This window comes from Salvia hispanica, chromosome 2 (genome assembly GCF_023119035.1).
Source record: "Salvia hispanica cultivar TCC Black 2014 chromosome 2, UniMelb_Shisp_WGS_1.0, whole genome shotgun sequence".
Lineage (NCBI taxonomy): Eukaryota > Viridiplantae > Streptophyta > Magnoliopsida > Lamiales > Lamiaceae > Salvia > Salvia hispanica.
In genome coordinates this window covers 32,379,264-32,446,747 of record NC_062966.1, presented here as the reverse complement: position 1 = coordinate 32,446,747, position 67,484 = coordinate 32,379,264, and the positions used below count along the sequence as shown (strand labels likewise).

The following is a 67,484-nucleotide window of genomic DNA, read 5'->3' as shown; positions in this document are numbered from 1 at the left end:
TTGAACTTGTACGAATACAGGCACGCGGCATGAATTACCTTCATCATTGCAATCCTCCCATTATTCATCGTGATTTGAAGTCTTCAAACCTTCTTGTCGATAAGAACTGGACAGTCAAGGTCAGCTTGCAGTCACTTTTACGCATCAATTCCAGTCACTTGCTTTGTATTCATTCATATAATTTCATGCATCATACACAGGTCGGTGATTTCGGTCTCTCGCGTCTTAAACATGAAACGTATTTGACAACAAGGACGGGAGGGAAAGGCACGGTACATAACTGACACCTGAGAGTTGTTTTTTTTTTTTTGTTTCAAAATGCTATAACTGTGTGAATAATCATTCTAGCATTTATGCAAATGCAGCCTCAATGGATGGCTCCCGAAGTTCTTCGTAACGAACCTTCAGATGAGAAGTACGGCCAACTGAATATCAAATAAATCTTGTTTCAAGTAAATATTTCAATTCTAAATCCATTTTTTTCTTGTTTTGGATAATCAAGGTCCGATGTGTATAGCTTCGGTGTGATACTATGGGAACTTGTCACACACAAGATTCCCTGGGACAACCTCAATTCTATGCAGGTAACATTAGTCTGGACAAAATTGTACACTTGAAAAACAGTGAGCCAGAGAGAGTTGTGTGTGATTTGTTTAGCAACTTGGCAGGTAATTGGAGCTGTGGGCTTCATGAACCAACGCCTCGAGATTCCAAGCGACGTTGAGCCACAGTGGACTTCCCTTATCGAGAGCTGCTGGCATAGGTTCGTATTCGCTCAGTCTTCGCATGCTTTATGGGAGATGAAACCATGTTTAGTCACCGAGTTCATCACAGCATTAATTTATCTGTTTATTGTAGCGAACCCCAAAGCCGTCCTTCGTTCCAAGAATTAATGGAGAAGCTAAAAGATATGCAAAGGCAATGTGCAATTCAGATGCAAGCTGGTCGAGCTGCTGCTGCCAAAGAAAGGTAGATAGATGCAGATGGCTGTGCATTCTTGTGCTGTGTTTGTAGCATTACTCCCACTTGCACATACTGTAGCATCACCGGAGATTCGGCCGTCAGATTCTGCCAGCAACATTGTTTGACGAGACAGATAGTGCAACACATCCTGAATGTGCCTCCGGAGGAGGACATGATTCACATTTGTGCTTGATTGAATGATTCGTGATTCTCATTTTTGGGTCCATCTCTGACTAAAACAATTCAAGATACACCATATATAAAGTTCCAAACTTGTTTGTTACAAATTTTACAAGCACATAGCTACACTAAATCTTTCCGGCGCAACAAACACTAGTAAAAAATGCTGACAAATTCATCCTTGTATTATGATATAAAAACGTGCTGAACAATCATAGGCGTGTGTCTTAAACATGGAAAATATTGTCAAAGATTTCTCATCACAGCAAATGCAAATCGAGCATAATTTTCTTAATTAGTAGAGCAGGGATCTGATGGCAGCAACAGCATCACCTTTATGCTCACGCAAGGTTCTTTCTGCAACCTTTTTGTCGAGCTGTTATTTCAGAATCAGAGGAAATGGAGTTAGAAATTTACACTACACAGTGAATTTTCACTAAAGATTTTACAAGAGTTTGAGGAAACTACCTCCAGTTCATTGGCAATGATGTCGACATCACCAGCATTAATTTTAACGGCTGCCAATTCTTTCTCCCTGCAACAGAACCAAACATGGATTTCATAGTAAGTCATAGCTAGCTTCAAGCAAATTTTCTGAATTCTCAAAAGGTACAAACCAAAATAGAATGAACAAAGGACTCCATACATAACTTTGATGCCAATATCATGACATTATACTTCTTTTTAGCAATTTTACACCTACACCTTCAACATTTCGATTGATAAGCGCCATAAGACCAATATCTACAGCTAGAGCTTATACAGTAGTTACGATCCAAGCCATGAGCTAATAGCATAAAAACAAGTACTCCATTATAATTGAGCTCATCATATATGAAACTAAGATTCTAATATTCATTAGAATCTCAAGCCAATCAACTATCAACAGGCCATAACTTGCCCGAGAAGAAAAAATTCTCCACCACCACATGATATCTATAGTTTTGCTAAAGTCTTCCAGCCATATTAGTCATGATAACAAATATGCCAGACCATTCAAATGGAGATGATTTATCTTACCAGCGTGATAAAAAAACACTAATTTGATGGGGAAAAATTGTGAAATCTCAAGGATAAAAAACTTGCAAGAATCCATGATTGTATTTAATGCCAGCAAGAATCTTCATCATTCCTCTAAATATGTTTCCACTACATCAAAGCACTGGCTACTACGAAATCGATTCAAAACCCTAAAGCAGTTAGCTTGGTGACCAAGGAGCAAGCGAAGATCAACGAAGCAACAAGAAGGGAGAAGATGAGTGCCATGCACATGCACAAGAAGCTAAGAAAGAGAGGAATAAAATCAGTCGTGAAGCCATGGCATCTCAACCTATTCCTCCTACATGGAAAGACATTCTGACTGGTGGTGCATGATCATTGGCCAAGAGCTCCAGCTCATCCAGCACGTGAGAAGAATGGATCAATATTCTCGGTTATGCTATGCTGTCACTTAGCTTAGATAGGTTTAATCATCAATTTTAAGATTTTTAATACGATGTGGAGTATCAAATTGTAATACACAGAAAACAGATTGAAGTTATCAATACACTTGTCTTTTTGCTAAAATTAGCAATGCTTTCTCCAGTGGTTTTATCTTTACATATGCAGTAGTTTGTTCCTTTAAGCTGAGCCTCACTACACATTAGTATAAGCATATCTAGACCTATGAAATCTTCCAAAAGACCAAAACTCATGTGTTCTAGCTCAAATATTTATTACAGCAATCAAGCATTGAGTGAAGCTCACTGAATTCTAAAAAATGTTAGTACACATTGCAAAATTAACATTTCTTTTATAAAATTCAACATATAATAAAACTTCGTGTTTAAAATAGGGCTAAACTAAATTGAGCAAAAGGGGGAAAAAGAGAAAAATAACACACCTCAACCTAGCAGCTTGTATATCAGCTTCTTTTGATGCGTAGATTGAAGCCATGGCCTAAACATTATTTAAAAATAGCAAACAAGAAAGAAATCAGAAGATCATCACCAACCATTTGATTCTAAGAATAGCACTAAGAGTTCAAACTTCGAATTACAGACTTCTTGAACTCTGGTTGAGTCGAGCTGTCGATCCTCGACTCGGTCGGTGAGTTTATCGAACGCTTTGCTCTGCTGCTGCATGTCTTTGGAATCCACAAAATTCTCGACTCCATCGTCTCCTGCTTCCATCGCTGCCGATTAGGATTTCTCTCCTTTTCCGAGCTTGAATTTTAAAGAATTGATTTTGCAAGCCCTAGGATTTACCTTTTGGGCTATAAAATAGGGCTTCGTTTTGGGCTCTAAATTCAGTAATATTCTAGTTTATGCTTTTGCTATAGCAAGTAGTATTATGCGATATTATATTCGAATTTTGTTTAGGTTTTAAATATTAAAAAAATAAATAAAGCACGTTGTGATTGGACACCGAATGACGGACGTTAAAAAAGCGACAGCATGTTCGTCAGTGCGCAAGCGTGTGAATTACCGACGCGCTTTTATATGCAGCGTTGTGCTCTAAGCACAACACTATCATTGCATAACTTGAATTTAACTTAGTTACGCGAGTCAAACTTCAAATAATTTAGCTATGATTCTTTAAAATGTATTGCACGAGTGAGACTTGTCAAGATTGAGTTGAACTTGGTGGAAATTGAACTTGACACTACTCATCCATTCTAGAGTGATCACATATAGACTAGGTGATTGAGTTAAATAATGGTATATTTTGAAATTAAGATAATGAGTTGGAACTTGAATTTGACACTACTCAGTCTCCTCAATACACTCATGAATTGAATTTCTCAAGTGGAAGTCCATTCTAAGTAATCACATAAAGTTAGAGTTAAGAGTGGAAAATCTACTAATTATGATGATGAGTCCAACTTGAATTTGACATTACTCGGACCCGCCAATATTATATATATACCTATTTTGTTTCCCATGAGTCATGTGTATGTGAATATGTGATGACATAAAGATTACAAGAATCAGTTACAAGTTCAAAATCTTGTAATTAAGGTTTTTGAGTTGGGCTTTGTACACGTACAAGGCTTAGTTTAGTGAGGTGGAAGCCCACGCTCTTCAAAACAAGTTACTAGTATATCATACTTATCGTGCTGATTTTCTTTTGAAAGTATCAAATTTTTGCTGTATTGTGATTTTCAATACAATATGATACTTTATGAAAGATTTCGGTGTGATAATAATGTGAATTTTTATAAATTGCAGCATACAAAGATATACTGAACTTTCAGTATATACCATTATTTGCATTATACCGTATATATTGACATCAGTATATACCTAAAAACTGAATATATTTATATATTTAATAATATACTAATGAATAAAGGAGTATAATTCATCATAATTTTTAATTAATACTAGTATGCTTACTCTGTATTTCTGAAATGAGATAAGATTTGTTGTCGATATGTAGCTCAAATATAACAACATAAACTGTGCCTAAAAGTTCACGATAGATTCTCTCTCTTGCTATAATGAGACTTTAAGCACAACTATTTTAGCATGGACAAATAAATTTGTCATTGCAGTCCAAATGCATGCACCTTTTGTTGTTTGGCTTTGGCTGCAAAAGTAGGATTACTACCTATTAAAGCGATTTTGACCCCTAATCTATAATAAATAGACAAATGTCTCTCTCTTCATACATAGTTATAATAATTATATTTATCCCAAAACTACATCAAAAAACTATGCAACGACAATGTAAAATTATTGTATTCTCAATCACATTAACTGCACTACAAATGGATATATATTTTTTTTCTCTAATCAGATTTAAATTTAGATGTTGCATTCATTTTCTAAGGTGATACATGCATCACAAATCTTTGCGATCAAGAATTTAAAAGGATACTGTATTTTCACAATTATTAAAAGTTCTTATTTGATTCCTTGCCTATTTTATATATATAATTGGCATACTCACGAGATGGTTGATTGGTCGCTCACATTGACGCATGAATTTTTCTAATAAAATAATGGAGTGATACAAAATTGATCAACTGTAAATTACCATATTATTCTCAATCTAAGTAGGTTATATGTCTAATAAATGAAACTATTTAATTGGAATAATGAGGTGATTTCGATTCAGACTCAAAGCCCACTAAAAAGAGTCACTTCAATTTGTCCCATGGTAGGGCGGCAACAACGTTTATAATCATGACATAATGTTGCTACTACAATTTTTTGCACTTGTAAATATTATTTTATTCATACCATTACCAACACATGACAGCCATTATTTTCTGTCAGAGCTTGGATTAGGTTTATGATTAGAGCACTATCTATGATTATGATCTTTAACACATTTTTTTATTACTTAATCCTTTGTTAGAATTGACTTAAAGATGGTTATCATATCAATTTGCCGAATAATGCAGCCCAACAATATTTTGTTACATATATATACTAATTGGAATTTGATATAAGTTTTTTCTTACATAGAATTTTAAATATATTTTCTACATATTGATTTAATTATGCCTATATACATTCTCTTTGATTAAAATAAATTTAGAAATTTTTACACTAGAGACACGACCACATTTATATTTATCAATACTATTCCATATAAGAATGTTTTTCTACTGAAATTGTTGCAATTGTTACCTAAATTCAGGCAAGTGAACTGTGTGTTTACCCAATTTTCTGGTGAACGTGAGTTGCATTTATTTTCCAATTTATAAATAAAGCAGACAAAGGTGGAAACCACCACAAGGTTCTCTTAACCTATTCTATTTCGATTGATATGTCTTTATAATTTTTTTTGCATAAAAAATATCAAAAGTTGGATTAATCATTGCACGGAACATTGTGAATATGGTGGGGAGGGAACCAATCGATTTTTTTTTGGAAACCAGACATCTCATGTGTCCAAATTATTGCAAATCATTTCATCGTATATTTTGTTCTTGTTCGTACTAAAAGAAAGTATTCCCTTTTAGTAGTATTATTTAATGTATATTAAGATTTTTTTTAGAAAGAATTGCATTTCATTTCCCTTAGTCAGGAGTATAAATTTGAAAAAGAATATGATTTTTAGAAACTTGGTAATATCAAGTAAAGAATATGCTAATAGCCAAACACAAACTATAACAATTTTTAGTCAATTCAATTTTTTCCTCACAAACTCAGAAATTAGTTGAAATATTATGCGAACTTTAAGTTTTTTAGTCGGAGTATTTTTGTTTTGGTTTGAAGTTGATGTATATTTTGATTAGCCCCAAAAAAACTCATGTTTTAGTGTAACAGCCAATATCTACGGTTCAACCAAATATGATTACATTAATTAAGAAATTACTTACTTACTAGGAGTATATTTTAAAGACACAATTCCCAAGAGCTAACTTCCAACCATATAACACGGCTTTGTCTCTCTCATTTTGAAAGTTCTGAGTTAATGTCGTCTTGGAAAGGCAAGATCAAATTATTTGAAATTAAAAATGATTTTGAATATAAATAAATAAAATGACCGAACCGGTGGTGGGTTTGGCTACGAATCAGTAAGCTTTTTAATCCACCACAACCCTCTCTCGTGAGCCACTGCACTCAAAATATTTAAATTAATTTTTTTTTTGGTGGGGAATGGTTTTATATTTCGCAGAATTTCTTATTCAAGTTTGGTGATTCTTTTCGCTAATCTATTTAGTTTAAAACCTTTTAATTGCGTTCTTATTTTGAGAGGTTTCAAATTTAAATTTTCTATTATTTGATATTTAAAATTATTTATAAACTTACAAATTTGTTGGCATTTAAATATAGTAAGATTCAAAAATTTGTTCGCACAGTCTGTTTATTTCATTATTAATTTAATTTAAATATGTTTTAGAATGTATATTGAATTATGCATATATGTATATAATTGTTCCCCTGATTCAACTATTGAACTGATACTAGTTGAACAATGAATTGATAGTTTTGTCGGTTCGCTTATCAATTCGATTTTTAAAACGTTACGCGATACGCATATATCTATAGTCAGTGTCAGTGATGATAATAATAAGTCTTATTGTATAAAACATGGAGTACTATTTAGCTTATCTCAGGTGATTTAGTTTGTTCTTGAAAAAGTTTATCTTGTATGGTTACAAAATTGAGTACTTGTCACAATTATGTAGCTCAATTACCAAAAATTGTACTCTTTCATTAGTGGTAAAGCATTTCTTTGGATACGAAAATTAAGAATACGAATTTAATAAGTTAAGTTAAAGTGAGAATAAAACTATTTTATTCCACAATTACTCAAGATTGTTTGCATATACACTTCATAAATAATTTTCGATAACTATTTATTAGAGTTTATCTTTGATAATATGTGGAGTTAGTCAACAAACGCATCCATTAAGTAGGAGTATTAGATGGCACTAAAGAATAATTAACATGAAAACTTAATGGAGAATTGATGGTTACATTTTCAACTTCCTTTATCACATGACGCATTTCTTTTCTTCTTTTTTTTAAAAAAAAATTTAATTTAAAGGGAAAAAAATAAAAATAAAAAAGCATGGGCATGAAGTGAGCCTCCATTTGGTTACCTATAAATCCTCCACCTCTCACAGTCCTCCATTTCTTCTCCACTGATAAAGTAATCTCCAATCCCTAAATCTCTGTTCAACAGGATTGAATTTGCATTGGATTTCCCCTCGATTTGATCAGACCCTAGCAGGAGCAAAGGTATATCCAGATTTCTTCTTCCGGTTCCATCGATTTTGCTATTGCTTTGAAAATTTAGCAGTTTAATTCATTCATAGAACTCTCGCGAGCATCAATTATGATTACGATTATGAATACAACTGTGATTAAAATTATTATCCGTTTCTATGTTGCTTCTGATTTTCTCTCTCTCATCAATTTGATTGTGAGATTATAATTTTTTAATCAATTTGAGAGCTCTGATATCCTTTCACTTTTTCCGATACCTATTTGAATCTGTCTCTGGTATTGAATCTGTCTCATCTTTAACCGTTCAATTGATTCTGCAGCTGCAAAATTCAATCAAATTCGTTGGATACATTAAAAAGCAGCAGCTAATAAGATGTCATCATCGCTCCTATCAGCGAATCCAGCGCTAAATTCCGGTAGATCGTCGACGAGGAGACGGAACAAGAAGAAAATCCAAAGCCACGCTATAGCGGAAAATCTCAGCAGCAACGATCAGCACCAAAACTCACCAATCGAATGGAAATCGGAGACGCAGCAGCAAATCTACTCGTCGAAGCTTCTCCAAGCGCTGCGCCAAGTCCGGAACGGCGACGGCTCGCCGGCGCCGAAGCGCGTGCACGAAGCCGCCGACAGAGCCCTAGCCACGACGGCGAAGGGGCGAACGCGATGGAGCAGAGCGATCCTGACCAACCGGCTGAAGCTGAAGTTCATGAAAAAGAATAACATCGTGAAGCGGCAGAGAAAGGTGATGACGTCGATCTCCACCGGCAACAGCCGGTCGCAGAGGAAATCGAAGGTGAAGATTTTGCGGCTCAAATCCAAGTCTCTACCGGCTTTCCAGCGCAAGGTCCGCGTTCTCAGCCGGTTGGTCCCCGGTTGCCGGAAACAGCCGATGCCCGTCGTTTTGGAAGAAGCCACTGATTATATCGCCGCCCTTGAAATGCAGGTATACTTAATTTGCGTTTAATTCGACATTATATTGTTTTAACTCTGTATATTTGATAATATGAACGCATCATAAAATAGACTTGAACCCAAAATCTTTGATTCGGCATTAGCCATTCTATAAATAGCACTATTCTAATTAGACTATGGGTCCGATACACGAAATTGTAATCAGAATTCTATGGAATTGATTCAAGTGTGTGTAGTGTGTGAAGTTACCAATTTTATAACTATTTGGAATTCCAATTATCTACTTTACATATTGAATTCAAATCGTGGAATTAGAAGGAATTGGAATTGGAATTGGAATTCAATACCAAATCCAATTTTTTGTGGTATCAAATATTGGATTAGAAATTGAAAGCTTCATTCCCAATTGCATGACACCGGAGCCTATGTATTGTTGAAAATGGAGTAATTTAGTTGTCATGTGATTGCAGGTGAGAGCGATGAGTGCCTTAGCCGAGCTGCTCTCTGTTTCAGGCTCATCAAGTTCCCACTAAGCTTGGGGTATGTGACAAATTTATATTTATATCAAAGTAACAATATTGTTTGAATGTATATATATTGATGTGTATTGCATTTTGTTGAAACGATTTAAGGCTGGTTGAGTGTGATTAAGAAGTGAATTTTGTGTGTATTTGGTTACACATTGCAAGGAATGGACATGTGAGGAAAAAAGGGACACATACATAAAATTAGGAGGTAGCAATCAAGTTGGGTTGGTCCCTATTGAAGAATGGAATATCTGAGTATGTCGTTTCTGGCTTGGGGGTTGGATGGTGAAATTCATTTGTCAGTGTAACATGCACAGCAATGAAAATGACTTATCTTTTTGAATGTTATGGGTGTGAAATGTGAATGGAATGGACCTTTTTAGATGCCCTAATATTATTATACTTTTCATCTTTTTGTCTTTGTTAAAGTTCCATCAATTCTATTGGCTATTAGTCTATTACATGTAAAAAATGTAGTACTAGTACTTATATGAATGTTGTCTTTTGTCTTAATTAGTGGGATAGTTTAAAAGAATATTGAAAATGTGTAAAGCCACTAACCGCATTAGGCTTGAGGTAATGGTATTCGTGTCACAACATACAATGCCACGTCGTGCGGTCGGAGAAAGTGATGTTTTACAATATCATTTCTAGAGAAGTAGATGTTGCTATAGATTTATTTAGTTTCATAAAAAGACAAAGGAAACTTCAAATAATAGGGAATATAAGCTTGAATACTAATCACAAGTTTACAAAATGTCATGACAGATAAAGTGGATTTGGCAATGGGGAGTTTGTCCAAGAACTATTACAACATAGTTAACACTTAATGAAGCTTCAATACAAAACAAAAAAGTAAATGTGGTCACTAAGATTGGTTTAGCAAGTTGAGAAGGTAGAGGGATTTCATAAACAATGTATAATTTCCATCTCCAAATTTTGTTAGGTTAAGCGTTAATGTTAAAAACCTACAACTCAGCTTGTTGATCACAAAAGTTAATTAAAGATGATGAGTAATCCCGTTTGGAGCATCTTCACTAATTAGCTCAATCATCATGTCTAATTCGAGTGTGATTTGTACATAATTGGAATCCACAAACAGTGGTTAAGCTCATTCAAAAAAGTACTGAACCACATGAGCTGAACTTACCATAATTGGGCCCCAAATTAATAAAAATAATTGATATCTATTTAACTTTTTGACAAATACTATAGATTAATAAATAAATATATGTATGCAGAAGCTTGGAAGCAACGAATCAGATAGGAAATGTGGGTTCCATGGAGCATCTAATCAATTGTGGGTGGGAAGCATGTGCCATTAAATTAGAAATCCAGAAACTTAGAGAAGAGGTTTAGAAACCAAGTTAAATTAAAGTTAGAAAATAATTTATTATATAGGGAGAAATTGTACTATTGCATAAAGAGGGATTATTACTATTTTATGTCGATAAAGTTTCATCGAATCTCACATATGTGATACGTGTAATTTTAAAAGCAAACTTGAATATATATACTCTAGCAGTCATGTCTCGTATGTTGTATTGTTGTCATTCATAATCAAAATAGCTTCATTTTATACTAGCAATTTGAGGTTCAAATTTGAATAATTTTTTAATTGGTTAATAGTAGCATAATTTTGGTAGGTATAGCTCAAGATTATTATTTTATTATGTTCAAGCTAACTAACTGGTACTTAGCTTGAAAGGATTTGTTATCATGATTGAGTGCTTAGTTTGGCCAGCCATTGGCCATAGCAATATGATAGCATCATTGTGTTTTTGATGGAAATATATGATTAGATTAACCTCAACTGTATATATATATCAATTATCAAACTTATAAACCTTTAAAGAATATACTCCATCCGTCTGCAAATATAAGTCTCATTTCTTTCCATCACTAGTTCTAAGAAATATTAAGAAAAATAGGTAGAAGAAGTTTCACACTTGTGTATAGTATTAGTTTAAAATGATATGTGAGTGGAATGTGAGATCTCTTTACCATTTATAGTAATAATTATGAACCAAAATTATTATTCACGGACGTAACTATAAAGTAATGAGCATATAAGGGAATCAGCTACACAATGAAAAAATGGCTTGAAAAAATACACAGGGTATATTATGTTTAGTCTCTTTTACTAGTTTCATCTTTTTCTCATGATGAGCAATCACATAGATGGAAATTTTACTTCGATTAACTAGTATACTTGAACAATTCTAATTTTTGTTGAACTTCGAATTTTTTGAATTTAGCATATAAATTTAGTGTAAAATAAGAAAAGAGATTAGAGTCATAAAATAATGGTAGTTGAATTGATGAGTGTGACGATCGAAATTATAATGTGAGATTCGTTAGTAGTGCAAATAAAACGTTGCCAATGCCATATTTTTATAATTCTTTAAAATTTTGGTATATATAATTGCCACTTATTAAGATGGAGGATCATATGATAGGACATGGACGAAATCCTGTCTGAAATAAATGCAGCATTGAGGGCTAGCTCTGGAGTGAGTGTCCCACCCCCATAAATAAAAATAAAATAAAAACTCAACAAAATGAAACTTTTAATCATGCATTAAACTCGAGTGATTGGTTGGTTGAAAGGGTTTGCTGACTGTTATACAAGTAGATCATAAGCTTTGGAAAACGTACCAATGCAAAAATAATGGAGTAATAGTACTACTAATCATCATCATCATTTTATTTATATTTTATAAATTAAAGTACATTTGTTAGTTATATGCACGGTAGAATATTTTAGATTTGGAATGGATCAGTTGGTGTATCAAAAACCATAAAAACCTATTTTGTGATACGAAAATATAAACATAATACAACACTCGAGCTCCTCAATTTAACAGATTTTTTTGGACTGTTTTTTATGAATATATAGAATAGGTAAAATCCCGTGCGTACTAGTTACCCGAATACCTAGTTATTAGTAGTATTTTTTTAACTAATAAGTAGTACTCATTTAACATAAAATTTATATATTAATAATGCATTTATAAGAGTTGTCGTCTTCTTGATTACCTAGTTGTTGAGTCTTCTTTCAAAATTCAAACTAAATAATGTACTACCCTTATTTTCCAACTTTGAATTATGAGAGCGCTAAATCGTATAGATGTACTAAGGTGGTGTTCGGTTTGTAAGATAAAACAATACCAAGATAGGAGTATAATCAAGGATTGAATTATGAGATTATTTTAGTCATAGGGGGTTAGTTATGACTAATTATCTCATGATTATCCATCTATGATTGAGTTGTGAGGTTAACTCTCATGAACCAAACACACAACAAATTTAATCTCAGATACAATCTTGCAAACCGAACACTCCAGTATTGATAAGAATGAATAACAAATGATTATTAAGTTATCTATGAATGAAAGTTTAGTTTATTTTAAACAAGCAATTCAAAATGAAGATTTTTTTCCTGATTTTTTGCAATTAGAATAACTTAATTTTAAATTGATTATTGTTAATAATACACCGTAGTTTACAAATTCTAAAATTTAATTTACTACCTATTCCACGATTCTTTTGTACTTTTCGAACGTGATTTATAGTGATTTTTTTAAATAAAAACTAAAAACAAAACACCTGTACCAATCATGGCTGAGCAAGGAACCCCCTGGGAACAAAGATGGGCCAATTTAGCTGAGCAACCTGAAGCCCATTTTAAGCCCAAATTTAATTAATCTTAAAATTATTTGGTTCGAATATTAAGATATCCCAGGGCCCATTTTAAATGACAGCTATATCTCTCACCTCTCCCCTATTATTTTTTCCCTCATCAACTAAGTTTTAATTTATTAATAACAAATATTTAAAGACAGTGTTAAAGTGACCTTGAACCAGAGACTATCAGTCTCATGACGGTCTAGTTTCATCACCACATTTTTTTGCATTTCATTTCAAACAGCTTATGAAAAAGGCACATGAAGTTCAATCACCGAAAATACACATTAATTTTTTTAAAAATTTGGTATTCTATTATATGAACAATAATGAATTCAGCCAAATTTATACCATTCACATCAATCATGCAGTATGCAAGTTTGCCAGGTAAGATATAAATCAAGCAATTCATGTTACGTGTGCGACAATTATTTCGACACTGACGATTTACAAGATAGTACTCAGTATTAAAGAAAATAAAAATAAAAATAAAAATAGAGTGAGATGTATTTAACATAAAATCATTTATGTCCATTGAAAAAATTAAATTAGTGAGTTAGTAGTATATTAATTTAGTGTACAAAATGTGATAGTATAGTATTTGGCATGAAATTAAAATAATTTATCGGGCCTCGGTTTATTTATCATTTGCAGCCCATTCCTCGCTACAAAACACGCCCTAGTCTGTGATATCGCAGCGCGGCTTTTTCAGTGCATCTATTGACAGCGGAGATGTCAACGTCGGCGGCCTTGACGGATAGAAGAGGGATTCCGGCGGCGGCGTTCGTCGAGGATGTGCAGATTTATCTTTCTCAATTGAATCTAGATGTCAACTCCGCCCTCGCATTTTTGCAAGAGAGGTTTTTACTAAAACCTACACTTTGATTTATGCTGTCCATATTTACGCCATATCGACGCTTCCTAAGCTTGGAAACATTACTAGTACTTCTTTTGTTCTTGCAATTTGTTATGTATTGTGATAATTTGCACTATTTATTACTGTGTAAGGAGCTCTATTGTTTCTAATTTCTGATAATGATTCTGATTGTTGGTTTTTCCGGAATTGGGTGGAAATTGTGAACCGCTGTATAAAGCTGCTAAAGTATAAGTTGGTTGAACTGGAAGATTTTGTAGGTTGTTTTTATTAGCAATTTTTGGGTATTGGCTCTGAAATTTGATTCAATTTGGAAGTCCTGTAGTTATTGCCAAATTCATGCAACGGGAACACTTTATTTGCCTATATCCTGCGAGCTTTCGATTGTGTGTGAATAAACATTATTTATCTTGGCAGACTTCAACAATACAGAGTGGTGGAGATGAAACTTCTTGCTCAGCAGAGGGATCTTCAGGTATACCAATTTTGTTGTTCACTTCTTAGTTTTCCTTGATGCGGGTAATTGAGGTTGTTATAATTTGGGTAAGAATATACGAAGAAGAGATAGGAACTTCAGGCTAAGACCTTAGAGAAGAGTCGAGGGGAAAATGTGTATGGTTTATTATTCAACAAGAACTGGAATTACAGTGTGATCTCTCTTCTAAACAAGCTGAAGAAATACACTTTATACACCTCCCTTCATAACTGCCTCAAACGGCTGAAACAAGAAAACAAGAAACAAACTAACTCTTCAACAACTCTCTCAACGGCTAGTTCACAAGATTTGAACTTGCCTCTTCTTTTCTTCTTCTTGGGCTGACTTCTCACTTGGGCTGGGCTACTTGTGCATATATCTCACAGAGGTTGCATCATGTTCATAGTCTCTGAAGCACTAGGATGGTTTGTAGTTTTGATGGATGGACATTAGTATATTACACCCTTCCTTTTAATCAGGAGTGTGCTCTTTCTTTTCAATCCAGTGGTCTGCTTATAATATTTGTAATCTTGATAGTTGGCTCCTGTTATGAGATCATGCTCTTTAGGAGTATGTGATACTTCAGTCCAGTTGAATGAGTGAGAAATCTGTCAGCTAGCTGTTAGCTAAGCTTGCTTCTTGAAGAATGCTTTATTTGCATTTATCCTGAACCTCCTGATTCAATCTGTCAGGATCAATAATGATTCGTTGATTTTCCACTCATAACATCCTTCTACCAAGTTACCATCGTTTCCATATGATGAATCAACAGGCAAAAATCCCGGACATTGAGAAGTGCTTAGACGTTGTTGCCACTTTGCAATCAAAGAAGGGCACTGGTGAGGTTTGTTCTCGAACTTTCAACTGTTTGTACCTTTTGATTTTTGTCTTGTAAGATGATGGTTCTACTACAACTTCATAGTAAATTCTCGCTACAAGATTTGTGCGATATATGGGCCCTAATAAACTTCCGGCCTAAAATTTGTATACTTCCTCAATTTATGGTCTAAGTATTTGAGCTGTTTGTCCTAATTGGTTTTATTGTGGATGCAGGACCTTATTGCTGACTTCGAAGTATCTGAAGGCATCTACTCCCGGGCTCGCATTGAGGAGGCCGAATCTGTCTGCCTATGGCTGGGAGCGAATGTGATGCTGGATTATTCTTGTGAAGAGGTATGACCTGTTTGAAGATTTATCTTCAAGTCAGACTTTGTTTCAGTTATTTCTCTCAAAGCTTGATATCTTGCAGGCAACTGTCCTCCTTCAAAAAAATTTGGAAAATGCAAAAGCAAGTTTAGAAGTTCTTGTAGCTGATCTTCAATTCTTAAGGGATCAAGTGACAATTACTCAGGTAATCTTTTGTCATATGTTCCAAATGCCCTTTTTTGGGCAAAATCTATAAACCGGGAGCTACTTTGAACAACGCAACTAATAATGAAGTAGGTTGTCTATGACTCACTGCAACATACTTGCTGCATTTGCAACACTCAGATCATAAATACACATTATGCATATCAATTTTTAATTGGTTGCATTTGTATACACACGTTCTCTGTTACATATCATTTGCTGGTTCCTTCCGCATATTTTAGTATGCCTGTGGTATTTATCTATGCCAGTGGATTGATCAGGTCACAATTGCTCGTGTGTACAACTGGGACGTACATCAACGTAGACTGCAGCAAGCCGCTGCTACACCCTCAGAGTCCTAAAACGTGGTGGTGGTTCTCCAGTTTCTCCTCCAGATTATAGCACAAGTGACCTTGTTTCTTGCCCGGTCGAACCTTTATACAAAGACAAGTTGTAGCCCTACTGAGTCTATGATTTTTTAACCAGGCCCTGTTTTGTGCCTTATTAACTTCATAGCTCAGCATATGTTTGAACATCTTGAATTGTGTTGTTGTAATGTGAAGGCTTATGCATTTCCTCAACTTTGTGTATGAATCATTACATGTCTCAATTTGCCAACCTAGTTGTTTCACTATGATGTTCTACTTTAATTCCAGAGCTCTCTCTACAAAGGCCATTGATGAATTTAGGGTTCTTGTTCTTGGCTAATGTTGATGGGGTCCACCTAAGGCATTGCAAGGACCATAGTTGTGATTTTGTAGAAGCATCTATGATTTGGAAAATGTTGGCGTCTTTATTGTTAGCTAGTAATTGTACTTTCTCATAAAGTAGGCTTTTGGAGTCTACTTGTTATATCTTTGGAAGTTTATGCAATTTGCTTTATGCAGGAATTCTTTCACATGAATCTGGTGAACTATATTAATCTAGAGCTGGTTAATGTGATGCTACATCAATTTGGAATTGTCATCATGCTTTGAATTTGTGGTCCATTTTTCTATGAATTCATGTTATTCCTCCTAAGTTCTATTATTTAATTTAAGTTTTTAGTGATTTTTAAAAAATGTTTTTGGGCGAGTTGGATTATGCTATTGCAAATGATGTGTCAGTGTTTTTATTCCATTTATTTTCAATTCTTGTGACGTATTCATATCTATGATTTGTAGCATGTTTTATTGAGTAGGGCTAAGATTCCCCTATTGCAATAAAAAAGCTATTGAGCTTGCACTATGTTACGTGGTGTAATTTGGATTGTTAACGTGTCAACATGATATCGATTTAATTTAATAAGGGCTAATCTAAATCCACCCTACAATTATCGCGTTTTTCTTGGGTTCGACCCGATACGTATCCAAATTCATTAAAGCTTGACCCAAACTTGTTGACTTTGTATGTATTTGTATCGAAAATTTTCACCCTTTTCGTTAAAGAAGCGATATATTAGAGTTAGCACAAAATGATTATCTCATACTCCTACTTGATATTGCACGATAAAATCTTCTATTAAACCATGAAAACATGGTATAACACAATTAAACTTTATCACGCTTTAAATTAAAATATGATTAATTTTTATTGGGTTGTCCAAATCTAACCCGACCAACCAGAATCATAGGGTTCTTATTGAGTCCATCTCGTAAGGATCCAAACACATTAACTTCGAGTGTGTTCATGTCGTGTCAAAAATGGTCCGCCCATTGTTTAAATAAGCAATAGATTCCATATTAATTTGATTCAAATCAATCTAGAAAATAAATGTGGATTATGGCCAATCTAAAATTGATTACAGCATGATCTGTCAATTAATTCAGATTTATTATTCGAAATGTAAGCTGTCATTCATATATAGCCTTGAAACAAAAAAGTGATAATTAGGATATAGAGAAGTTGAAAAATGGAACACTAAAAGTACGAATAAGAATAAAGAAAAATGAAAAAGGGGAGTGGAGAAGCAAAGTTATGATTAAATACGTGAATATCTATATTTATATATGTATGCAATATGTGTATAGAAATTATTGAGATATGAGGGATGCGTACACGCAAAACGAGGCTGATTTGTCACACTCTTCACTCCTCTGTTTTTGTCCTTGACACTTTCAACTTTCTGGTTCATTTTTTATGCATAAAGGGAAATATATTTGAAGATTTGAATGTTTATATATGCATGCATGTAACTTTGGAGATGAAGCAAATATAATGAAAGTGCAACTGTCTGAATTAATACATTAAAAAAGGGAAGCAAAAAGCTGTTGACTTTGACTTTCATAGTAGGTAATTAGAGTGATGAGTAATAATATTTTCATAGAAAAAATAGAAAAGGAGATTTTAAAATTATTTTTTAGGAATAAAGGCCGCAATCATCGGATTTGTGTTCAAACTTGAGAAGGCCCAAGAGTCAACCTTTTTGGTTCACAATTTTCTGTTTTTCTTTGTTGTTATGTGTGTGTTCAACAAATAAAGTTTCTTTATTTTTCACCTTTTAATTTTATTCTCACTCCCAAGAAAACAATTTGACGACTATTTAATCTGTTGGAATTTTTTGAATTCTACACCTTGGTAATTTTTAGTTAGTTCCACAAAGTTTCATCGTGATCAATGCTTTAGTGAAACTACCACGTCCAACTATATGTATTTAATTAATTGAATACTTCATGAGGGAATACTTAAGAGAAGGTAAATGGATTTAGATATCACAATCTATGAAATTGTTATCTATTATCTTTCTTCATTTTACTTCTTGAGAATATGCTTACTATGAAAAAAAATTAGGAAATGGAGTACAAATTAAAGCATGCCAACTACAATGCTAACATGGCTTCAATTAAATATGCAATAATCAAATTCCTTGAATTGGCTTTTACGTCGCAAAGTGCGATTATTATATATTCAAACTAGTTATATAACTAGTAAGTGCACAACATTAATTCCTTCTCGATATGAGAGGAACTAACATTTAACTTATCCTATTCAAGTCTATAGAAAAATATTGAACTACACTATTCAAATTTGTTGCCAATTTTTATGTGACAAAAGTCAAACAATTGTGCCGGCAGGCTTCGGCATGCCAATTTTATTTATCGAGGCATATAGTATAATTTTACCTTTTTCGTACCCGCACAATCACACACATAGTTATTTACCAAAAGATAATTACTATAGTATACGGCATGTTTGGCCTAACATATGAAATTAAATTGAGCAATTTGTGTGTGTGTGTGTGTGTGAGAGAGAGAGAGGCTTGAAGTGGAGTGAACTAGATAATATTGCAATATATTTAAATAGATATATGGCTGAATTAATTTTTTACTTAATTGATTAAATTATACAGTAGAGAGCCAGAAAATCCTGTTTAGCATCATCTTAAACCCTTAAATATGTGATGGGGTGGAATAAGTAGCGGTTGTGCAGAATCTGAGACATACTTTAATAACATCAATTATTGCACTGAATCCATTATTTTAGTAACTGTCATGTAATAGATGATCAAAACAGTTTGTCCACATAACCACAATCCTTAACCTTTACTAATCAACAATAGGGTTTTCTTTCTATATATACATGTATATCTCCATTGTTATTAGACATTTCTACATATGATCATGACCTCTTTCTCTTTCACTTTTCACAAATATGTATAATTCCTTCACTTTATATATATGTGTATGGGAAATTGAGAGTTATGGATGGCATTAAATCTAAACAGTAGGCGGCAGTTATAGGCAGCATTATTAATATATATGGAGTAGTATTATTAATTAGGGGATGGCTATAGAAAGCAACTTTTGAACTAAGTTTGGCATCATGATTCTTTCGCATAATTTAAGGTCACACAGAAAATAACCCCAATCAGAATCTTTTGCCCTTGTTTATATTGACTGTGACTGATTTTGAAATGTGGTGGAGGGGGCCCCTAATTGCCTCTTCTTTAAGTGCTACATAAATATATCAAATCATTATACTTAGTTTATATGTTATTGTTGAGTTCCATTAGATATATAGATATTTCAATTTCATCAGGTAGTTAGTAAAACCAATTTCAACATCATCAAACGAGAATTGGTAGTTGATGATGGAGATCGAGTGAGTGCTAATTTGTAATTTGGTTGCTAATTCTTTGTTTTAATTAGTACTACTTTTTGGAGGAAAATATCTTGGTGGGGTTCAAGCGTCAACAATTTTTTCTAATTTTCTTTCCTTAATTGATTTTATTTTTTAAAAATCAACTAAATTAGCATATTGATTGCATCATGAAATTGTAACCACGTTATTATAGTTTAATTATTCTCTTATCTATATCCTCTATGTTTTGTATATTAATTTAAGATGAAGCAAAGTGGCGTTCCATGTGATATTGTCTATCAATTAGTGGGGCCATTATCATTTTATATATCAGCTTGCATACTTCAAATCATGCAGCAAATGTGCTTACAAGTTAATTACAACAACTGTTTGAAATTGACCTCATTTTGAAAGTTCTATATCGAAAAATGGAGTATTGATTATTTTGGCTAGACGACAATATTTAATAAAGTGAAAGTTATATATACACGTAACATTCTAGCAAACAAATTGGCCCTTTTGATTTGATACATATTCAATAATTTAATTTTTATCGAAGTAATTCACCTAGCGAAAGGAAATTATATCTCAGCTCGCAATTATTCTTGAAATGTGTCAATACATTTGTCGGAAGACTTTTTTTTTTAATGAAGAGGGGGAATTTGTACTTTTAATTATCTACATTTATTTTACTCATTCTTTTGCTTAAACAAACTAAAAAATAAAGATTATGTACGTTTTCTTTACTAATTAATCTTTAAAGCTCGAAGTCAAAGCACAATTTAATTGGCAAGACGTTTCTCTCTTGCGACCAGTAACTCGTGCATGGATTTGAATCACTTTAATTGTGTAACCTTTATCCCCAAAAAAAAATTCTCAAAGCTCCTCCAAGATTGGTGATTGAACATGTCGTTTCACACACTTGCAAATTTTCGATTAAAAAAAAACAATAATTTATTAGATATGTAGTCGCAAAATGCCAATTTGTAAGACATATATATAATTGATTAATTATTAATATGCCTCTCTTTTTTCTATCTTAATGTCAATATATCTATTTAACAAACAAGATGCGGAGCTTTATTATTATTATAATTGACGGAATTTTTTTTTGGAATTATCTGGTTACAGTGTTTGTGTGGCAAAAATCAAGAATGCAATAATAACAATATAGATTTTAGATGCATATGAAACTAGTTTCATCATTGCATGACGTTTCCATTTATATATGCACATGTTTATATTATATGCATAGACACATATATCCCTAATCCACCCATGAACACAAAATTGAATGATAATTACAATAAATTTGTATTCACAATAACGAGATCATCGTACATATATACTACTGTGGGATTCATAAATTGTTGGGTAATTTCAGGTGACGGCCCCTACCAATGCAATAACCCTAGTGAACAAGGATACTATTCCAATTAATACCTAATAAAATCCACATCCACCATACCTATTTATCTCAACTTGCTCCATTATTTATATAATTAAAATGTTCTTGTTGTTATTACAATATATGACAATATTAATTTAGATAGATGTACAATATACATATTGTCAAAATCAGAGAAAGGATAATAGATAGCTAGAAATATCAATTTTGTATTGTTGATGATTGGAAAAAACATTTCCTAAACTAGAGTGATTTTTGAATCTGCAGTGGAGTATATAACAGTAAAGATCCCTTGTTACAAGATTGAGTAAAGATGCCTTATTACAAACACAAAATAGTGGTACATTTTTAATTTTTATAATAATAAAAGTGGGGGAAAACATAGTTTGTAATACAAGTAATCGTTTTTACTGTTGAGTGATGACGTAGGAAGTGAGTCAGTACATCATGTACTACATGTGGACCACACGTGCTTTCTTATTTCACACGCTCCCTTCCTTTCTTTCTTTCCATTTTTCACATTATTACTATTATTATAACTTTATATGCCATGAAAATTCTTCTTCCCCTTTTGCCCTTTTTTCCAATTATTTAAAATATAAATTTAAATTACTTATATACTATTTCGATATAAATAATATTGTGATATTGTTTTGGTTAACATTTAATAGTGTCACGTAAATAAGTCATTAAGATAGTAGTTACTAGTGTTCTAATTTTGATTAGTTGTGAATAGTTCAATAATTCACATACACATCTTAAAATTACTAATATGTAATGAGAATTTGATGTAAGAAAATTGAAATTTACAAATAAACATACATAAGTTAGTTTTCAAATCTCCATGAAGACCCAATGCCCCATAATTCCCCAGCGTCCTTGTAAATGGTCATATATGGTGTATATCATATCATATATATTAGGCCAAACTTATTCTTAGATCTTTATAATTTCAATTTTTATTTCCTTGGAGAGTTATTTTCTAATAGGTCTTTATACTTGTGCTTTTTTAAATTTCATTTAAACCTTATATCTACATCATTTATTATTTAATCAAGTTTTACATGGATTCTGATTGTCAATTTAATTAAAAAATTGTGAATTTTAAAATTCATAACTACATTAATTATATCCTAATTCTTTTCTACATTGAGTTGGCCGTGGTTTGCAAATTTATATCAATATTTTGTAAATAGTGGAATGGATTCATTGACTAATAACTCCTCTATGAAGCTGTAAGACTGTACGATGACTCTCTTATAAAATCAGTATATCATTTTAACTAATTTAATTAAAGAAATACATAGAAAGTCACAAAAATCCTTAACTTAGATTATCAGTAGACCTAGGTCACCATGTATTTTTTAAATTGGATTATTCACTTTCATATTTTATCTCTCATCGATCTATTCATTGCACTATAACTTTCTTCCTATATTTCTCTCTTCTCGAAACTTTTCTTCTCTCTCCTTCATTCCCCTTCCTCACTTTGATGATTAATTTAGTAGTACTATATGTTAGTAAAATACTAAATTTTTAATAATTACATAATTATATATCTTATATATAATTAAAAATATATAAAAAGAGAATATTTTACTAGGTTGTGTTGGGATAAAGAATAAGAATAGAAAGATAAGAGAGAAATAAATATTTTATTTTAAAATTAAATTAGGTTAGACGAGAATAGAGTTACGGATGAGGATAGTATAGCCAGAATTTTATTATGTGTCGGTGTAACGCAGGATAAAGTCGGTGTTAACGAGATAATTTTTTCTATTTTTGAGTTGACTAGAGTTAATCTAAACGATTAATTGCAACATTTTGGCTTAAATATCAGAAAAAAAGATTAAATACTGGGTGACATATATAGTTAACTTTATAAAAAAGGAGTAAATGGATGTATTAAGAAATGTACAATATATATCAATTTTTTCTTAAATACACTAATGTATTTGAACAGACGACTTTACATATTAGCTTATTTCCCCTATATACTATTTTTCATATTAATCTAAGCTTAAGAATTGTCACACTTCCACTAAAGACTCATAATTAAAGTTAAGCAAAATTGGACTTGTAAAAAAGAAAAAAAAAGGAAAAACATCTGAAATGATTTGATGGTTGCAACTACCAAATTGGGACCGTTGCTAGTAAATAGAAACCATCCACAACACCACTTTATTTACCATAATATTATCATAATATGTTAAGTAATTCAAAATAATGGTGTAGACCATGCAACTATTTGAGCTTAAATAGGGTGGGGCTGCCCATCCCCTCCTTTCCTAAATCTATCACAATTTCATGCATCTAATTAGGAAGCCATTTATAACTTTAGGAACAATCAAACAAAGTTATATTTATAATAGGAGTACTATATACTATACTTTAAAAAATATGTTATTTTTGCATATAGTAATATAGTTGTTGGATTTGAGTTTATCGTGACATACGTCACATACCCTGCAAAAATATTTGTTTATTTATTAATAAAAGATAGTTCAAATGATAATTCCTAAATCAACCATTTTTTGGACGAATACAACACTATGATTCAAATTTCATAAGACAAGAATTTTTTTATTGTAACTTCACTATGACCTCGTAAGGTAAAACTTAAAAGGCTGACTACTTAAATCAACTCTTACTAATTAAAACTTCCACCAATAATTTTAATTATAAAGAAAAAGTAGAGCTGCAAAACGGAAAAGTGAGTATAAAATTCAAAGAAACATGCACACGAGCCAGATTCGACTATTTTTTCTCAATTAGCATTAAATGGCAGCACCAACAACCCCATCTTTTCCACCCGTCCGTACTAACTACCCACTCAAATTTTTCAATCAACTTCCAAATTGAAGACGTTTTTTCTTTGTTAGATTTTTTTTTCTAGACATACCAAATTGATATCATGCTCAATTGCTCATATATATCACAATTAATTACTCCATTTTGATTGTTAGGGTTAATACTCTTCGATCTAGAAAATGCATACTATTATTTGTTTATGCATGTACGTATGATCTAAATTATCATGTACATGTGAGGACAATAGACTATATCATTATGTTAAATTTCGAGTATATGTTAAGATTAGTTTTACTGTTGGGGCTAGAAAGTAGAAACTTGTGCTTTCGGTTTCGATTCAAAACCACAATTTAAGGATTATGGCCTCGTCGATATAATGTTAACTTAGTAGTTTATCGTCCTCACGTGTACATGATAATTTAGATCATACGTACATTCATAAATGAATAGTATGCACGTTCTAGATCGAAGAGTCAAATAGTGTTGCAGCCAAGTGCCAGAAATCGGCGCTTTCGGTTTCGATCTAGAACCAATTTGAAGGTTTCTGGCCTAGATGGTAACGGTAATCTAAACATACGCACAATATTTCACATAATGATGTAGACTACCGTCCTCACATACTCATAATACTTTATATCATATACACACACATAAATGAATACTACTGTTATGCACATTCTGGACCAAAGATTTAAATAGTAAATGCTTATATTATAAATATAATTTTTGTACGATATACTACTATCCACACATATTTTAATGGTAAAACATCATCTAAATTCCATTCATAACCCTTGTACATATAATCAAGCATATAGTAATTTTGAGAAAAAAACAAAACAAAATAATGTGACCAAATAGTCAAATCGCTCTATGTACATTCGACTGATAATACTATATCATTTCCAATTCTCGTTTGTCTTATGTAACAAAAGGAAGAAAAGATAGAAATACTATCCCGAATTATTAAATTATTCGGAAGGATATCTCTACTTGATTACAGTTTGCCATCTAGTAATATAAAAGCAAATAAATGTAACACTATTCTCTCCATTCCACCCAAAAAAAAGATTGGACATAGAAATTAATAAAAAAGAAAAGGAGATAAGATGTAGAAAAAAAAATCAAATTTGCAAGAAAACAAAAATCTAGGCGGGGCCAACCTGTTGTCCGAACCCACCCCCCACCCCACCCCACCCCCTACCTAAAGAGAGAAAAAGGGAGGCCCCTTCTCAAACTCTCTCTTCACACTTCAAAACCCCCAAAACCAATAAACAAACCTCTCTCTCTCTCTCTCTCTAAATCGCTTCACTGTTGAAGCAGTGCAGCAAATGAAGAATCTACGCTTTTAATCAACACAACAAACTAATGGAGGAGAAGCAAAAGGAGTCCACACACAATTCACCCCAAAACATTGCATTTTCCGATCAAATGATGATTCCAGAAAGCAGCAGCAGCTTGCTCGACCTCTCAACCGATCATCATCTTCCCAACAAGAATTCTTCTTTCCGATTCATCGACATGCTCAGCGTCCAAGATTTCTCCAACCCTTCTTCCATCTTCGACGATTTGCTGCAAACCCCCTTCCCCCCTCCGCCGCCGCCGCCGGAATATTCTGAGGTGGTGAACACGCCGGCGACGCCCAATTCCTCCTCCGTCTCTTCCTCCTCTGCCGAGGCGGCTGCTGCGAATGATGATCAGAAAGAGGAGCAAGATCAGGAAAAGGCTAGGAAACAGTGAGATCTTTTTTTTCTTTTTATTTTTCAATGATGTTTTTTTTTAATAATTGTGAATGATTCTTTTTGTGTGAATTCTTGTAGTAGTTGATAGTGGGGTTTGATTTAATGCATGATCTGTGTTGACTGACTGGCTATAAAAAAATTGAGTCTTTTTAATTAGTGTTGCTTTGATTCTTGATGGAGTGATGATATATATATAAAAGGTGGTGTTTTTAAGGTTAAAACCGAAAAAGAAGAGCCAGAAAAGGCCAAGGGAGCCGAGATTTGCGTTCATGACAAAGAGTGAGATTGATAACTTGGATGATGGCTACAGATGGAGAAAGTATGGCCAGAAAGCAGTGAAGAACAGCCCTTTTCCCAGGTATATTCACACACCCTTTTCGATTTACATCAGATTAAGCAATAAAAATTGAATCTTTTTTGTGTTTGAATAATTGAATTGGGATAAATTGTTTAGGAGCTACTACCGTTGCACGAGCACGGCATGTGGGGTGAAGAAGAGAGTGGAGAGATCGTGTGAAGATCCGACCATTGTTGTGACAACCTACGAAGGCACACACCTCCATCCCTGCCCCCTCACGCCCCGGGGCAGCTTCGCGGGGATGCCGGAAAGGCTCATGCTTGACGGAGGCGGAGGCGCAGGAGGATCGAGCAGTTTCCCACCAATGTTCCACCACCTGTATCAGCAGCAATTACCACCACAACCTATGCAACACCAACCCTACTTCCATAATTTATTGACTTCTCCTTTGAGCTTTAATCCCAATCCAAATCCAAATCTTAATCCGAATTTTAATCATAATCCTAATCCTGCATTGTATCCTAATCTAGTTCAAGAAAGACCCTTTTCGCTCCCGGCCTTGGCCAGGGACAACGGCCTGCTTCAAGACATGCTACCGTCTAAGGTATTCGGGCAGCAGAAGGAGAAGGAGGAGGAGGAGGAGGACTAAAGAGTAATTTTATTTAGTGTCTTTTGCTAGTAATTAATGTGCTAGCTTTATTAGTTGGTATGCTTTATTTTTCTTAATTTGCTGACCGAATCTGGAGTTTAGGGGGTTTTCTCTTTAGATATGAACCACCAACTTCGTAGCTAGACTTGGATTAAAATGATGTTTTTTTGGTTATATTTCTTGTATATGTTCTTAAAACTTGTCTTCATATAGTTTCAGGGTTTAATGGATATATATGTGGATATATATTTATTTATATTAGATCCTCTTCTCCTGTCACTAAATCAATATTGTGTTTAGGGTTAGGGTTTTTTTCTGTGGATTAGGCAATTTTGATTGGCTGGTTTTTATGGGGTTCAGCAGTTTATGAACCCAAGTATTTTGTATGAAATAAATGTTGTGGAATATTTGTGATGTAAATTCATGTGAAATTTATGCAATCTGCTTGGAATTTTATGCAGGGAATACTAAAGTGGAAGAAAGCCTCATTTATTAGCAATTATTACCGATAAATTGATGCGTGATTTTTGGCCATTAATTTACTAGTAGTAGTTTCTTTTAATACTATACTGCATATGTGTGAAGCCTGGGATTCTTTTTTGTTGAGAAATACTAGGATTTATTTATTTTAGGTCGTGTGTAAATATAAGATTTTTTTATATATAGGAGTTAGATGGAATATAATATAAAATGATGGTGCATAATCAGATGATAGGAATTACTATATCTTTTTGGTTGAGGAATGTGCTATTTCAGTATATGTTTGATTCACCATGAATTATTATTTCAATTGGAATGGCAGCATGTAGAATTTACCCATATTGAGAGCATATATGGTGGCAGATTTTGTGCAAGTTGTATTGTCCTTTGATTAAATGCACATAACATTAACACAGTTCTGGAAATAGTTTGCTGGTAAGAATCAAGAATTTGAATTTTATAAAAAAATATTTTGGATCGATATTTTTCTAAGACACAGCCTTAACTACAAGTATCTAAAAAGAGTTATCAAAAAGTTATAATTTTTTTAATATTATCTCGATTCCATAGTCCACTCGTCAATATAAACATTTTCATTACACGCATGTATATTACAATAATAGATTAATTGATGAGAAATATCAGGATTAGTAAAGTTGAGTAGTATAGTCAAATGCTCTTACTTTTCAAGATAAATACATAGGCATCTACACTACTATCTTATATAGGAATTTTAATAATAAGGCCTTATCTATGATAAATGAATTGACTAAATATTTCTCATTTTTAAGGTCATTTCGGGACATATATGGATCCATATCTAGCTAGCCATTTTTAATTAATTAGCTATAAGGTCTCCGGTTGAAAATTAAATTGCAGTAATTATGAAAAGTATGTGAGAAGGAGGAGAACATAGTGAAATTGTCAATGAAAGAATTCACTATTTCCAAGAAGTTAGGCACACAATTTAATTAAGTTAATCTAATATTATTGGTGCATGTAGAATGATTGTTGTGCACCATCACTCTATATAATAGTAAAGTCGCCAACCTAAAATATTGCATTTTTCAACTTATATTCATGCATAGTCCTTACATATAGTAGACGTCTAGGCCATTACCTAAATTTGGTACAGTGTGGACCAATCTACTATAGTTTTAGCTTATTTATTTTCACCTTTTCCCAACTTTTATTCAATATGACAAATAAAAGAAATCACCATGTGGTATATGTCGTGCACCATGTAAATATAGTTTTATAGTAAAAAAAATGCGTATGTTAACTAATAATTACATATTGTGTCACTGAATTAGGGTTTCTAATTATGAATTTAACTAGAAGTAAAGTTTTATATATGGAAAAGTAAATGGAGAAGCTATGCATAATTCCACTGCATGAAATGCAGTATTGGAAAATTTTGTGGTGACAACCATGAGAAAGGAATCGGAATGAATAATATTTATTTCTTCTATCTGTAAAGAGATATGAAAAAATATTCTCTGCCAACAACAGACGAATTATATTCAACATAGCTGGAAATCAATATTTTCCTCTACTGTTCGATCAGTGGCATATGCATCGTTTTCTTTACTTTAATTCTCCAAAATATTTCAAATTTAATTCTGCATACTAAGAATTGCTTACGTACGTCAAAAGATATGTATAATCAAATGATAAACAGCAGTCAAAAGTTTAGATCCCTCTAATGTTGCTTGCAAAATTAACAAACTTTTCGAAGTGATGTGACAATAACTGCGGTTTCTTGGTTTTGAAATTAAAACGTGCTCTTAAGTTGCAAATTAATTAAGTGGGTGATTTTATAGATGGAGAATATCAATTTTATGGGCTCAGCTTATAATATCTATTATTATAAAACAGGCCCAATACTGACACATATGCGGTATACCACAAATCCAGGCCCATGCACATTTAAGTTTATTTTGCATAAATTAATAAAGAAACTCCAACTCGTTTTATTTAGATATGCACCATATGTATTTTAGTCTGGGGAAATTGCTTGAAAAACATTACTAGTAGTACTATGTATGATCATCGGCGGTCCCATAATTTGTCAGAAAAATCACAAAATTTGGAGTATCTTACAACCAAAAAAACATGATCGCTTATTGATGGATATATTTCAACAAAGTCAATTTTTTTATGAATAGAAAATGTTATATATTTAGCGTCCACGTATGAATTTTGATTGTCGCGTCAAATGGAAAAAAAAAAAAAAAAAAACCATAAAGTTTGGTCAAATTCTGGTCTATCCTACAACTTTAAAAATGACCAATCATATCATAACTTTAATATTTTTCTCAATCGTCTCATAACAAAAAATTTCATCATGCTATGTTTCTGAATTTATCAACGTACGTATACATGTAAAACTTAAAGACATTATTGAAATAATGTATTAAATGACATCGTTTAAATAGTTGAATGATTTGTTCGCACAATAATTTTCGTTTGCAAAAAGCACAGTAATACATAATATACCCCCAAATCATAGGGACAATTGACAAAAAATATCAAAGTAATAGTAATACAATTAGTCATTTCTTAAAGTTGCAGGATAGACCAGAATTTGACCAAACTTCATGGTTTCTGTCAGATTTATTTATCTACACACACAAACACCCTTCAATGCCTTGAACTCCCGCTATTATGTTCAAAAGGAGAAACGATTTATCAACTGCGTTGTTATTTGAAAATTTGAAGTATGGAGAAGAAAATAACAAAGTAGAGCATGTAATAATGCAAGAGGCAGATGGTAGTAGGTTTTCAGTTACAGAGTGCTCATCTCATCCTCTTCCAGAACCTCACGACCTTTTCCTATCTTGAATCTGTCTTCTCCCCTTCCAACACACATATATATATATATATATATAAAAACTAGGTTTGCTTCCCATTTCATAACCTACAAAAAAAAGAAGAAAATGGATCACAATTATATCACAGCATTTGTGTGTTTGATGATGTTTTCAGCATCATTCTGCAGCACTCTCCCAAACGCAACAAATCCAAATGCAGCAGAAGCCTGCGTGAACGGCGGCACCATTTCACTAACCTTCGATTTCTACCTCAGCAGCTGCCCCGAGGCCGAAGCGATCGTGTTTTCCTGGGTCGAAAAGGCCGTCTCCGATGACCCCCGGATGGCCGCCTCCCTCCTTCGTCTCCATTTCCACGACTGCTTCGTTAATGCATGTTTTCCTTATCGCTTTTTCTTTCTCTCTCTCTCTCTCTCTGAGTACTAATAGTGTGTGGTTTCGCAGGGATGCGATGCATCGGTGTTGTTGGACGACACGGCCAGCATGGTTGGAGAGAAGTCCGCTGCTCCCAACGCAAACTCTCTAAGGGGATTCGATGTGATCGACGCCATCAAGGCCGAAATCGAATATTTTTGCCCTCAGACAGTTTCCTGCGCCGACATTCTCGCAATTGCTGCAAGAGACGCTGTTGTTTTGGTACAGTGTCCCAAAATTCATTACACTCACGTTCTACCGAAAAATGGACTATATAAATTTCACTTACTTTTTTTACTCATTTCCGTTATAAGGTAAAAAAATTCTTAAAACTCGTGTTGAGTCAAAATGTGTCATTTATTTGCTAGAAAGTAATTTTTTTTGGATTAGTTCTTATGTCTGGTCTATTCTGCGTGCAGTCAGGTGGGCCCGCATGGGAAGTGGAAATGGGAAGGAAGGACAGCTTGATCGCCAGCAAAGCAGCCGCCAACAACATTCTTCCCTCTCCCAATTCCGATCTACCAACGTTGATGTCCAAATTCCAAGCACTCGGCCTCTCTCTCCAAGATCTCCTCGCACTCTCCGGTAATTTGCTACCGATACAACTGGTGTGGAATTTATAGACCAAATGACGTTATTTTGACCATATACTAAAACAGGTGCGCACACGATGGGGAAGGCCCGGTGCTCCACGTTTAGCGCCCGTCTCAATGGTGGCGGCCCGGACATAAACCTCGAATTCCTGCAGTCGCTGCAGCAGCTGTGCACCGTGAACACGACGCTGGCGGACCTCGACCACGCGACGCCCATGACTTTTGACAATAGGTACTTCACCAACATTTTGTCTGGCGAGGGCCTGCTGCCCTCTGACCAGGCACTAGTTGGTGGAGTGGACGAGGCACGAGCGCTAGTGCAGTCTTATGCACAAGACGCCCGTGTTTTCTACCGAGACTTCGCAAAGTCGATGATCGTGATGGGAGGGTTGCAGAGTGCGGCTGCCGGAGAGATTCGCCGGAATTGCCGCGCTGTTAATCAAATCCTGCCGTGATTTGTTTTTAATTAATTGAAGAAATTAAAAAATCAATTGCTATGTTATTATGTATGTTGCTAATATTAATTTTCTAGATCTAAAATAGTTTCGTATTGGACTACTACTAGTGCTAGTAATATATGTCATGTCACGTGTATTAGTTGTGGAAAAGAAGGCCTAAATCCATCTATTAATTATTTGTTGAGGCCACGCTCTGATTTAATTTGTTGAATCTATTTAACTAAAGCATAATCCAACCAATTGTATTTTAATAATCATTAACTAAATCTTAAATTTTGATTTGTTATGCCGTTTTACAGGATAGTTAGATGAGATCTAATGTTTTGTTTTCAAGCATATGCATTTATGTTTTAATTTATTTGGACTTTTGGTGGTGCTGACGAGTAAAAAGGAATCTAGGTTAAATTTTTGGGGAAAGGTTAGCGTTAGGTATATTGCTTGCAAAAGGTAAAGCTATTGATAATGGAGGGATTAGAAAAGAAGAGACAAAGACTTGTGATTTAAAGTAAAAAAGTTTACAAAGTATTTTAATACAGTTAATTCCCTTGTGATTATACTTCTCCCTCCATTCCAGAGTATCGAATGCATTTCTTTCCAGAACATGAAGATTAAAAAAAATTGTATTAAGTGCATTAAATAAAAGAAAAGTAAAGTTGGAAATGAAAAATGTAAAGAGATGAAAAGAGAATAAAGTACAATAGTGTAAAGAAAGTGTGTAAAAGAAGTGAAAATAAATGTGTTGACTTTTTCTACTGAGTGAAATGACACCACTACTATAGAACGTACCAAAATAAGCAAAATGACTCTATTACTATGACACGAAGGGAGTATACCGTAAAGAATCATTAATATATTTTGTGCTTGGAATAAATTAACAAATAATTGAAAGAAAGTTAAATGGCACGGTTGGTGAAAGTGGGGGGTTAGCAGGCACGTGATTTTGTTTTTGATGTAACTCAATTTTCCCATATCTTGGTCTACCTGCTTTCTTATTTTATTTTATATTTTCTTTTATACACATAAAGTTGTGTTGGCAATTTGAAGAGAGGGTGCAATGATCGTGTGGTTAGACGGTTTATAATCAGTTGTGGGAATCTCTGAGGTAAAATTGTATTTTTTTCCTAAAAAATTGCTTGAAATTTCTTACTCTCTTCTTCTCTAAAATTAGTCTATTTTTATTTACTTGATTTTTTTATCATTATATTATGTAGGTGTTGTGGATCTCAATGTCTACCAATATTACTTCAGTTATTTTTTTCTCTTTCATATTTTACAAATTGTTTATTAAAATTCATATTGCTCAGCTTTATATACTAAGGATTAGGCGAAGCACTACATTCTTAGTGTGATACAGAAAAATAAAACTCATTTTCTTTCCTAAATTCTTTATGTCATGTAGCATATATTGTTACTTTCTTTATCTTATTTTATCTAATCTTCCACGTTCAAGATCGAGACCACGGTAATATTTGGCTTAAAAATATAAATTTTCAAACTATTCTTTATCCAAATATTATTCTAATTAATGCATAAAATCTGTGGTTCTAGTCTACCTATCTGCCCATGAAAAAGAACAATTTTCTGGCACAAGAAAACAAAGCCTATATAGAGTATAGACCTCAAAAAAGCTCCACTATGTACACTGCCGTGTATGTATGAAAATGATACTATATTAAATGGTTGTTCTACCATAATTGAGAAACATTATAAGATTCGGTGAATGGTATCTCCTTTTTTATTATTGGAAATGGACAAGCCAGATTTTCTACTTCTTCCTAACTTGCTCACCATTTTATATTCATTACTATTTATTAAATAAAAGAAGAACTAAATTTGGAATTATGTCACATCCACATCACATATATTAATTGGATTAAATATTTTAGAAAACTAACAATATAAATTGATGAATAGTCGACCACACAATGAAATTAGTAGATAGTCTAATCCAGCCAACTAATGATAATTATCCATACATGTTATATTAGTAATCAATTTAATTTTTCAGATATATACATAATCAATAAATCAACATCATAATGTCAGCATGTCTTCAACTTTATCCAGAATATTTCTTTTACCATAAATCCAATTATGAAAGTTAAGGAAATGATTTTTTGAAATAATGCATGGACCATGCATGCTATTATACCTTTTTTTTCCTATAGTTATATTTTATATCTAGAGTAATCGGTTAACAATTTCTTATGCTAGTTTTTGAAATAAAAATGCTGTGACTTCGGAAATTGAACTGTTATTTAGGCAAAAATGGAGCTGCATATTATAAAATAATTTGTAAATCTTAATTTTCATAATTATAAAATGACTAGTTAAATTAATTATCAAATGGATAAGGTTTATTTTCTCAAATTAAAAAGAAATCTTATCATAACAATCTAAGATAGCTAAATCATAAAAAATCTACACAGACACGACCATATTAATCTGAATATGAAATTATTAAAAAGATCGTATTTTTATTAGTCGAACCACAAAATTCCAAAATTGAAAATTCATTGAAAATTCCTCACTCTCTCCTAACTTCATCAATCATATATAGCCAGTAGTATAAGTGCTACGTCTTGGTAGCAGCAGAAAGCGTAAAGTTAGTCTAATAAACAAAATCAGCGGAGAAACCAAAAAGACTAATTTTTTAGCAATGGCGAGACACGATGATCTGCCGGTGCCCGTTTACAAGTCTCTCGAGCCCGTTTACGGAACCGGGTCGCAGCTTGAAGAAGCGGAGCTCCGATTCAACACTTTGAAATCCAAGTTCGTCGAAGTTTTCGGCCACTCCCCTGATATCTACGCCCGATCTCCTGGTACTGTTTGCTCTACTGCTTTGATTGGACTTTGAAAGTTGTTATCTTGTTTGATTTTTATTTTTTTGGCTTAATTTGTTGGGTGAATTCGATTCAATGGAATGTTAGATCGAAATTTCTAGTTGGATACTTGGAAGGCGCTTGATTTTGGTAGTTTGATTTGGGGGTGATGATTGTGGATTAAAGTTTTGATTTTGTGTGTGCAGGGAGGGTGAATTTGATTGGGGAGCACATAGACTATGAAGGTTACTCTGTGTTGCCTATGGCGATAAGGCAAGACACGATTGTGGCAATTCGGAAAGTGGAGGGTGAGAAGGTCCTCAAGATCGCTAATGTCAACAGTGACAAGTATTCTCTCTGCACTTACCCTGCTGATCCTGATCAGGTAATGGTGTTTTTTGCAGTGATCTTTAACATTTACAGTGGGAGGGAGAATGTGTGTGTGTGTTTTTTTACTGTGAATAGTGGAAAGCATCTTCCATGTGCTCTCCTACTGACCCTGATTATGTGTTAGTATCACTTTGTGTGTGTGTGTGTGTGTGTGTGTGTTGGATAAAAAGGTTATTCTTGTACCAGTTGTTGATTCTTTTCTTTTTAGTTGAACTTTTGGAGGAAAAGAAAAGGAATGGTTAAAGTTAGCTTGCTTGAGTTAGTTGGATGCAAAGCTTTTGTTGCTCTCCTAATATCACCTTGCGTGTGTGTGTGTTGATGAAAAGATTATTCTTGAAGCAGTTGTTGATTCTTTTTCATTTCAAGTTGAACTTTTGGAGGAAAAGAAAAGGAATGGTTAAAGTTAGCTTGCCTGAGTTAGTTGGATGCAAAGCTGTTGTTGCTTGAATTATGGTTGATTAAAAGCTTTATTGTGGTTCATTTGCATTATCAATGATTTGTAAGTGGGAGTAATTGCAGACAATTTAATTTTTTGAGATGAGAGATTGTTTGATGATTTTTGGAGTTCTTGCTGAATACAATGTTATTTTGGTGACACCATTACAAATTATGCTTGTTTGTCTACTTCAAATCGGTTTTCGCATTCATGATCCATTCCGCTTGTAATGGAAAGATTTTTTCTGCATTTCAGGAAATTGATTTGAAGAATCACAGATGGGGTCACTACTTCATTTGCGGGTATAGTGCCTTTTATATCTCTTGACTTTTTCTCCGAGCTGATTTTGATAATTCTGTCATGCTCTGTTTAACATATGATGTTAGGGCAGTTTGAAAGTTTTGATACCATATTTATTTTCTTTGCCATTCTAGGTATAAAGGTTTCTATGAGTATGCGAAAGTGAAGGGCATAGATGTCGGTGAACCAGTTGGTCTTGAGGTTGTCGTTGATGGGATTGTTCCCACAGGTATATTTATCCAGCCAATTTGTATTTGCGATTGTACTGGATAAGTGAGGATACTCATTAATACTCTTGCTAAGGCACTGAGTTGTGGTTTACTTTCATGTAGGGTCTGGTTTATCGAGCTCTGCTGCTTTTGTTTGCTCGTCTACTATTGGCATTATGGCAGTGTTAGGAGCAAGCTTGCCGAAGGTGTGTACATATAAATATGGTATTTGTGAATTGCAATAGCCCTCACAGTCACCATTCCAAGCCACTCTTTGACAGATATTATTTATTCCACGAAGAAGTTATTGTCTTTTCTTGCTATTTGCAACTCCTTTTTCATTTTCTGAATTTCCTGTCCAGAAAGAACTTGCTCAACTTACATGTGAATGTGAAAGACACATTGGAACACAATCTGGTGGAATGGACCAGGTAAATCTACCACATACCTCAGCTAAATTATTATATCGCGTGTGATCCTAATTGAGTGCTTAATTCGGTCACTTTCATTTGACCATCGATGTTTTTTTTTCCCTACACTCAAATGGCAAAATACATTTAAGCACTTTGTTATAAATCACCTTTGGCATACAAGATACTTATTTTCTTCCATTGACAGGCGATATCGGTGATGGCTCAATCTGGATTTGCAGCACTCATTGATTTCAACCCTATTCGAGCTACTGAGGTGCAGCTCCCTGCAGGTGGGACTTTTGTCATTGCACATTCACTAGCTGAATCTCAGAAAGCAGTCACTGCCGCAACTAAATACAACAACAGAGTTGTTGAATGTCGTTTGGCTTCTGTGAGTTTTTTTTTCACACTTCTGTTCTCATAGAATTGCTTTATGTTTACTCGAGCCTCACAGTCTATCTCTTTGTCTGGGCCGTTGCAGATAGTGCTAGGCATAAAGCTCGGCATGAAAGCTGAAGAGGCAGTTTCCAAGGCTAATACACTTTCTGATGTTGAAGGACTGTGTGTATCTTTTGCTGGTACACGTGGATCGTCTGATCCAGTTCTCGCTGTCAAGGTACCCCATACATACTCTTTTCGACCGCTGCTGTGTATGTTTGTGTCACAAACTCATAGTTACGCACCAAATTTAACGGCTGGCATCTGCAGGAATATCTGAAGGAAGAACCATACAACGCCGAAGATATTGAGGAAATCATCAATGAAAAGCTGGAAGTTCTTTTTGCCGCTTCTCCCTCTTCCTTGGACGTGCTGAAAGCTGCCAAACACTTCAAGTTACACCAGGTGATTTCGCCTTTTTACCGACTCTTCATTTTACAATCACATTGTTTTGTTGTCAACCATTCAACGCAAAATATTCACTTTCTGTCACCATATGTTCGTACAGAACCGGAATGCTATTTTATGACTTTGTAATGAATTTATTCTTGAAACAATTTTCAGCGAGCTGTTCACGTGTACTCAGAGGCGAAACGCGTATTTGCTTTCAAAGACACTGTGTCATCAAACTTAAGGTGACTTACGCAATAGCTAGTTGCGTCATATACTACTATATGTTTTCGTAAGGCCTCAGTTTGTTAAAACTGTTGAGTTGCTCTTGCAGTGAGGAAGACGTGCTGAAGAAGCTCGGAGACCTCATGAACGACAGCCACTACAGCTGCAGCGTGTTGTACGAGTGCAGGTATGCCTCCGCCTTTGTTTATGCAGTCAAGAATGGTCATCGTTTCAGTCACTTACATAACCATGTGTAAAACAGCTGCCCTGAATTGGAAGAGCTCGTAAAGATTAGCCGCGACAATGGTGCCCTCGGGGCCAGGCTGACCGGAGCTGGATGGGGAGGCTGTGCCGTTGCTCTGGTGAAGGAGAATATCGTCCCACAGTTTATCCTCAATTTGAAGGTTAGTGTCTCAGACGCTGCCATTCAATCGTCGTTGAAACGTTGAAATGTTGAATATCAATGTCGAGTTGTGTGTTGCAGGAACAATATTTCCAGTCAAGAATCGACAAAGGGGTGATCAAGAAGAGCGATCTCGGCCTCTACATTTTTGCATCGAAGCCATCGAGCGGTGCAGCCATCGTGGAGCTTTAGGCTGCCGGAGGCCGGAGAGAAGCCGCTGCTAAGAAAGGATCGTTTTTTGTGCTTTCTTTCCTTTCTGTTCAAGAATAAATTTGGTTTGTGTTTAAAATCACAACTCATTTGCCAGCTAATTCATCAGAAAACATTGATTCGGACTGAAATCTGATTGCAAACGGCGGCGTTTTATCTCATTTTTGTTGCTCATGGTATTCAGTTTATGTCTCAATCCTAATTTAAATGATGCTCATCTTTATAATTTGTATTACTGTATGTGAAATCCACACAATTTTAAGTCTAGATTGCTCGCGCTTGAGCAATGAGGCTCGCCACAACGTGACTTAAGATTGCTTGAACGCTCGATCAAGTCTCGAGCGTTCAATCATCGAGTCGAAAATTTTTAATTTTTAATTAAAAGAAAAAAACATAATTGAATTAGAAGACTGAAAAATGACAAAAGGAAAAATGTCAATATAGAATGGGCCTTAGTTGTATATATCTCATTTATAGAAATGGCCCATTTGGCTTCCTACCTACAAAGCATTAATATTCGTGGTATCACTTTTTTAAAAATAATTTCTTTATATTTAAAAACTTTTGATATTGCAGTTGACTAGATGTGTAACTGTAGAAAATTATCCAATTGCATTTGATTGACTATTTTACATTTTTACTGCACACACACATTTGAAAACCGACATGTTTACCAATTACCCCATTTAATAAGAAAATCTTAAAAACGATTATGACTTTTACTAGATTAATTAATGAAATAAACTAGAAGAGCATAATGCAGTCTTCTCTCTTCTTCTTTTTTGTTGGCATATTCCTTTCTTCAATTCCTGAAGCTAAAAAAATTCCAAAACCATTATTTAATCACTGAATCACAAAGAGTAGAAAAACAGAAGGAAGTTGTCGGTGGAGATATTATTTTAGAAACTAAAACAATAAAAAACTAAAAACACGAGGCAAACAAACCTTGTTTTGAGCTCCACCAGCTAATGCAGGGGTCGCTTTCAAATTCAAAAACTCCAATTCCAAGTGAAAGATACGAATCTTGCAATTATTTCTGTGAATAAAATAATTCGCAATATTATCAGAAAAAAATCTGCAGTTTCCTTGTTGGTTACCCTCTGCCCCCCAAATCCTCGTGCGCTTATCTTCATTTGTCTCTTGCATTTACGCCCTCTCTCTCACACACATGCACACACTATTTCAAAATTTCAAATCATTTTCTATGTACCCCATATATTAAGGCCTGTTTAATAATGTGGTTGTGATATGATTGGAGCAACTTATAGATGTCTGTCTTCGTAAAACTCGAACGAGTCACTTTGGCACAATATGACTCGGCCGAGTCAGTCATATGAATATGAGATCTGCAAATCTTACACATAAACTTGTCTTTTCATGGTAATTGGTAAATCTTTTCCCTATATTGGATGGGTATTGTATAGCTTGAATTCTTTTACAATCTATGGTTTAGATGGCTCTTAGAGAGGATAAACTAAATCAGTGATCATAGTCCTTTTGATGACCAATAGAATTTCATTTTGTGAGTATTATGAATTTATCCTTTATTGTTGTGTTATTTCGGTAACAAAAATTTCTTATTTATATAGAGTATGAGATATGCGATCAAATCAATAAGTTCTATAAAAAATCAAAACAAATCTTTGGATCTTGTGATATAATCGTTAGATTAATGTCACATGTCATGTAATAATGTAGATTGTGTAGTCTAATAATGTAGCACGGCGAATAATGTAACGCGTTTTAGTCTAATAATGCAGATTATGTTCCAATAATGTAGCTCGGCTAATAATGTAACACTTTTATTATAATAATATAATTTGTATATTATTATCACAATCATCCAATACAAAAGTCCAAAGCTGAGATTTGCTTTGATTTTTTGACAGAATTTCACGTATTGACCATATATAAGAGATTATATTGGTACTTTTAACTTTATTTATGCAATAGCTGGTTTGTCCATTTACAATCACTTTTTATAAATAAGTGATTATTAGGATATCATCTTGTCTTATGTATTAAAATAAAATAGAGTAAGAAAATGAAAAAAGGAAATAAAATTAAATAATTGGGAGAGATATAAATGAGGAAAGTAGAAGATACGGGAGAGAAACAATAAATTAAGAGAGATGATAAAAAAAAAGTGAAAAAGAGAAAGAAAAAAAAAGTCTATAAGACCTAGTTTACTCTTCTAAAACAAGGAAAATGGTCAAAATTAAAATAGAAAACAAAAATGATAAAATAAATAAGAAAATAAAAATAAAACAACTATGTATGTAGGGCACACGCGACGATCCGTCACCACGAGTACACACGCTGGGCGTGCATGCATCGTACCGGCACATAAGTTGGGTTGGGGAGCCAAATAGAGAAAATTTGTTTGAAATTGATTGGGTTGGGGAGCCACATAGGGCCATTCACACACACACTACAGTGCTTCCCTTTGAAGCAATTTGCTTCCTCCATTACTCATGTTTGCCCAACTAATTGACCCACATTGGTGCTTCCCTAAAATTTTGGGGAACTTTCTCGATCAACCATAGCATGAGTGCCATTTAGAGTTTAATGGTGTCAAAACAAAAATGAAATGCTAGTATCTATATATTTCTTATATAAAAAATAGTTTTATAATTCTATTTCTATTTGCCCGTCAAAATTAGTCTCATGGAGTATTAAAATTTGAAAGTTGTTATTAATATCTTACCCAATTTTTTTTTTCTTCAACTTTTTACATTTTTATTTTTTACCTGATACTTTACTAATTTCATATTTAACCTTACCGACCACAAATAAACTATTTTTGGATATTTAGTAGACGAAGGGAGTAATATTTTATGAATACTCTTTTTCTTGTTTCGATTTATTTCATCAAAATTAATTAATTTTTATTTAACAATAACATCATTTCAAAGTTTTTTTTTATTATATTTCTGTTATATTTATAGTATTAAAATTAAAATTTGTGTCGTAAGTCTCAAATTATGAGGCAGGAGGGAGTATTACAAGTAAGATCCGCATATGCATTTAGCAGCAACTATATTAATGATGCCAGTTGTGGTCATTAGTATCTCAAACAACTTTGCAGCAAATAAAATTTGAATCTTGGTTATAAATTTCCTCTCGTGGTCAGCACTAGTTACAGAGAGAGGGCATAAAAATTGGATCTTGACAACTATATTTCGTTTTCCGTTCAATTTTTTCGGCGACATTTTCATGGTTATGCTTCTTTGGATCTGGGTTTTCTTGGTTTATCCAAAAGGTACTTCCCCTTTTTCAGTTTTATATTAGCACCCCATCATCATAAAGCATTTGGTTTATGCTGCTTGTTAATGGATTCTTTTTCAACAAAAAAAAAAAAAACATTACTTTGTTGTGTGTTCTGTAGCTGGCCTCCACAATTTTATGATTCTTTCTTTGCTAATATAGCTTTTCTCTTTTGCTTGATTTCTGTATTAAGCAAACAGGGATTTTGGGTGAAAATTTATGGGCTTAAGTGAAGAGAATTGCTTCTGACACACTGATTTAATAGCATTTTTGGCTTAGGAATTCACTGCCACTGAGTGGTAAAAATTGGGAAGAAAGAGTAGAAAGTGATTGTATCTATGAAAGAAAGGGAAATTGTGATTAATATTGAGAATTGTATGGAAAGTATGAATCAAGAAGGTGGGGTTTCTCCCAATTCAGAGGTGTGTGGTATGCCTATGAGTGTTGATGCATTAGCCAATGGTGAAAACTCATTAAGCCCTTTGAGAAATGCTATGGATGCTGGTGGGGTTTCTCCGAATTCAGAGGGGAAAACGAGGAAGGAGAGGCGCTCGACGATGAGTGCCAAGAAGCCTCCTCGGCCTCCCAGAGATTTGTCGTTGGACGCTGCTGATCAGAAGCTGATCAAGGAGATATCCGAGCTTCTTATGATGAAACGTGCTAGGATCGAACGGATCAAGGCGTTGAAGAAGGCGAAGGCAGCAAAAGGGGTGTCTTCGTCAGCTTCCTCTGCTGGCAACTTGATAGCTATGCTCTTCACACTTCTGTTCTGCATTGTCATCATTTTCCAAGGTAATATTCTTTGTTCATTAGTTTTTGAGGTCTTGTGATGTTTTATCCTTCATTTTTGGCCTATTTATAACATTAGCCTTGTTTCTTGATAGTCACATTGAAATGAAAAGATAAGCCTATGATTAAACACAGTTTTGAAGTTTGGACATGGTGTTTGATTAGGGTGCCATCCTTGGGGGAATTTTACAAGGAACAGCTCAGGCGTAGGCGACCCTATTTCACCAATGTCGGATGGAGCGACAGAGGGCAACGTTCTTGCCCTTAAGGAAACACAAAATTTGTCTAGCGGTAGTGTGCACATGTCGTATGAAGTTGGATCCCCAAAGTATGTTCTTGCTCCGTTCCCTTATCTAAGTATTACTCGCGTAGAAACAACACCGTAATCGTTTTCACTATTGCTTTTGCAGTCTACTGGTTCGTGGCTCAGATAATAAGGCCGAAGGTGGAAGAGCCATCCATTGATACGACTGTTTCTGGTAAACATCGTGACACTGCACATACGCTTTCTAGATCAAAGTTAATCGGGTCTTGCATATTAGTAGTAGTTAGTCTTTTGTAGCTAGATGTTTAGTTGTTATGCTCTTAATGATAGGTTTTTTCTAATTGATTTAGGGCATTGATCGCGTCCAGTCCAACATTGAGATTATACGATGCTAGGTGTGCGAGAGCGCATCAGGGTACATAATGCAGTGTGCGCGCGTGCACGCTGGTTTACGTGTAGCTAGGTAATATTACCTGGCTAACATCAAGGGAAGGCCAGGGTTGTGTGTTGAGGGATTTTGTCTGATTTCTGGGATAACTGCTTCTGGCATTAAGGAATTCCATGTGCTTAGATCCAGGAAATAAGCTATGTACATTTATGTATGTCTTATACTTTAATTAGTAATTACTGTAATTGTTGCCATGAAAATAAATACTAGTACTAATAAGATTTCAGCAGTGTTGACTTGCTTTATTTATGATGTCTGACTACTTAGCTTATGCATATAATTAAAGGCACATGGGTTGAGAGCTAAATTTAATTTTGAAGATTATGATGCTGGTGTGGCAAATTTGACCACGTTGTTTGTATGTCATCTCCCATACTCCCACCCACCAATTTTGGTGCCTTTTAAACTTACTTATAGCGTGTTATAATTTTTGAAGTGATTTTTAGTTCTAGTATCTGTCTTTTACGCAATTTAAATGATTTTTAAATAACAACATAAATATTATGAACACAAATTTAAACGCGTCACTACAAAAAATAAAAATTACATGTGATTATTAAATGCGAACATAAATACGAATGAGTTACAAATTGAGACCTACTTAAGCGGCCCAAAACCACTCAAAAACACGAAACTTGGGCCCAAAATTTGCAGCTACTGATTTCTAGTAAAAAAAAGAGGAGTTTTGCCAAATAATAGTACTACTATAATTTATGTAATAAATAGTATATAAAAAATCTATTAATTCATAGTATAAATTAGGTTTTGTTATATGTAAATATATAAGAACCTATAAAATTAAATATACATTATACAAGAGTCTATAGAAATAAAACGTTAAAGTACGTAAATTTAAGAATGTGCTTTGCCTGAAATAACTACACAGTTATAAATGTAGGCAATTACTAGGCATGATGATGAAATCATTAGTGGTTGTGTTTTCTGAATTACATACTAATACTCCAGATATAGAAATGTTAGTTAGGCTTGTAGACATGGGCCAAAAACAGCTTTAATTCGTCACCCAAGATATATATGGATCACTAGTTCAGTTCACTTTTGCAATACACGAGAGAAAAAAAGTAGAAAAAACACAAATTTTAAAGTAGGAGTACTTATTAGTGATTTAGTTCTCCTTGTAACATAGTACTACTAGTTACTAAATTTCTCTAAATGATCATATACATCCATAGAGAAAAACGGCCGCACGTGACCAATATTTAGGTCCATACATAAAACGCCATCACTTGATTCTTCAATCCCAAAAAGATAGAGAACAAATACAAATTCAGGAGAAACAATAGAAAAATCTGTGCATCCACGATAGTGGACTAGCACGCAGACTAGCAGCTAGTCCGAATGCTAGTCCATTATTATGGGCGGCGAGCGGGTGACGGACATCTCAAGAGGATGAGAGGTCGTCCGTCGTAAAAGACGGACGTCTGTATCCTTGTCCGTGCGCTCGTCCGCTATTGTGGATTGGCGATGGATAAGAGGTAGGACGTCCCATTTATTTTATTTTATTTAAATTTTTTTTATTTATACTCAATATTTACAATTTATTGTACTTCATTTTTATGTATTTGATAAATACCAACAATTAAAATGAATTAATCATATTTTTTATTTTATTTTATTGACTAGGGCGTCGGCTAATCATATTGCTAGTCCACTATTGTGCAATGAATGTCCTAATAATGTAGAAGTGAGGTGGGAAGTTCTAGTAACGTGACAGAAAGTGTTTTTTGGAAAGTCTAGTGCTAGTTCGTGGAAAAGTCCTTCCTACCTATTATGGATGCTCTAAACTAATACATCTAACTAAATCGATCAACAAACACATAAAAATTCACTTATTTATTCATTTAAGTTTGTAGTTTAGGAGAGGAATTCCTAGTCCCCACCCCAATTTTGGACATACACATACACACATAGTAAATGAGAATAATAAAATACTATCAAAGTAAATTCCTAATAATGCCCCTGGCCACCGCCGCCACGTCAGCGATGTACTGGTTCTCCGCCGTGAACGGCGACGGCGTCGGGATCTTCCCAAACGCCTTCTCGCACATGACGGCCTCGTTCTTGGTATCCGCCATGGCGTTCTCGGCGAACTTGGGGTTGCCCCAGGTGGTCTGCTCGGCGACGGGGATGTTGCCGACCATGACGGCGTTGTAGTAGGAGCGGCACTTGGTGAGCGCCGGCTGCATCTTCTCCTCCCCGGACTTCTGGAGCTTCTCGATCTGGACGATGATGGCCTCGGTCTTGCGCTTGATCTCGGCGACGGTGATGAGGGCGAGGTCCTGCAGCGGGGCGGTGGTGCAGTTGGGGTCGGCGCGGATGACCTTGATGCAGAGGGCGTAGTCGGGGGTGTTGGTGCACGTCGTCTCGATCAGCTGATCGTCCTTCCGCCGCCCGCGCGCGTCCGAGGTTTGGATCAGCATCGCGGCGGCGAGGACCGCCACCGCAATGGATATTGCTAATTTCATTTTTGTTTTCTTGAGTTTGGATTTTTTGGAGGATTGATTGGTGAACAAAAGGTGGCGCACTGAGGCTTCTTATATAGGTGTATGATTGAAGTGATGAGATTTTAAAAACTTATAGGCTTTATTTTATTAATATGAAATAGGAGTATCTATTTTCGGCATATATATAATTTTATGTATGCTTATTTTTCCAAGTTAGACAATAAAAAGGATAAAATTAAAGATAATGTGTCATTTTTAGTAAAATAATTATTTTAGTGAAACGGATAGAGTATTTATTGCATTATACGGAGTAAATAGCGAGATAGAGAGAATAAAATAGTAATTAATAGATAATTTTTTTTGTTGAAAATGGAAATCGATACTTATAGTGGGACAGTAAAAAAGAAAAAGAAATCAATAATCATTTGACGAGGAAGTAGGATTTTAAATTTTTTACACTCCAAAATTAGGGATGTCAATCGGGTTGGTCCACCGGGTTTCGGGCCCACGCTATTCGAGTTGCGGGTCAATCGGGTGCGGGTTAATCGGGTTGTGATTTCTTTCGGATTATAAAAGTTCAACCCTAACCATAAAATGTTGAGTTTCGGGCTAGCCCATCGGGTTGATACCGATAATATTAACATGTGATCAATCCAATAAATAATGATGAAAAATAGTTATATTCATAAAATACAAAATATTAATTATGATAAATTTGATATATATATATATGCTTAAACTCAATCAAAAATATGATCAAATACTAATACTTGAGATATTTCGTGAAATTTTAATGCATGTTGTAGAAATTTAAATATATTTTTTTTGTGAATTTGAAGTTTATAATTTATACTATTAAAATATTAAAAGTTATTTTTTTTAGTTATTTATATTATAAAATTAATCAATAAAATATCAAATTAGGAGTAAAAAATAGAATAATAGAAATTTTATTGGGTTTTTGGACCAGCCCATCGGGTCTAGCCCTAACGGGTTGCAGGTTAATCGGGTGCGGGATAATAGGGTTTTAATTTTATCGGGCTATAAATTTCTGGCCCTAACCCTATAGATTTGGTGGGCTATTCGGGCCAGACATCGTGCTGCGGGCTACACTGACATCCCTATCCAAAATAGTAAGTAGTACAACTTCTGAATTTTCTGTCTAGTCTTTTTTGTCGCGACATTTAATGATACAGAGTACTACGTAGGGGTGTGATCAATTGTTAACTTTCTTAAGTTGCTAACTTGCTAACTCATCAACGCAATGTATTAAAAATATCAACACGGTGACATTAAAATGTCAACACATGATTTTGTTGAACTTCATTATAATGTGTTGATATTATGTGTTGACATTTTAATGTTACCGTGTTGACATTTTTAATACTCTGCATTGATGAGTTAGCAGAGTTAGCAACTTAAATAGTTAGCAATACAATGCACCCCGTACTGCATATATCAGGTTTTTTTTTTTTTACATTCTTATGGAGTATTTGAAGTGTTATTGCTTCTTATTAAATTTTTTGGAATTCATATTTATTTCAAACTACTGTAGTTTTCTAATGTGAAATGGAGAAGAAATAAATTGATATTGTTGTTAAATGGATGTGCGCATACGACTAGACATTAAAGGTTGCCTTTCTCATCTTTAATCATATAAAGGCTACTTAAATAATTGAGCATTTGATTGATTTTTATCCCGAAGGCTATAAATATTACTAGTTTACTACTACTATTTATAATTCGGATATGATTGTCATATTCGTAACACTTGTTCAAAACTCATCCCACGTTGGTAACAAAGTAATTAAAAACAATAGTATCTTTTAATACCATATATAACTGATAGTAATTCAAAAATAAAGTTGCACCTAAAACTAGTTAAAAAAAACTAATTGAAATTGGAAAAATGTCGCTTATGATGGAATTATAATTAATAGTAATCCATTAGAATATGATCATGGTGTGATCAATTTGTTTCTAACTCATATTGCAGTAGTTTTTGATTTAATGTAAACAGGTCCAAACATTTATTTAGTTTTTATTACAATTATATGACTTCTTTTAAACTATAGAAATTGGAAAAAACAAAACAAAACATCTATGTGCATGTGAAAAGGTTGCTTTCTCAATTATTACCATTTCAGAACAATTTGATAGTTTGAAAATTAATATGAACATTTTTGTGATTATATATTACCACTTTAAAAGGAGTACCAATTTAACGTGCGTGCGGTGTTATTCAATCTATGAATTTTAACATAGACTATATATGTGTGGCAGAAAATGATGAGGATTAGCAAATTTGATAATTTTTGATACATATTCTATCCATTCAAGGAAACTAGATAGGTATATATTGTTAAATATTAACTCCCTTTTGATTTTAATTGAATGATATTTAGGTTGCTTTTTTAGGTTTACATCTAATTAAGTATCTAATTTTGAAACGTGGCTTTTGTGTTAAGCTAATTGAATTTTCGTTACTAATCGTGCTCTTTGAGTACCCTAATATTGATTAGACGTGCAAATATAATTAAATTTGGCCTTTTTCATGAAAATTCATACAAAATAAAATTTGAGACAATATTTACAAAACAAAGACGAGGTGCTATATTTTGTGATTTATTTTAGTAGACGATTGGTTAATTAGTTACATGAAAATTCTCATGTAATTACCTAAAAATTAGCGTATTTAGAGTATGAGGGTGTCGGTAGTTAGGTTTGGGGAGGGTTTATGCATGAGTGTGTAAGTTGAGTCCTATACTATTAAGTTGATATCAAGTCTAAAATTGAAATTTATAAGATAAAATCACGAGTAAAACAAGCTTAATAGTTAGGTAGCGAACTACCATACAAGCTCATGAGTCAATATAATCAATGTTGATCTTCATTTTAACTAGTTTAAGCACCCAAATTTTTATTAATACATGAGTCGGTTCGTCTATTTTTCCTCTTACTTCGACGACTAGAAAAAAATATTTACAATTAATGTTGATATTCTTAATTATGTTCATTATTCTGAGACTACACCGATTATTAAATTTAAAAATTTTATTTATTTATTTACTTGCTTCTATAAATAACATAAAATAGAAAAATACTTATAAAATTGGAGAGTAGTTTAACAAAAGAAATAAAGTAATGGCATAATTTGGGTTCGTAATAGAGGTATGGAGTTGTAGACTTGTAGTACAATCTGAGGTTTGAGTGGAAACTTAATAAAATAGGTCGTTATGCAATGAAATCACATTCTATGAAAAAAATCATTTCCCAAAATGTTAAAGTTTGCGTGCAAAATAAAACTTAGAAACAAATAACATATTAACACGTGGCTATATATATTAGTGTCACCATATTGTTTGATTGATTCAACTTTACGGAAAGATAGGATAGGTATGGAAGTACCGATAAACTTATTAATGTTGGGCATGCATAATGCGACTATGTGCCAGCTTTCAAGTTGTTACTTTTCAATTTTTATTTTTGTTTTTGATTTTGTGTGGAAGAAACTTATTATGAAGTTACTAACTTACTATCATGAAACTAATGGCATACATAATTCATAATAGTATTTGATTGATCAGTGTAATTTTATATTGTCATGAGTTGAGTATTGTCTATCAAAACTTAAAAAAGACAAATCCCTCACCTTAGTTATGAATCTTATCTTAGTTTATTAATCATACCATTTCTTTCTGAAATTGTCAAAGAAAACTACCGAATTTACACAATTTCTGAATAATTTAATAATTTTTAAAATAATTAATTATATCTTAGTTTTCTAATTTTTTTCAATTGCCTCATAAACTTATATCAATACTCAGTAATTTAAATGACATTCTAATTACTCACATCTTTAATTTTATACATGTATACGCCACGTAAAATATTCAAACACCTAGCACGCTAAATTTTTTGTTATAAGATAATGAAGAATTTTTGATGGTTTTATCATTTATTTACCTACCTACAAAAATCATAAATAGTGGAATACTATTTACGAATTATTTAGCTGAGATATGAAAAGGCCCAAAGTTTAATCGTTTCATTTTGTTGGGCCGTATAATCTCTTATTGAGCCCAATCAGGCATAACCTAGATACCATCACGTGCGACTCACATGACAAAGAGGAGAGGAATATTAGCGCGCCGCGCTTGTAAAAAACCACAAGAAGAACCGTTCGGCCCATTTCCCACCGTCGATAGCTATCCACGTCAGCGATCCATGTGCTTCTTCTAGAATAGACGGTCCAGATCAATCCTCCTCCCCCAACCCCATCACCCCTGTGAGCAAGCCTCTTTCCCCTGTTTCGCCTCTTTCTTCCCACTCTTTTTTTCTTCGTAATTTTTTTTTCAAAAAAAAAGGAAAAATCAATTAGCTTCTTCTGAAAAGTATGGCGGTTTTCGAAGAGGAGAAGGTCTTTGAGGAGGAAGTCGACGGCGAGGAAGACGTCGACGACGACGAAGAAGAGGGGGAGGAGGAGGGTGACGATGATGAGGAGGAAGTGTTGAACAGCAGCGGCGGCGGCGGCAGGTCTGCGGCGGCGCCTATCGACGTAGAAGACGATGATGATGAAGACGGAGAAGGCGAAGACGACGAAGGCGATGACGACGACGACGATGATGACGATGACGACGACGATGACGAGGATGAAGATGATGAAGAAGAAGTCGAAGGAGATGAAGAAGAGGTAAATTAATTATTTCGTCGTTTATGAGTAGCAATATGTTTGTTGTTGATATGTTTGGCGAAACGAACTAGATCTGTGATTTTGACTGATTTTCATCTATTTAGTGCGTCTTTGAACTGATATTTGTTAGAATTTGAACTTTTTTTTAGTTTTTTCTCTGTTCGTGTGGATTTCCTTTATTATTTTTTGATTTAAAGCGTATCTGGACCACTATCTCTGGAATTTTATCTCTTGTAGCACAATTATATATGCAGTTACTGATTTGTGGATTAAGGCTTGGTAGATCTGTGGATTAAGGCTTGGTAGGTTAATATACTTGTTTTTGGAGAACATAGTTGGATTATAGCACAATTTTTTGTGCAGTTGCTGATTTGTGGATTTAGGTTTGGTAATTGAATATACTTGTTTTTTAAAACATAGTTGGATCTGCCTCATGATTGTGGAAATATTCTGGAGTAATTAAGATAAGCATTATAGATCCCTAGTAGTAGATCTAGATCTCCTGCATATCTCCATAATCATAGAGGGAATATTAGGGGAAACCTCCAAAAAAATTCAACCAAAAGGGATCAAATTAGCTATTGAGTAATTATATATTTTGCTTCACCTTCTTTTAATTGTTGTGTATGGCCAACTCAGTGGACCTATGCATTGATCTTGTTTGTGTGTGTTCGGGGCTAATTTAATTTGCTTTCCTGGTGACGGTATATCTTGCTCTGTTTTGATTTGTAGTATAGTATTTGTTTTGTTGGTGATAAAACAACTGGTGTAATCACCTGTTGTTGGTCTTGTTCTTGTTACAAGACTTTTAACAAGTTTTTGTTGGTGATAGGGTGATCTGGGCACGGAATATCTCGTGAGACCAGTTGGCCGTGCTGAGGATGAGGAAGATGCAAGTGACTTCGAGCCACAAGAGAATGGGGAGGAGGATTTTGACGAGGAAGAAGATGACGAGGATGATGAGGGAAAAGCAGAGGTGCCACCCAAGAGAAAACGTTCAGGCAAGGATGATCCCGATGATAGCGATGATGGGGGAGAGGATGATGAGAGGCCATCCAAGCGGTAGTGGTGCAGCCTCCTCAGATTTCCATCAGTCTACACAACACATAGCTGTAGTTGGTTCGATCATATCTCGGTCATTTCTGTATTATGTTGGCAACACATCTTAGGATTTTTATAAGCTGTTTCGAGACAGTTTGAAAACTTTACTGGTTAGCTTTATGTGAGCTATACTAGTACTATTAGCTTAGAGTAGTTTCTTCTTGCACCCTTGAAGTTTTAATTGGATATTCACTAATTATCGAATGGTTCCTATTTTATGTAATTCTTCCCAATTTACTCGAGCATTCATATTATCATTTAATACGTATACGAACTTGGAAACTAGATCAAGTATTTATTGCTATTAGTTTTAGACATTATCGATACAGGTGGTTGTAAAATAAGGACCTAAACTTGGAAACTAGATCAAGTATGATTTGGCTATGTTGCCAGAAGCCCCTTTGGGATAGAATCCACCCGGGTGCGTCTCCTTTCCACTTGCGTAAACGATTCTTAGTATTTCTTCAGGTGTCCGGTCATAAGCTAAAGAGTTTTTGTCGCCTGCCAGCACGTTGCCAGCAATTCTGCCTTCGGCTCCTTCTGCAGGTCTGACAATTAGGCCTTCATCTTTGGTACCGTTCTTCCCAAGCTTGTCTCGGAGGTTTGAAATCTTGTCGGTAAGCTCTGCTACTGTGAAACGGTAGGGGTGGACTTTGGATTTTGCACGTTCGTACAGCAGTGCTCTGATGACGGCATCTTGGCCCGACTCCACTCCTAGTAGCCCCGCCACCAGCTGCAAAATCAAATTTCCATCAGATCATATGCTAGAGTAGTATGTTATGAATGAGAGATTGATGGTACCTTTTTGGAAGTGGAGCTTTTGAGTTTGGGATTTGCTCCGACATAGCCGGTGAGTCCAACGTAGGGGATGAGATATGATGCAAGAAGATAGTTGATGTCAGAGGCATAGGGATCAAATGGGGGCTGTAGAGTTTTCCCGACTGCAGTGTTGATCACTGTTGCGAATGATGCTGCGCTTAGGTTTAGAAGTGGCCTCGGGAATCCGGGGACGGTCTCCTGGATCGCCCTGCAAAAACCCCGCGTTAAGTTGGTGGAATTCAAACTCGTGATCTTTTAATAATACGAAAAACCAAACCTGAGGTGTCCGAATTCTTGGAAAGCGAACTGAGCGATGATGTCTTTGATGAGAGGGCTGAGTTTAGCCTTCTTTACGCCGAGGGGCTTGGGGCCGCCTTTGGTGAGGTTAGGCTCGAAGTGGTCGATGCCGCGGCCGAGGGCGCCCCATGCGAAGAAGTCGGCTTCCAAGTACTCGAGATTGAGGGGGAACTCCAGTAGATCGACGTCGGACTTTGGGAGTCCTTCGCCGAACGAGATGGGGAGGAGGAGGAGGAAGAGGAAGAGGGTGATTAATGCAGTAGTTGGGAAGGGGAATGCCATGACGTTGTATAAGTGTGTTGTGTGTTGTTGCATGCGTACTTATAGGATGGTCATCTATGAATTCCGAAAACACTTGTCCACGCCAAGATTGAGTCAAGGCTTCTGGATTTCTTTATGATACAAGTTTGCGATTCTAGAATTAATTTAATTAAACTCAAATAGAAGCAAATATTTTCTACTATTACCATATCTAAAGATATTTTCAATTTATTTACTTTTTTAAATTACTTTTTCAGTTATACATATATTTCATCTCTTCTATAAAATAAACAAACTAGTTTTATCATTTGAATCATCCTCTAAAATTGAAAATTTCAACATATAATAATCTTACGTAGTACTCCTTTCGTCCCCCATTAAGAGTCACACTTTTCCATTAATGTGGGACCCATTTCAGTCCCACATAATTTCGTCCCCCATTATTCCTAATTAGGAGTCACACTTCATTTTTACCATTAGTAAGTAGGTCTCACATTCTACTAACTCAATTCACTCACGTTTTATTATAAAACCAATATAAAAAATGGGTCCCACATTCCACTAACTTTTTCAACCAACTTTTCTTTACATTTCTTAAAACCCGTGCCCGGTCAAAGAGTGACTCCTAATAGGGGACGGAGGGAGTAGTATATAATTTATAATATGGACCCCACAAATTACAAACACTTCTTCTATTAGGTCATCCGCATCCCTGTCTCTTATACGTCTCTTAACCGTCTCATCTCTTAACTATTCATGACCCCACTATACTTTTCAGCTCATCCTTAACTAAGAGACAACACCTGCATCCTTCCATCTCTTAACTACTCCCTCCGTCCCGGATAATTTGAGTCACTTTGACCGGGCATGGGTTTTAAGAATTGTAATGAAAAGTGAGTTGAAAAAGTTAGTGGAATGTGGGTCCTATCTTTATATATTATTTTGATAATAAAATGTGAGTAGGAATGGGTTAGTGGAATATGGGGTCCACTACCAAAAATAGTAAAAGTAAAGTGGGACAAATTATGTGGGACTGACCGAAATGGAAGACTGGGACGAATTATCTGGGACGGAGGGAGTATCTCTTAACCATCTCTTAACTTTTCATTCAATTTCATTTTTTATTTTTATTTTCAACAAATTCAATTAATAAAAACACACTTCATTAAATAAAATAAAAATTACAATTTAAAAGCCTAAAAAAAAATACATAATTTAAAATCCTAAAAAATAAAAAAATACATAATTAAAATACTCTAAATTAAACTATAAAAACTACTCCGCCGGCGAATCATCATCCCCCGAAGTCGGCGGTGCACCCAAGTTAGATCGATCCCCTATACCAAGTTGAGCTTTCATATACTCAATTCCGTCCATATGGGATGAAACTTGGGCAGGGGTCATTCTTGAAAGGTCAGCCATCGTGGCGACCAGGTACATGGACATTAGGGTGTTCGAGCCCTCGCCCGCCTGGCTTGATTCGCCGCGGCCCCTCCCTCTCCCTCTCCCCCTCGCTCTCGCCGCCTTCGCCGCCTTAGTCCCTTGCGGCCGACGCCGTGAACCGGAAGAAGACCCCCTGCATCATCGGTTGGCGTGCCCTCACGTGAGGTGTTGCCTTCCCCGCCATCACTAAACGAGTAGTGGCCACGCGCCGTGTGCTTCGTGCATTTCGAGCCTGACTCGACACCGCCAGCCCATCTTTCAAGGTGGTGGACTTGCGACCAAACATCGACAAACTTGAAATCTTTACCGATGTCGTCTTTGAAGACCCGCACGCCGCTCTCAGAATGTCGGCTCCACCGGCTCCGCTCTGATAATTCGCCTCTTCTGCCCTGTATATCGCGCAAAATTTTTTGACATCTTTGTCGCATCGGTCCCAATGACTGCGGAGCATCTTCACGTCGCGTCGAACGAGTTCAAGTCGAACCCGCCGGAGCGCCGCCGCTGGAGTTTCCATCGCCGGACATTTTTTTAACAATTTGAGAGAAAAGAATAGATGAGTGAAGTGAATGGAAGAGGAATGAGAGTAGTGTTTGTGTGTAAAATGGTGAATGGGGTATGAAGTATATTTATAGAATAATAAAAGGAAAGAAAGAATTTTTTTTTTAAAAAAAATCGACCGTTTGTTCCAATGGTCATTTGACCGTTTTTTTTATTAAATTCGAATTTTTCGAATTTATAAAAAAAAATTATTACTTCATAATTCCGACGCCCACTCGCGGCCCAGCGAGTGGGCGTCACGCCATCATCCAGCGAGCGCCACGTGGGGCGCGTGCGTCGTCTCGCCAGCTCGAGGCCGGCCTCGCCGTCCCGCGTCGCGCGACGAGATGTCTCGTCTCGTCGAGACGAGACGAGCGTCGCAACGCTGTCTCAATGCTGTTTCGTCTCGTCGAGACGAGACCGAGACAGCATCGCGTCTGCGATGCGGATGCCCTTATTTTTTCACTTTCTCTCTCTTATTTTACGAATTGTACATTAAAATTCGTGTCATTTACAATTTAGTCTATTTTTTTTAGGACGGAGGGAGTATATTTCATCGAAATTGTACTGCTACTATGCTAAATTTCGAAATAGTACTAGTATATTTTTAGTTTTTATTGTACAGAGTATAAGTTAAGTAGATAATACTATTATTAACCCATTATTAAAACATGCAAATCAATTAATTGACACAATTAGTTAAGTAAAGCTAATTAATTAATCTTATTAGTCTTATAAGTTATAACCCATTAAAATAATGCCACTTTGTCATTAGCCAGTTAAATTATCGCCATTTAATATCAATAAACACATTTAGTACTTAAACCTCAAGTTATGCCAAACCCTATCAATGTCATTAAACCCACTTAGAATTTAAACCAAATAACGTCTACATCCATTAAATTAACGCCGCATCTACACATAAAATAAATTAACGCCATATTTATTTCAACCATTTATACAAAAAAAAAAACTTAAACTCATTAACTACAACATGATTTAGCGGCAGATACTGTCGTGATTCTCTTAAAATAAAAGTGCAATTACTTGTCCAAGATGCTTTAATTTATGGTTATGTATTCCAAAAATAAAAGACATCCAACAATACTAAAAGTCTAAAAACACTCAACTATCTAGTAAATATCTGATGTTTCTAAGATTTAAGAAAGTGACGTTTAATTAGTATGGAAAAAGGAGAAAAAATAAAGTATAAAAATATAGAAGATGTTAAAGAAAGAGATTTAAATATTGATTTTTACTTGAAAATTGAGATTTGGTCTATTTTCTTACCTTCCGATGCTCGATTTTACAACGTATGCCACATATTGGCCACACATCAGAAACAGTACTATAATTCATCCAGAAGTTTTGAAAGTAATCAAATAAGACAAGGCTAGGATTTAAAAAGAGACAAAAACAACAAAATCTTCAGAAAAGTTTTTAATTATTTATCCAATGTTATGCATATTAATTATTGGGCCAATAATTGAATTATTTTTTGTGTTCTTACAAAACTCGAGAGATGAATACTCCTAATAGTATCAAGTTTGTAATCAACGAGATTCTAATAAAATCAAAGTCATATTTGAATGTTGGATTTATAAGGTGAATTACATAAAAGTTGCTGAGGCTAATGAGTTGGATGCACATCATGTTAGTGTAACAAACTCATCAAAGATAAACATATGCTTAGCTTAAAACAACGGTGAGACTAATCCATGACTACTGAGATCTAGCAGCAAGACGATAACAGTTTCTTCTCCCAGTTTTGAGGCCACACACACACTTCTCAAGCACCTCGTAATCCTCGTTCCAAAACAGCATCGAAGCCATCTCCGGATTCCTCAGAAGCATCTTCGATGTCAGGTATCCCGCAATCGTCCACGTCTGCTGCAGCCGTGCTTGCTTCCCGGTGAACCTCCCCTGCTTCGTGTCGTAATATTCCGGCCATGAATCGCCCGGAAGCCTTTGCTCAGCCACCGCCACCGCCTTCCTGGCTAACTCCGGCCTTCCCATCTTGATGCACGCCAACGTGAACTGCAATGCAAAACGACCGCAACCCTATCAGCCTAAGCAAAAATAAAAACGACTTACTATGTCGTTAGAAAATATCGCACCTGCCACGTGAGCGTAGGCCACGATCCGCCATTGTGATACGACCATGGGCTGCACAGACAGTAAATTGATCAGACTTTGAACTAGTAGATTTTGGTATTTGATTCTTTCTGGTATACACTTACGTATTCTTGGGGTCGCCTCCAGTGATGATGCGCCACTCGTCGTGCTCAAGAGCAGGATAGCATATCTTGAGAGGCATTTCTGCCACAAGATCATCCCATTTCTCCTCAATCAGATTCAATATACCTTCGCTTTGTTTGTCGGTGCTCAACGATGAAATGACGGACCAGAGATTTCCGAGTGTGAAAAACCTGAAATCCATATGAGCCGGCTGGAGATTGCCGCACAAATATCCTCCACTGTCCGGGATCCAGTCCACAAGCCAGCCGGGTATTTGCTCAGGATAGATGTTGAACTTGTTGACGGCCTCACTGGAGTACTCTTCGGTCTTGTAACGGTGAATCTCGTTGATTTTCTTAAGGTCAACCCAGTAGTACTCCCTCACATGAAATGAAAGAGCACTGAGTCTGTTGTTGATGGCCACAACGAGGTTCTTGGTCGTATCATTGACTGTCAGCATCTCACGGGAGCAACGCAAAGCAGAATAGAATAACGCCTACAAGTCCAAACAAAGACAAATAAATTTACAGCAAAGTGAGATGAAAATGTGGCACAATCAGTTACTCACTTGGATCTCGAGTGGATGGCCGTGAATACCCATTCTTCGGTCAATCATGCAGGAACCATCAGTGACCAAGAGGGTGGGAAACATGTCAAAACCGTCGGTTAAGCACAAATTCAGAATCAATCTGATCCCAGTCTGCACATCTACTCTCTCTTGCAACGAGTAGTCACCAGTGATTTTCCCGTAGGATCTCAATAAAATGATCCACCATAATCCTGTTCAAGTTACATAAAAATGACATAAGATAAGCTAACAAAGCTCTTCACCACAAAACATGCATATAAATGCTTAAAACAAGTTATTATCAAACAACAAAAACTATGTCGAACCATATGTTCAAAGACACAAAGATGAGAAGCAGGCTGCTTTGATTCAAAAACAGCTATGTTAATAACATAGAGAGCAAGAAAAATACTATGTAAATAAGCCATACCAGAATCTACAGGTGCAACACGTCCAATAGCCGATTCACCAAAATCCGGATCTAATAAATCCTCGAACTCTCCATCTCGCCCATCAAGAGGCACATTTCTAACTTTAAAACTAGCTGGCATCAACCCTTGCCCAGGGCTGTAGCAATCCACAGTTTTCTCCCAGCTCTAATTAAATATAAAAATGCAAATCCAAATTAGATAATTCAATAAGGCATTGTAACAGCTACCACGTCTGACTACTAATAAGAAACTCATATGTCTAAATATGCCAAAATCTCAAGAACTTGTGAAACGTATATCTGCTCACCTGTAATTGCAGCGTGTGGAGCAAGAAGTTCTTTACTATTTCCCCCTCTCCATTAAGCAAGAACGCAAGAGCTGAGGGAACAAAGTCACGAATAAAGACTTGGTCGTAATTAAGCGGCTGCTTATCAGCCGGATCAGTGGCAGCTACGGTTCCCACAGGGCTTCCACAGTAATTCACGATCGCTCCTCTGAGCAATTCCCAAGCCTCCTTCTCTACCTCGGAAACATGTATCCCAAGGGCTGGTTCTGAAACCTCTGCCTCACTAAACCGGTTGGTATCTCCAAATGTACCGTCATTAACCTTGACCTCATCGACTTTACCCTTTTCTTCATCTTTCCCAAACAAATCTTGACTCTCCTCAATCCTCTCAATTATCAGGGGCTTCACATTGAAACCCCCTTGAATGTATATATTTTCAAAGCTATTTTCGGGCAGACGGGATCCAACAGAGTTCGAATTATTCCTAATATTCGATGCTACATTTGCAATTACACTTCTAAAACTACCGTTCTTCTTCACCCGATCAGCTAAAAAAACCTTAGACTGACCCCAATTTGAACCGGAACCACCAAAAACTCTCCGGTTCGAGTCAATGACTCTCCTAAATCCTAATATCTTCCTATTATGAGAACAATTAGCTTTGATTGAAGAATAATAGAGCTTCAATTGTGATTTCGACAAATTATATTCACAGGAATGACCACGCTCTAGAAGTGAACTTCCAAAAATAGACGATTTTTTTCCAAGAATCAATATATTACTACAAGGCTTCATACTTGAAACCCCAAGACAACCCCCAGAGTTCATTTCTCTTGATTTTTCGTCAAATAATCAATATTTTCAGCTCGTTCAAAATCAAGATCGATTTTTTCACCTAAAGACTTGAACTTTACACCCTTTTTCTATGGTCTCAATAAACTTTAATATGCTATTGAGATTTAAAAGAAGGAATGGTATTACACTACACTATAAATATATACACTTGTGTTAATTTAGAAAATATAATTAATTAACAGAAACTAGAAACTGATCTATGTAGATATTAACAATTTGCAAAGTGAAAAAGAAAGAAAGACTGAAAAAATGAAATGTATTTGAGACTTACAGTTGGGCTTTATGAGGAGAATGTAGCAGAAGTTTTGGAAGTTGGAGCTGAGAAAGGGGAGGGTGGAGGGGTTTATATAGGGAGAGCAAGTGGGAAGGTGCATCGAATTGTTGCGTATGCTTTCAACCAAAAAAAATGGATAAGCAAAGTCGAATTTCCATTTTTGCCCTCAACTTGCGGTTTTGGTTTTTTCTCTTGTGATGTGTGTGGATTATGCAAGTTGTGAAAAAGATATTTATGGTAAGATATTATAGGAAAAAATACACACGTGTTCGATTAATTGAAATGTGATTTTCCCATCCGGAAATTGGCAACTGAGTCATGATTTACTTTCATATAAATTGATCATAGTTGAGGTACGATCGTATCAGTTATATAGTCTCATTAAAGAAAAAATATCAAAGTTCTATAAAAGTAGCCTCGTCGAAAAAATTGATAACAATTTATTAAAGATAGTCTCGCCGGAAAAAAGTGGTAACATAGCTTTGTTGGAAACTTCATCATAATTAGTCACGATAAAACCTCATCGAAAACTGGACCATAATAGGACTAGTTAAATATGAAGGGCAGTATTGGGATTTAGCAAGAAAAGTTGAAATTGTCGGTTCTGACAAGCAACATAAAAAATGTGAGGAAACAGAAACAGTTACTTTTGAAAATATTGTAAAAACGTGTAAAGAATAGTCATCTCAATTGGGCTGTTGGAATATTATCAGCATTCTAGATCATGGCCCAAAACTAGCATATTTTGTTCGTACTTTGAAACTCTCGAGTGGGCCTTCGTGAAAACTTATTTTTTATTTTAAGCCCAAATACATTCCATTAATTCCAAGATGGGTCCAAACATCATTGGGCCCATAAATAATGTGAATAAAGTTGAGGAGAGCCCAAAAGATCCAGATCCAGTATATATACGAACAATGAAAAGATGACAATTACAAAAAACATGAATTAGGAATAGAAATAAAGCTTCAAATATTGAAAAAAAAAACTAGAAATTCTGAAATTTGACTACCTAATAGATATAATAAGATTTATAAATACATAATTATATACTCCTACAAGAGAATTGCATGTGACGTCCATGTTGTGTGAGGAATCACAAATCTCGTTAATAACAACTAAACTCGCACAATTTGACAATCCTACTTAGAATCCACTATTTACATTATAATAATAATAATAATAATAATTATTATTATTATAAGAGTTAGATAAATAACATATTATTTCGAGAAGAATTGCATATGACAATCACTTATTTGATAGAACAATTTTATAGTAGAAAAGTCACATAGTTTGAATTTCATCAACATACCAAAATAATTTTAAAAATAATCAAAAGTATTAAGTTATAAGGTCTAGAATTTAACATCCATATCATCAGTATATAATATGATCAAATTAAGAGGAGTACAAACAGTTAGGACAAGCTACTAACTGTTGAAAAACACACTACATGCAACTTGCATTATATTTTTCGCTTATTAACAACCAAAATTTTAAATTATTTATCCGCAACCACTTATCCATAACTAAATTAAACAAAATAAAAACAAGGCACTTTCTAGAAATTTTAGAGTCTTTTCAGTCAAATAAATAGTAAAGTCTAAAATCCTACGTAACCAATGATACCATCAAAATTATATTCCACACATCCAAATCGAGTTTAATTTAATTATATTATCTTTGACCCTTGTTTCTCGAAACCTTAATATTATAACCTGTTTTGTTTGTGATTAGCAAACAAATGGATTACGCATTGCTAATTAATTGAATCTACCTCTAATTAAACAATTTCTCCCATTGTAAATCAAGTCTAGACTGCTACCGCGTCGGTGTTGAATAGGAGAATTAGTTAATTAAATCTGTGATTAATAATTAAACCTAAGATATGCTAAATGATTACCTAATTTGTTTTAGCTCTTTGCGGTTGAACACTCCACTAATTAAGTAAACGAGTGGACTGGTGAGATTTTTTGGGCTTTTGACTCTAAATCAATTGTTTTAATTTGGGAGGAATATTTTGAAACGCAGACACAATTTTGACTAATTCTAGAGACGACAATACCTTAATATTTTTTGTAATTAGCATGTTTGACATATAGCAAAATTAAACTAGTTATTAATGGAGGAGTATTTGTTTTGGGATTAGGTTCGGTTGATTTCTTGTTTCATGCAAAGTCAACCAAGCCAATTTTATACCCCTAGAGTTGGTTCAGGCTTATATTTTTGACATGTACAAAATCATTTTGATTTTTTGAGTTAGCCCGGCCACCAAACCCTAAATCACGTCTGACTTATTAAAATAAAATCAACTAATGATAATAATTGTTATTTATAGGTTCGGATTAAGAGAAATGTTTACTTTTCTTTGATTTGATTATAATATGTATAAAGAATGTTTCGAATGCAAATTATCATATATCGAAAAAGAGTAAAGTTGAACGCAATATATAAATGTTTTTTCCTTGTTTCTTTAGTTTGAAGCCTTTTGGAAAGTGTTCGAAAAATACTATAACTATTCGAAATGGACAATATTATACTAATGTTGAGTTCGATGTACATCGACGAACCATTACAGTGGTATCAGAGCTCATGTAGCCAGTGATTCGATCAATTGCTTTTTACATTACCAATGTTTCTGTGTGGTCTTGAACAAAACATGTGGTGGTTTATGTGTTCTTGGCTTATAAGAGGTTATTTTGGGGTACATATCATTTTACAATAGGAATAACTAAAGTTGCAACAAATATAAAAATTGTTTCTCCGACTCTATTAGTATGATGTCTTTTTGCGATGCGTTCCAAAAATAAAATGGTAAGGATTTAACCAAAATCAGATAGTATCATGTTAATGTTAAGTTTGAGTGTGTATCGGCCACCCTTGACAGAGACATTGGACCTCCCCGACCCCGGGGAGTAACTTTTTATATCTATGTGAACAAGACGGATTAATTGAGAATACTAAACTCATCTAATCATTCAAATAATTTGCTAGTAGTAGTAGTACTAGTGTTTAAAGAACAACAATATTTCACGACATAAATTGATGAACTTTAACCAAGCACCATGTGTTAGCAACGTGTTTGAGGAGAGATCGACTTAAAATGTACTCTGCTATTCACCACGAAATCAGCTCTTGCTATAATTAATGCTGTAACTAACACATAGTTGGTTATTTAGGTATTCAATAAACATAATTAAGTAATAAAATTATACTAGTGGTATATGAAAGGACAGAAAGATTGTGAAAACTTTGTCAACTTATATACCACTACTACTCAATTCACATGCCTTCTCAAATTTCACATTAATTTTCTAGAAAGTAAAACTAGCACGTAACTTCTCTATATATTTATTGCAATTTGCACATAATATTAAGTAAAAGTACATAGATAATTAATTGTGCCTTTAAGGGAATAAACTGTAGTACAATATTGATAATTTGATATGAATAAAGTGCTGGCAATAGAAATTAAAAAAATACTGAGTAATATATAAATATCCTATATTAGTATTGAGACAATACTAAAGCCACTATTTAAATATCATGGGTCACTACTCCTATTACCAATTGATTTTTGGATGAATTCTGCGAATTTTGATCATAAAGATCTGCATTCAATTACATGACAATTCAGTGCAAAAATAATTCTCAGTGCATTTGATTATCGAAAGCTAAGAAATCTCTTAATTAAGCATACATATTATTTCTTAGGCAAAAGATGATTCTAAAACTCACATACATAAAGCTCTAAACTTCATCATCTATTTCTCTACAATTGAGAGCTATATATTATATACGCTCTTGGCTCATATATAAGCTTTTAGTTTTTTTTACCTGCATTAATTAATTAATTAAAGTTTAATATTCGAATATATATAGTCTGTATACCTTTCATCAAGTAAGTTAAATAGATACTCTTTCAAACAATAGAGCAAAGGAATGATTACTCAAATGTAGAAGAAAGTAGTAGGCATAATTCGAAGAGAATCTTACGCCTTGGAAAAACATTCTTCCTCAAAAAAAAGGATAAAATTCAAAGACCTATTAAAGTTATGGATATAAGGTTTTGAAACCTCGTTTTCGTTATACAACTTCACGCAAAGCATACAATTTTTTAAGGATGAAAATTATGTTTTATTCACAATTTAGTTAGCTCTCATATCAATACTGTTTTGAGTTTTAGATAATTACTTTCGCACACACATGTGCACATAATATATATATGTAGGAACCCTTAACATGTAGTACCTAATTAAGTCTATCATTCGGTATCTACTTATAGTGATTTCCTTAATCATGAATTGTGATTAAACTGTCACATGACTAAGTATTTGAATCTTAATTAATTTGCTACACATAACTAAATGCTACTACTATATTTAAGCAAACTTTCATCCAAACTTTCAGCGCTCTCAATTTTTTTAATACTAACATTTTTTGAAGATATATATAGTCTATAGAGAAAGAGAACACCCAACTTTACGGTTAAATATAATAGCCCTAAAGCAATAGTGGAAATCATTAATATTTCCTAATCTTTTCGATATGGATTTAACTCGTACCCGAAAACCACATACTTGTAGCTCACTTAATAATTAATCACCCAATAATTTGATGATTAGGTTATGTGTAAGAATGTAAAGATAGAAGCAATAAGAGCACTATAAACAGTGGGATTGGCTTAGGATCCCTTAACATAATTCAAAGGGCACTTTTTATTATACACCAATAACTTATATAGATGGATTTGATTGATCATACAATAGCAATCTACAACTTTTCAGATGCCACTATTGTCACATAGTGTGGACCCAAAACCAAGCTCTTGGGACCCACCTAAAATGCATCTAAGCCAATAATCAACATCCTCATGGCACTCTACTAAAGTCATAATGTAGATGACAAAATGGTCCATAGAAGAAAATCAACACAACAAAAAAATCTTAACTTTTCGATTGAAAAATAAAGTGAAAAAAAACCCAAAGATTATTATGTGGTGGATTCCAGTTGTAGTTTGGTAGGTACATTTGTGGATGGATTGATACATACACGATGCAATGGTTTTCGTGTGTGCATACGTTTTTGTAGATATCGTCATTAACAAGTGGTGGCTTATGGATTAATTGGCATTGGTGACTTATTTAATCATAGTTATGAGTTATGACTATGTAAGCCGAAAGTTAAAATTTTAGGTTTGCTTTATGGTACGAACTCATGCTTATAGATATTAGAACACAAATTTTACACAATTATTTATGGTGACATTTGTTTGGTGGTGCCTATCTCGATTCGTCTACCTCGATTCGTGCTTCACTTCAATCCTGTTGAAAATTACTAGGAGTATCATTCTAGTCTCATATTGATCTGAGAATCGATTTCATAACATTCGCGTCATATCTATATATTCTTGAATAATTCTCTCTCCTTAAGATGCCTTTAAAAGAGGTGAATGACCCATTTATACAAATTATTTATCGTAATTAGCATTATGTTGCAATCTCTGCAAATGAAATTAAGCTATAGAAAAAGGAAACAACATGCATGTGATCATGTCATGGGATCTTTTATTAGTACTTGAATATTAAGGGCATTTGTTAAAGAAGATAAGATAAGAAAAAAATATGTATTTTAGATAAGATAACTCCATTATCTTATAAATAATCATTTAACTTGCAGATGAAAATGAGAAATTTTTACTTTTCTAATCAAATTATGAGTTGATACTGAGTTTTTTTTTTCTTTTATCAATGTTATGATCAATATATTTAGACACTCTTCAAAATAATACTGCTAGATTAATTCTCTCTCTCTTCCAAATAGTAGAGTCATTTTTTTTATTTTGGGCATTCTATAATAATGGAGTCATTTAAAAAAAAAAAACTAAAATATTTTTCTCACTTTTACTTTTTCCTTCCTCTTATCTTTGTGATGAAAAGCAATATCATCAATATTATGAAATGAAAGAAGTAAGTACTAATAATGGAAGATCTAATATGTTTCAAGTTCGTGTTTGATTTAGTTAAAGAGTACTGTATATTCGAACTTGAAACTTTTTAACTTTAGACCTTCACCATTATTCATTCTGCATCTAAATCAAACACGAACGCAAGAATAGTTTCAATTTTCAAGGTTTACGGCTTTGAAGTAGTAGCTAGTTTCATCCATCAAAGAACCCAAAATCCAAGATTAAACTAAAAATAAAGAAAATAAAAATTCAGAAAAGAAAGGTTACAGTACACGTGGCAGGTCCGCAACACCTCTGACTGTTTGGACCACATCGGATGGATTCATCAAAAGGCACGCGCCCTACAAAGATTTCCGCCGCCACCGCCGAATCTCTCTCTTTCTCTTACTTTCTCGGATTAAATTCGCAGATAATGTATTTGAATGGTATTCATCTGTATTTTTGTTAAAAATCACATATAAATGTGTTATTGTATTTTGCAATCAATTCCATCACGTTTTATAAAGGCTGGGGCCCCATTTCATGTGCAAATACCGTCCATTTTCTACAAATTTATAACAATACTCTTACAATTTCTCTACTAGGGGCTTCAATTGGTCCCCAACCCATCAACACTTTCTTTCCTCAAATCTTTGAATGAAAATGAAATAAAAATTTGTCAACCATTAAGCTTCAATCTCTATATTGCAAGGACGGATATTGTCAAGTGCTAGCGATACGTTTCCCACGTGTAGATAATGTATGTGTCACACTTTGATTAATTACAACTAATAAATGTTGCATTATGCATAATCTGAATTCAATTGATATTAGTATATTTTATTTTTTAAGTACACCATATTTACTGCATATTTAATTAAAGTCTACAAGGCCTACATCCTGAAATCAATTTTTGATACGGAGAAAGAAAAGAAGAAGGCTCTGATTTTTGAGACAATGAAGCATGCTGTCTAGTTCTTTGCCTTCAATATGGATGTTTGCCCTAGCAAAGATTAACACCTACCAAACTAAAGTTTAGTGGATTTAGGTTGATTCATTATATCAATTTGGAAAAAATTCGATTGATTAAATTATTTATGGGAATTACTAAGAATATACTATCTGGATAATTCATTACAAATTCACCAATAACAACTCAACAAAGATATTTTTTCAAGTGAAAAAAGTAAAGATATTAAATTATATACATCCATGGAGGGGATAGATATTTAAAATAGGAACTTTAAATAAGCACTCATAATTTTCGTACGTTGTAGCAATAAACAAAGACCAAGAAATGATACATATATAAGTGTGTTCCAAAGAATGATAGCGAAGTTACAAATTTTTCAATTTCTTTTGGCCGTCCACGAAAAAAAGGAAGAAAAAAAGAATACAAACTCTAAAATAGCACAAGTTAACTATGAGCCTGTCCCTCTCCCACCAATTCTATGGTAATCTTTTAAAAAAAAAAAACTACTTTTTTTTTCTAGTATTTTTTTCAGAAAGCAGGGTTTGATTATTCAATACAACATGTTTTAAACATTGCTATTGAACTGGTTTTGTAAGAAAAACATGTCCTCCACATCCCACAAATTGTCACCTCCACAATCCATCCACTGGCTGCTGCTGAAATCCAACCCTTGATTAAAGTAGTCGGTTTGATTCTGCTGATTATCGCCGCCGTAGCTTATCTGATCCGCCGCCGCGTAGCACTGGTCTTGGTTGTGGTTGAAAGAGTCGGAGGAGGCGGAGACGGCGGCGCTGGAGTTCTCCGGCGTCGTCTGAGAGTTGACCATGTTGTGAGGCTGCCCGAAACAGCCGCTGTCGGCGAGGTGGTAGTTTCCGGCGGCGGAGGAAGGCAGCTGCGCGGCGGTGGTGGTGGCGGAGGCCGAGGCTGCTTGGATCCGCTCCACCAGCCTCGGCATCCAAAGGTAGCGCATGGCGTCCTTGAATTGCTTGCTGTTCACGTCACATTTCAGCTGCTTGGCATGCTTTTGCACCCGTGTGCGCCAGTAGTTCTTGATCTCGTTGTCTGTCCTCCCCGGGAGATGCTGCGCGATTTTCGACCACCTGTCCCACAAAAGCATGCCATGGCCAAATAAGTCTCATGTCTCAACCAAAAACAAATTTCTCGAACATAAATTTGAATTACCACATACCGATTTCCCCAGCGGGAATGGAGTTCCAGGATGAGAAGCTGCTCTTCTAGAGTGATGTTGCCGCGGCGGACGTCGGGGCGGAGGTAGTTTAGCCACCTCAGCCTGCAGCTCTTTCCAGTCCTCTTTAGGCCTGCATCCACATTTCAATAATTAAGTTAATTCAATTACAAAATAAAAAATATTGTTATAAAAAAAAATATGAAGTCTGGTTAAATTCTGGTCTGTCTGTACTGACCAGCGCAGCGGGCGAGGGAGTTCCAGCGGCCTTCGCCGTGATGAGCGATGTAGTTGATGAGGGTGAAGTCTTCTTCGACGGTCCATGGGCCTCTCCGGAGGTCCATTTCCTCCTCGGTGTAATCGCCTCTCACTTTACCGCGTTGCTCCATCTCTTCTTCTGTTCCTATTCCGACCAAATCAAAGCTGATGAATTGATCAAGATATGTGCGTGTATATATATATAGGGAGATTTTGAGTTGCAGCTTTGGAGAGATGGAGAAGGAGATATGTGTGTAGATAGAGATAGGTGGGGGTGAAGATTAATACACAAGGTGGGGTTTTATATAGGGGACCTTTGAAAAAAAAAAGAACTATAGGGGACCTTTGAAAAAAAAAAGAACTATAAAAATGGTGGAGAAAAGAGGTGGCAAGGAATGTGATGTGAGAGAGGCTTAGCCGCAATTGTGTGATTAATTGTAATTTATTAAACATAGCACT

General features: G+C 34.7%; 14 protein-coding genes across 20 annotated transcripts in view; 9 read left to right on the top strand and 5 right to left on the bottom strand.

The window, feature by feature from the left end:
• The window catches only part of LOC125204904 (probable serine/threonine-protein kinase DDB_G0282963), a 4,925-nt gene extending 3,675 nt beyond the window's left edge, over positions 1 to 1,250 (top strand). For both annotated transcript variants that reach the window (XM_048103677.1, XM_048103676.1), the window contains 6 exons: positions 21 to 119; positions 201 to 272; positions 366 to 415; positions 503 to 584; positions 669 to 763; positions 859 to 1,250. In XM_048103677.1, coding sequence (XP_047959634.1) covers positions 21 to 119; positions 201 to 272; positions 366 to 415; positions 503 to 584; positions 669 to 763; positions 859 to 973 — 513 coding nt within the window. In that variant the 3' untranslated portion in view covers positions 974 to 1,250. The remainder of the gene's footprint in view (positions 1 to 20; positions 120 to 200; positions 273 to 365; positions 416 to 502; positions 585 to 668; positions 764 to 858) is intronic.
• Positions 1,251 to 1,307: 57 nt separating this feature from the next.
• Positions 1,308 to 3,384, bottom strand: LOC125204905 (huntingtin-interacting protein K). Its single transcript, XM_048103678.1, has 4 exons — positions 3,186 to 3,384; positions 3,026 to 3,081; positions 1,612 to 1,678; positions 1,308 to 1,519 (listed from the first exon to the last, which is right to left on the bottom strand). The coding sequence occupies exons 1-4, from the start codon at positions 3,312 to 3,314 to the stop codon at positions 1,439 to 1,441; spliced, it is 333 nt and encodes a 110-aa protein (XP_047959635.1). The 5' UTR covers positions 3,315 to 3,384; the 3' UTR covers positions 1,308 to 1,438.
• Positions 3,385 to 7,667: 4,283 nt separating this feature from the next.
• Positions 7,668 to 10,516, top strand: LOC125208437 (transcription factor bHLH148-like). Of its 4 annotated transcripts, none has more exons than XM_048108050.1 (4): positions 7,668 to 7,826; positions 8,135 to 8,760; positions 9,200 to 9,269; positions 10,498 to 10,516. In XM_048108050.1, exons 2-3 carry the CDS (start codon positions 8,188 to 8,190, stop codon positions 9,260 to 9,262), a joined length of 636 nt encoding a protein of 211 aa, XP_047964007.1. In that variant the 5' UTR covers positions 7,668 to 7,826; positions 8,135 to 8,187; the 3' UTR covers positions 9,263 to 9,269; positions 10,498 to 10,516. The 4 variants fall into 4 exon arrangements, with proteins under 4 accessions (XP_047964007.1, XP_047964006.1, XP_047964005.1 ...); XM_048108049.1 differs by lacking the exon at positions 10,498 to 10,516 and adding an exon at positions 9,419 to 9,599; XM_048108048.1 differs by lacking the exon at positions 10,498 to 10,516 and adding an exon at positions 9,362 to 9,599.
• Positions 10,517 to 13,606: 3,090 nt separating this feature from the next.
• On the top strand, positions 13,607 to 16,273 carry LOC125203740 (probable prefoldin subunit 3). The gene is made up of 6 exons (XM_048102167.1): positions 13,607 to 13,803; positions 14,235 to 14,292; positions 15,065 to 15,136; positions 15,346 to 15,465; positions 15,542 to 15,643; positions 15,924 to 16,273. The coding sequence occupies exons 1-6, from the start codon at positions 13,676 to 13,678 to the stop codon at positions 16,002 to 16,004; spliced, it is 561 nt and encodes a 186-aa protein (XP_047958124.1). The 5' UTR covers positions 13,607 to 13,675; the 3' UTR covers positions 16,005 to 16,273.
• Positions 16,274 to 25,180: 8,907 nt separating this feature from the next.
• LOC125204778 (probable WRKY transcription factor 48) lies at positions 25,181 to 26,870 on the top strand. The gene is made up of 3 exons (XM_048103506.1): positions 25,181 to 25,656; positions 25,877 to 26,020; positions 26,117 to 26,870. Exons 1-3 carry the CDS (start codon positions 25,289 to 25,291, stop codon positions 26,607 to 26,609), a joined length of 1,005 nt encoding a protein of 334 aa, XP_047959463.1. The 5' UTR covers positions 25,181 to 25,288; the 3' UTR covers positions 26,610 to 26,870.
• Positions 26,871 to 30,023: 3,153 nt separating this feature from the next.
• Positions 30,024 to 31,574, top strand: LOC125203159 (peroxidase 40). The gene is made up of 4 exons (XM_048101459.1): positions 30,024 to 30,292; positions 30,365 to 30,556; positions 30,754 to 30,919; positions 30,994 to 31,574. Exons 1-4 carry the CDS (start codon positions 30,029 to 30,031, stop codon positions 31,380 to 31,382), a joined length of 1,011 nt encoding a protein of 336 aa, XP_047957416.1. The 5' UTR covers positions 30,024 to 30,028; the 3' UTR covers positions 31,383 to 31,574.
• Positions 31,575 to 33,966: 2,392 nt separating this feature from the next.
• On the top strand, positions 33,967 to 37,782 carry LOC125207924 (galactokinase). The gene is made up of 13 exons (XM_048107447.1): positions 33,967 to 34,207; positions 34,414 to 34,592; positions 35,289 to 35,335; positions 35,468 to 35,562; positions 35,666 to 35,748; positions 35,905 to 35,973; positions 36,161 to 36,346; positions 36,437 to 36,571; positions 36,664 to 36,798; positions 36,958 to 37,028; positions 37,118 to 37,195; positions 37,271 to 37,412; positions 37,493 to 37,782. Exons 1-13 carry the CDS (start codon positions 34,045 to 34,047, stop codon positions 37,601 to 37,603), a joined length of 1,494 nt encoding a protein of 497 aa, XP_047963404.1. The 5' UTR covers positions 33,967 to 34,044; the 3' UTR covers positions 37,604 to 37,782.
• A 2,900-nt stretch (positions 37,783 to 40,682) lies between these two features.
• On the top strand, positions 40,683 to 42,639 carry LOC125204493. Of its 3 annotated transcripts, none has more exons than XM_048103163.1 (5): positions 40,683 to 40,883; positions 41,168 to 41,680; positions 41,843 to 42,005; positions 42,088 to 42,156; positions 42,293 to 42,639. In XM_048103163.1, the coding sequence occupies exons 2-4, from the start codon at positions 41,227 to 41,229 to the stop codon at positions 42,140 to 42,142; spliced, it is 672 nt and encodes a 223-aa protein (XP_047959120.1). In that variant the 5' UTR covers positions 40,683 to 40,883; positions 41,168 to 41,226; the 3' UTR covers positions 42,143 to 42,156; positions 42,293 to 42,639. The 3 variants fall into 3 exon arrangements, with proteins under 3 accessions (XP_047959120.1, XP_047959119.1, XP_047959117.1); XM_048103162.1 differs by having other exon boundaries at positions 41,089 to 41,680; XM_048103160.1 differs by having other exon boundaries at positions 41,082 to 41,680.
• A 1,706-nt stretch (positions 42,640 to 44,345) lies between these two features.
• On the bottom strand, positions 44,346 to 44,876 carry LOC125206819 (cell wall / vacuolar inhibitor of fructosidase 1-like). The gene has a single exon (XM_048106042.1). The coding sequence runs from the start codon at positions 44,874 to 44,876 to the stop codon at positions 44,346 to 44,348; it is 531 nt and encodes a 176-aa protein (XP_047961999.1).
• Positions 44,877 to 49,072: 4,196 nt separating this feature from the next.
• Positions 49,073 to 50,872, top strand: LOC125206027 (acidic leucine-rich nuclear phosphoprotein 32-related protein 1-like). Its single transcript, XM_048105293.1, has 2 exons — positions 49,073 to 49,548; positions 50,381 to 50,872. Exons 1-2 carry the CDS (start codon positions 49,252 to 49,254, stop codon positions 50,612 to 50,614), a joined length of 531 nt encoding a protein of 176 aa, XP_047961250.1. The 5' UTR covers positions 49,073 to 49,251; the 3' UTR covers positions 50,615 to 50,872.
• Positions 50,873 to 50,921: 49 nt separating this feature from the next.
• On the bottom strand, positions 50,922 to 52,047 carry LOC125206028 (desiccation-related protein PCC13-62-like). The gene is made up of 3 exons (XM_048105294.1): positions 51,746 to 52,047; positions 51,451 to 51,676; positions 50,922 to 51,382 (listed from the first exon to the last, which is right to left on the bottom strand). Exons 1-3 carry the CDS (start codon positions 52,045 to 52,047, stop codon positions 51,011 to 51,013), a joined length of 900 nt encoding a protein of 299 aa, XP_047961251.1. The 3' UTR covers positions 50,922 to 51,010.
• A 3,521-nt stretch (positions 52,048 to 55,568) lies between these two features.
• LOC125205864 (alkaline/neutral invertase A, mitochondrial-like) lies at positions 55,569 to 58,700 on the bottom strand. Its single transcript, XM_048105026.1, has 6 exons — positions 57,551 to 58,700; positions 57,243 to 57,408; positions 56,813 to 57,024; positions 56,247 to 56,740; positions 56,124 to 56,172; positions 55,569 to 56,043 (listed from the first exon to the last, which is right to left on the bottom strand). Exons 1-6 carry the CDS (start codon positions 58,355 to 58,357, stop codon positions 55,729 to 55,731), a joined length of 2,043 nt encoding a protein of 680 aa, XP_047960983.1. The 5' UTR covers positions 58,358 to 58,700; the 3' UTR covers positions 55,569 to 55,728.
• Positions 58,701 to 65,888: 7,188 nt separating this feature from the next.
• On the bottom strand, positions 65,889 to 67,306 carry LOC125204176 (transcription factor MYB108). Its single transcript, XM_048102748.1, has 3 exons — positions 67,006 to 67,306; positions 66,771 to 66,900; positions 65,889 to 66,681 (listed from the first exon to the last, which is right to left on the bottom strand). The coding sequence occupies exons 1-3, from the start codon at positions 67,154 to 67,156 to the stop codon at positions 66,147 to 66,149; spliced, it is 816 nt and encodes a 271-aa protein (XP_047958705.1). The 5' UTR covers positions 67,157 to 67,306; the 3' UTR covers positions 65,889 to 66,146.
• Positions 67,307 to 67,394: 88 nt separating this feature from the next.
• Positions 67,395 to 67,484, top strand: part of LOC125206818 (AP2/ERF and B3 domain-containing transcription repressor TEM1-like) — a 7,838-nt gene continuing 7,748 nt past the window's right edge. The window contains exon 1 of the mRNA XM_048106041.1: positions 67,395 to 67,422. Coding sequence (XP_047961998.1) covers positions 67,395 to 67,422 — 28 coding nt within the window. The remainder of the gene's footprint in view (positions 67,423 to 67,484) is intronic.

Coding starts and splice junctions, on each gene's coding strand:
- LOC125206819 (XM_048106042.1), bottom strand. CDS start 44,876: ATGAAATTAGCAATATCCATTGCGGTGGCGGTCCTCGCCGCCGCGATG.
- LOC125204493 (XM_048103163.1), top strand. CDS start 41,227: ATGAAAGAAAGGGAAATTGTGATTAATATTGAGAATTGTATGGAAAGT. Junction 41,681..41,842: donor CATTGTCATCATTTTCCAAG/GTAATATTCTTT, acceptor GTGTTTGATTAG/GGTGCCATCCTTGGGGGAAT. Junction 42,006..42,087: donor TATGAAGTTGGATCCCCAAA/GTATGTTCTTGC, acceptor TTGCTTTTGCAG/TCTACTGGTTCGTGGCTCAG.
- LOC125203740 (XM_048102167.1), top strand. CDS start 13,676: ATGTCAACGTCGGCGGCCTTGACGGATAGAAGAGGGATTCCGGCGGCG. Junction 15,137..15,345: donor CAAAGAAGGGCACTGGTGAG/GTTTGTTCTCGA, acceptor TTGTGGATGCAG/GACCTTATTGCTGACTTCGA. Junction 15,466..15,541: donor TGGATTATTCTTGTGAAGAG/GTATGACCTGTT, acceptor GATATCTTGCAG/GCAACTGTCCTCCTTCAAAA.
- LOC125204905 (XM_048103678.1), bottom strand. CDS start 3,314: ATGGAAGCAGGAGACGATGGAGTCGAGAATTTTGTGGATTCCAAAGAC. Junction 3,082..3,185: donor ACTCAACCAGAGTTCAAGAA/GTCTGTAATTCG, acceptor AATAATGTTTAG/GCCATGGCTTCAATCTACGC. Junction 1,679..3,025: donor ATACAAGCTGCTAGGTTGAG/GTGTGTTATTTT, acceptor GTTCTGTTGCAG/GGAGAAAGAATTGGCAGCCG.
- LOC125203159 (XM_048101459.1), top strand. CDS start 30,029: ATGGATCACAATTATATCACAGCATTTGTGTGTTTGATGATGTTTTCA. Junction 30,293..30,364: donor TCCACGACTGCTTCGTTAAT/GCATGTTTTCCT, acceptor GTGGTTTCGCAG/GGATGCGATGCATCGGTGTT. Junction 30,920..30,993: donor AGATCTCCTCGCACTCTCCG/GTAATTTGCTAC, acceptor ATACTAAAACAG/GTGCGCACACGATGGGGAAG.
- LOC125206028 (XM_048105294.1), bottom strand. CDS start 52,047: ATGGCATTCCCCTTCCCAACTACTGCATTAATCACCCTCTTCCTCTTC. Junction 51,677..51,745: donor CAAGAATTCGGACACCTCAG/GTTTGGTTTTTC, acceptor GGGTTTTTGCAG/GGCGATCCAGGAGACCGTCC. Junction 51,383..51,450: donor AAAGCTCCACTTCCAAAAAG/GTACCATCAATC, acceptor TTGATTTTGCAG/CTGGTGGCGGGGCTACTAGG.
- LOC125204778 (XM_048103506.1), top strand. CDS start 25,289: ATGGAGGAGAAGCAAAAGGAGTCCACACACAATTCACCCCAAAACATT. Junction 25,657..25,876: donor CAGGAAAAGGCTAGGAAACA/GTGAGATCTTTT, acceptor GGTGTTTTTAAG/GTTAAAACCGAAAAAGAAGA. Junction 26,021..26,116: donor AAGAACAGCCCTTTTCCCAG/GTATATTCACAC, acceptor TAAATTGTTTAG/GAGCTACTACCGTTGCACGA.
- LOC125206027 (XM_048105293.1), top strand. CDS start 49,252: ATGGCGGTTTTCGAAGAGGAGAAGGTCTTTGAGGAGGAAGTCGACGGC. Junction 49,549..50,380: donor TCGAAGGAGATGAAGAAGAG/GTAAATTAATTA, acceptor TGTTGGTGATAG/GGTGATCTGGGCACGGAATA.
- LOC125208437 (XM_048108050.1), top strand. CDS start 8,188: ATGTCATCATCGCTCCTATCAGCGAATCCAGCGCTAAATTCCGGTAGA. Junction 8,761..9,199: donor TCGCCGCCCTTGAAATGCAG/GTATACTTAATT, acceptor ATGTGATTGCAG/GTGAGAGCGATGAGTGCCTT.
- LOC125205864 (XM_048105026.1), bottom strand. CDS start 58,357: ATGAACTCTGGGGGTTGTCTTGGGGTTTCAAGTATGAAGCCTTGTAGT. Junction 57,409..57,550: donor TCCACACGCTGCAATTACAG/GTGAGCAGATAT, acceptor ATATTTAATTAG/AGCTGGGAGAAAACTGTGGA. Junction 56,173..56,246: donor GGAGGCGACCCCAAGAATAC/GTAAGTGTATAC, acceptor CTGTCTGTGCAG/CCCATGGTCGTATCACAATG.
- LOC125207924 (XM_048107447.1), top strand. CDS start 34,045: ATGGCGAGACACGATGATCTGCCGGTGCCCGTTTACAAGTCTCTCGAG. Junction 34,208..34,413: donor TATCTACGCCCGATCTCCTG/GTACTGTTTGCT, acceptor TTGTGTGTGCAG/GGAGGGTGAATTTGATTGGG. Junction 37,413..37,492: donor AGTTTATCCTCAATTTGAAG/GTTAGTGTCTCA, acceptor TGTGTGTTGCAG/GAACAATATTTCCAGTCAAG.
- LOC125204176 (XM_048102748.1), bottom strand. CDS start 67,156: ATGGAGCAACGCGGTAAAGTGAGAGGCGATTACACCGAGGAGGAAATG. Junction 66,901..67,005: donor CTCCCTCGCCCGCTGCGCTG/GTCAGTACAGAC, acceptor ATGTGGATGCAG/GCCTAAAGAGGACTGGAAAG. Junction 66,682..66,770: donor CATTCCCGCTGGGGAAATCG/GTATGTGGTAAT, acceptor TTTGTGGGACAG/GTGGTCGAAAATCGCGCAGC.